At 40.4% G+C, this 72,089-nt stretch overlaps 1 protein-coding gene across 2 annotated transcripts; it reads right to left on the bottom strand.

Moving 5' to 3' along the window:
* Positions 1–44,682: 44,682 nt before the first annotated feature.
* LOC147446615 (ACT domain-containing protein ACR9-like) lies at positions 44,683–57,150 on the bottom strand. Of its 2 annotated transcripts, XM_086525816.1 has the most exons (7): positions 56,719–57,150; positions 56,294–56,334; positions 56,112–56,163; positions 55,807–55,912; positions 46,098–46,419; positions 45,724–46,008; positions 44,683–45,554 (listed from the first exon to the last, which is right to left on the bottom strand). In XM_086525816.1, the coding sequence occupies exons 1-7, from the start codon at positions 57,086–57,088 to the stop codon at positions 45,411–45,413; spliced, it is 1,320 nt and encodes a 439-aa protein (XP_086381942.1). In that variant the 5' UTR covers positions 57,089–57,150; the 3' UTR covers positions 44,683–45,410. The 2 variants fall into 2 exon arrangements, with proteins under 2 accessions (XP_086381942.1, XP_086381941.1); XM_086525815.1 differs by lacking the exon at positions 56,294–56,334 and having other exon boundaries at positions 56,112–56,276.
* Between the last annotated feature and the right edge of the window lie 14,939 nt (positions 57,151–72,089).

Here is a 72,089-nt window from a genome sequence, read left to right as displayed (position 1 = left end):
GTGCATTTGCTTAGTATCAAACATGAAATTCAATGTAATTTTTTGTCATAATCATTTGTCTAGGTTTAAAAATCAAGCAGTCCGACTAAGCTAGTTTGACCAAGCTAGGTGTTACAGATCTTCTCTTAATACCATGGGGGATGCCTTCCTAATAATCTAGGTTACTTAGGTTCTTAATCCGATTTAGGCAGCATTGTGTGAAATGTAGTAGGGTGTTCTAGTGGGCTTAGTCCCTATTGACCTTTAGCTTAAGTATTATAAAGGGAGTTTACTAGTGTGATGAGAATGGAGAGGTTTAACAGTGTTATATGACCCCCAAAAGTTACAAAATTAAAATGTTGAAAACGAACAAACAAAAAATCAAAGTGCCACAATGTAAAATCTTAAGCTGGAAAAGAAACCTCAGCTTGATTTGGTACTCCACTCACATATATCGCCTATGGTACTAGAGCCCTAGAGGTTCCCATTGTGGACGCTTTTCCTTGAAAAGCAAAAAACCCAAGGCATACAAAATAAGCACACACATCAAAATTGAATCACTGTGAAAAGACTTTGGGGAGTCAAAGAAAAAGTAATTAGTCAGGCGATGATTTCATGAGAAATTCGTAGCTTAACTACAAGGTCTTCTAGGTATAGCCTCTAGTTAGACCTCGGACATGAAATACTTGGCATTCGCGATTAAACAACTTAATTGACGAGAGAAAATTGAGAAGCTTGCCCATGGTATTAATAGTCGATCTTTAGTGCCTTTCGACCGTTAAATTAGCGACCCCGGACTTGTTTAATTTTTTATCTTTACAATTGTTTATGCATTTGATTATATTGCAATTTAATGCTTATTGCTGACAAATGATTTAAAATTCTATTACCAATCAAATTATCTGCCTACAACTGCATATGCTTTTTAATTGCTTATGATAATGCAATTATTGTGCCAATGTTGTTTGATTTTGCAGTGATCGAAGAAGGCTAAGGACATTCATCTCAAATGCTCTTCCACCTCAATGAACGATCTTCAACTCAATAGCTTTCGAGGACGGAATCTACATCAGGAAGGGGGCATGTTAACCCTCACGGCTCACGGACACCCTATCACCTACGACGGAATCTACATCAGGAAGGGGGCATGTTAACCCTCACGGCTCACAGACACTCTATCACCTATGACGGACGTTGTATTATTTACTTGGTAGAGTCAGGTATCGGGCTTGTCGGTCCAATAGAAAAATGGTAAGAGTGATCGCCGATGAGAGGCGCACTCTAACTGGAACATTCAAGGGATTAGTTGGCTAAGCATGGGCGCCCAAGTGTGAATGGGGCGAGCTCGTATAAAAGTCAACTAAACCTAAAATTCACTCATTCTCTCATTTGTGCAATTGAAGAGTGCTCTTGCTCCATCTCCATCTTCTTCTTCTTCATGTCTCCTTGTGTGTGTGTGTGTGTGTGTGTGTGTGTGTGTGTGTGTGTGTGTGTGTGTGTGTGTGTGTGTGTGTGTGTGTGTGTGTGTGTGTGAGAAAGAGAGAGAGAGAGAGTGTGTGCGATCGAGCATTGCGGCGGCACGACGGTGGTGAGGCGGTTGAGCGCGGCGTAGCGGCGTCTCCCTCTTCTTCGCGGCGAGGAATCCTCCACGACAGGAAGCGTAGAGCGGTGAGTGACACACCAACGCCATCTTTGAGCTTACTAGTTTAGGCTTGTTGTGTGCTTGGAGCCATTTGTGGCTCGCACACAGTGTATCAGCAAGTTCCTTGCATTGACACGTGCGACATACGTGCACACCAAGGTTCATATCATTGACTCATTGCATGTGTACAAATAACTTTTGTAAAGGCACAAGAGATTTAGAGCACCAAACTAGCAAAAAACTAAATAAAAACTAAAGTTTGTACTAACTTTGTGAATCTTGAGTGTAGATTGGGGAAAAATTTGTCCAAGCTTGTCGAAATTTGATTCATAGGCTTATATTGATGTGATAAACATGTGTACATGCTCAGTTGACCAAAAAGATGCAAAAAGTTGCCACTTGTAAATAATCACGATTATTTATATCTGCCCCATTTTTCAACTTTTTTGACCAAGTTAGCATACCACTAGTTTTACCATGTTGTAATAAGCCCACAAACCAAACTTGGTAAGATTTGAATAACTGGATTGAAAATTGTGACCAAATTTGCAAAGTTAGTCTGCGGACAAAAAATTGATGACCATTTGACCAAAAATTGTGCAAACTTGATGAAACTTGGCTAGGGACCTTAACTTGAGGTGCTTAACAGATCTGTGTCAAAGTTGGGACAAAAATTTAGTTGGAGTAAATAATCGTGATTATTTACATCTACTTCAAAAGTTGAAAATTTTGCAAGTTTGAGTATACCAAAAGGTCAAGCATATCAAGTAGATCCCACAAATCAACTTTTGTAAAATTTGGATCACAAAAGTGAGACTTAAGCCAAATTCTTGAAATCAGAGTGTGCAGATACAAAACAATTGATAAACTTGATCAAATTTTATCCAAACTTGTCCAGGGACTTTAACAGATTGTATACTTGCCAAACTAAGCCAAAATGTGCAAAAAACTAGCAAAAGAAAATAATCGTGATTATTTACTACTACTATCCAGGGACATCAATTTTAACTTTTGAACTTGTGAAGTGTTAGACCAGCATAATACAAAGCCAGGCAATTTTGGGTTCAATTGGATCCAAATTGGTACATGTTTACTCAGTTTCTAGGTTGCAAATTAATCATTATATTTTTTCTAAAGTCGAATCTGAAAGTCAATTGCTAACTCCCATAGCTCGATTTGAAGTGACACATAGACCAATCACGACCGTTAGAAAAAACTCTACTATCTTTATAGAAGAATAGCTAACTTGATCAAATTTGTACAGGAATCAGGTTGCAGATGAGGAATTGGCAAATCAGCAGAGGTTGCAATCAAGTCAAGTGGAAATTGATGACAAGTCAATCCAAAGGTAAGTACTCTATTCAGGGCTTCACCAGTCTTTATGAACCTTAGATCTGGTCGTGTACTAGGAAATCAGTATGTGCCCATGAGGCCACAAGGACAACGCATGTACAGGTATCAGCCTAATATGGCCCAAGCTCAAAAACCACCAATGGGTAAGGAAAGACCGCAACCTGTGTTGGGTCAACAACCTCCGTACCCAGGACATAATGCAGTACCTGTAAAGTACATGCACTTCGAAGGAGTCATAGATGAACAAGCATTAGTGCATGTTACACCCTATGCAGAGCCTAGTCCATCTATAGTGATGGTAGAAGGAGATTGGTATAATTCACATCCACCACCAATGGAATAAATCATGACTTATGCTCCACCAGAGCTCACACCAATGTATTATGTAGCTAATCAAGATGTCAGACCTCCCATGGTGAGACCCATGATTAAGCCAAGAATGGAAACTGTCACAATTGTGGTGTAGATGATCATTGGAAAAATAAATTCCCAGAGCCTGACAAAAACCTCAAGTCATTTGAAGCCTATTGCATACAATGTTGCAAAAAGGGAGGACACTTTCTGAAAGATTGTCCTAAAAATCCTTTAAACAAGGGTAAAACAATAGTAAATGTAGTCCAAGTGATACCTAGTAGCTCATCAGAGAGTGAACCAATTATTCCAATCAAGATAATCACTAGAGCCCAGACTAAGAAAAAGAGACACAACTCCTCTGATGATTCGTAAAATACAAAAGTTTCCTCTCAAAGGATCAAAAGAAGCAGAAGCAAAAGATATGAGATGAGAAAACAAAAACAACGGGTTGAAATCGAGGAGAAATCAAAGAAGCTATTCCAGGAAAAGGTGAAAGAAACTGGAAGTGAAATCAAGGAAACAATCGTGAAATTTGGAGGATCCATTTTGGTTGATAAAATTTTTTAGCCTATTCATGCAGCCTTGAAAGCCTACCAAGCAGAACTTATAGCAGGCCAAAACAGGGAAAATAAATGGAAAAAATATCCTTCTCCAGACATGGAAGCAGCTAAGCTAGAAGCTTACCAAAATTTGGTAAGAATCATGCAAGAAATGCTACAAAACCAAAAACCCAAGCTTGAAAGTATCGCAAAGCCTGAAGAGCTTGTGGTAAGAGACACTAAAGAAAAATCCGATGTGGTGGTAGAACCCCACCTTGAAACAAAAGAACCAGAACTTATAGTGTCGGACATCAAAGATGCCTTAGACGGAATTCCATTCGTAGAGGAAGATTGTCCAGGACACTTATGGGAAAAAGTTACAGAGACCAATGATGAGAGCCTAACTCTAAACTCGGCTCTTATACAGGAAGTTTGGTTGGATAACCTACCTTCTAATATGAATATGGATGTACAATCCTTGTATGGGGATTGCGGATATGAAGCTTTGGGAATGTCGAAACCATTGACCTTGAAAACATTACCCTCTTACTTGGGAGATAACGAAGATGAATCCATAGTGTGTAAGACCATTCAAGTAAAAAGAGTTGAATAGACTCTAGAAGTAGACAACATTCATTCAATCGTGTCTACACCCATCCAATACACGCTTACCTTGGGAGAACTGTTAAAACGTAGACCATATTTATGGAATGATCTACAGAAAACCCTAGAGAAGGTGGAGATAAAGGGAATAATCTCAAAAAAATTGGAAAATTTGAAAAACGAAATGGACAACAAAGAGATTCGATTTGTTCCAATGAACAAAGTCGAAGAATATTACTAAGGGAAGGAAGGAAAAACCACCCTTCCAGTGAAATATAATGACATTGAAACCATGGCAATACTTGATAGTGGAGCAGGCATAGCCATAGCCACGAGAGCAATATGGGAATCTTCGAGACAACCAACCATTAGACAAACTCGAATGAAATTGTAATTGGCTGACGGACATATTGAGAGACCATTAGGGCTGCTTAAAAAATTGATAGCCAATTCCTGTGGAATTGAATATCAACACACTTTTGCCATAGTAGACTTTGGGAAAAAACTCAATTATGAAATTATATTAGGAAGACCTTTCATGCGATAGGTACAGCTTATCCAAGATTGGGGAAACAATTATCTGTACTTGAAGCAAGTGAGATCTATAACAAGGGTAAATCTAAAAGATCACACTTATAAAAGATGTCTTGAAAACACCCATACAAGAGTTTGATTCAGTCTCTTCGGTTGAAACTAAGCTTCCATCCTGGTTAAACAACGACACTCCTATTTGGATATGTGGAGCTTCAGAAACTGGGAGTTTAAAATGAGAAGAATGTATTGTAGAAAGGGATTGCACAGGCAAAGCCTATGTACCCGAACCCTTTCCAGAGTATTTGTTTGAGCCATTTGAGTGGACTCAAATTTTAGCGACCATGGATGTATGTGTGAATACGTCTATACCTACTCAATTTTGCAATGAGGATGGCTACGACATAATTCCCATCCAAATGATTTTAACCATCAATATTGAAGATGAAGATGAGGAACCCAAGGACTTGATGAAAGCTCAACAAATCTTTTCAGACCTCTACTACGATGCAACAGATGAGTTACATGAACACTCAGCCACCTCAGAAGATTCAGGGTCAGAAAAAGAACATATGAGAGTTAAGCTACTCTTGAAAGGAGGGGAGGAAAATTTTTTTAACTTTCCTAACCAGAAATCAAGAAGACAAAAATGGTATAGACGAAAAACAAACACCAGAAACGTGAAAACACGACCTATGTCATCAGTCTCCAGTAGAACACAATTCCTGATGCAGATAGATGCAAATGATTATGTCAAGGACAAAATCACTGGCAGATATCCTTCAAACAAAAATCTAGAAATGTCTAAAACATCGAGAAAATCAAGGAAGGATACTCAAGCAAACCAACAGGATAAGAAGCCAATCATGACACGAGTTGAGAGGAAAAAGAAATCTAAAGGAGATATATACGACCGAAATGGAAACCACGGAAGAGGATGGTAAGTATGTAATGAGTGTTCCATCCCATTATAAAAATTATACTCTTCAATATCAAAAAATCATAGTCAAAAAATCTGTTAGGGAACTAAGAAAATAGGGCAAGTCCTACGAAGGGCCTGAAAATGCTAAAAAGGTAGACCTGGCTAAATGAGGAGAAGATCCTAGACCTTCTTACATTGCAAACGACCTAACAGAGAAAGAAGAAGAGCTCTTGCCAAGCTTGCTAAAAGAATACCAAGATATCATTACTTGGTCTTACAAGGATCTCAAGGGTGTTGATCCAAAAATCTGTCAATATACGATACCCATGAGAGATGATGTGAAACCAAGTAGAAAGAGGCCATACACGTATAGTGAAACATTTGCCAGGAAGATAAAAGAAGAGATTGAAAAACTAAAGGAATCCAAATTCATTTACGAAATTGAACACACACATTGGGTGTCTCCAATTGTGGTAGTACCCAAGAAAAATGAAAATTTACGAGTGTGTGTCAATCTCAAAAAAGTGAATGCAGCTACCATTAGAGACAAATTTCCTCTTCCAATCACTGAGCATGTTTTAGAACAAGTTGTAGGAAAACAAGCTTATAGCTTCTTAGATAGCTTTTTGGGATACAATCAATTTTTGGTTGACCCAAAAGATCAACATAAAACTGCTTTTGCAACAGAATGGGATATTTTTGCCTATCGGGTTATGCCATTTGGGTTAACTAATTCTCCAGCCACATTTCAAAGGTTGATGAGCCATGCTTTTAAAGAATATCTTAGGAAATTCTTAGAAGTATATATGGATGATCTATGCGTACATTCATCAATCCGGGCTGATCATTTTGAACACCTCAAAAAGGTATTTGAAAAATGTAGACTTGCTTAAATCCTGAAAAGTGCACATTCATGGGTAGACAAGCAAAAATTCTTGAACATATAGTATCTAAAAATGACATAGCTACTGATATTGAAAAAAATCATGTCATTGTTGATTTTCCTAGACCAACAATAGTTAAGGGGGTACAAGCCTTCATGGGGCATTGTGGATATTATAGACGGTTCATCTACATGTACGCTATAATTGCAAGACCCATGTATAGCTTGATTACACACTTTGAGTGGACCATGGCATGTGGATAATCCTTCATGAAGCTTAAGAAAGCTCTCACCTCAGCTCCAATATTGAAAGAACTAGATTAGAATAAGATATTCCACATGCATGTAGATGCTTCCAATTATGCTATTTACTAGCTCAACTAGGAGACGGGAAAATTGACTTTCCTATTTCTTATGCTAGTCGACAGTTGAACATAGCGGAAAAGAATTACACCACCGAAAGGGAAGGATTAGGAATGATCTATGTCGTTAAAAATTATAGACATTACCTATTAGCCAACAATTTTGTGTTCTTTGTGGACCACCAAGCTTTGTTGTACTTGGTCAACAAGCCATGCAGCACAGGAAGAATAGTGAGATGGTTCATCATTCTTTTGGAATTTCATTTCATTGTGGTTGTAAAAAAGGGCACTACACATCAACGAGCAGATCATTTGTCAAGGATTGTTTTAGGAGAATCACCTAAAGGGGTAGACGATGATCTACCAGATGCCTATTGTTCTCCATGGAAATGATACCTCAATGGTCAGAAAACATGGTGTCATTGATGACAATAGCTCAAGTGGATTCACAAATACCACTTCCTATTACAATCGGATTAATCGAGCAATTGGCTATATATCAATTACTAACTGGTAGGCTATACAAAAGAATTTGAGATGGAATATTGCTCTTATGCATTAATCCTGAAGAAAAAAATAGTACCTAAGTCAAGCACATGTTACCATAGTAGGACTTCACTTTGCGGAAGACCAAACTATGCAATGAATCTTGAGACTTGGAGTATTTTGGCTGACTATGAGGAGTGATGTTTGATCGTTTGTAAAGGATTGTCCTCAATGTAAAAAACAAATACCCATACCTCATGTAACATTGTTTCAATTGTCACATGTTCCTAAGTGGAGTAACTATCTGTTTACTTACTTATCAAGCCGAACATTTCTTGAGAATATGAGTAAATGCCATCAAAGATCAATTGAACCTGAAGCAAGAGACTATGCTCGTATTGGGAACCAATTGTATCGGAGAGGTAAAAATCAACATTTGTGTCTTTGTGCAAATGAAGACGAGTATATTTAGATTATAGAACAAGCACATGCTGGATTAGTTGGAGGTCACTTTTCCAGTGAGACCACCGCAAGAGAAATTTTGATGGCAGACATATGGTGGCCAACACTTTTTGCAGATGCCAAAGAATATATTCGAAGGTGTGATGCTTGTCAACGAGCAAAAATGCCAACACGTGTAGATAGCATGCCTTTAAGACCAATGATGGGGGCTAGAGCTTTCACAAAATGGGGTATAGATTTTGTTGGGCCAATACAGCCACCTGCTTATAGAACCCAGGTTCAATATATCATTGTAGCTACGGACTATTTGACCAAGTGGGCCGAGGCTAAAGCAACTCAAAAGAATGATGCCAGAACCACTGCCGCATTCTTATATGAGTATGTATTCACAAGATATGGACTGCCAATAGAAATTGTCAGTGATTGGGGAACTCATTTCCTCAATGAGGTAATCGAGTATTTGCTTAATTTGTTTATGGTTATCCATAACAAATCAGCTCCTTATCACCCACAAGCAAACGGACAAGCTGAGCATACGAACAAAATTCTTAGCTCTGTGCTGACTAAAGTGGTTGGTTTAGGAAGGACAGACTGGGAAATGAATCTTCATGCTACTCTATGGGCTTATCAAGTTTCATTCAAAACAGCTTTAAATGCTAGACCCTTTAACATTGTTTATGGTCTTGATGCCATATTGCCAATAGAATTTATATTGCGACATTAAGGGTAGCAAGGAATCTTGAGTGCATTGGACATCAATTGTCAGAAAGACTTGAAGATTTAGAAAAGCTAGATGAGCAAAGGCTAACTGCTGTAGCTCACATCTATGCACAAAAGCGAAAACAAAAACAGTTTTTTGATCCCACTTAATCACAAAAATCTTCAAGAAAGGGGACTAATTAGTTTTAGTCTATTCTCTTAAGCAACACATTCCCAAGTTTAAGAAAAAGGAAAACAGATCGTTTATCATTGAAGATGTATCTGCAAGTGGAGCAGTAAAATTGTCCACCCTAGATGGTGAACCAATGGCTAATTGGATTAGTGGATGTCGTTTAAAGAAATACAATTTGCCACTAACCAATGAATTGCTAGAAAGAATGGATGCAGCCACGCAAAGGAGGATTAAACGACAGCAGGTTATTGATGAAGCCCAAGAGGAAGCTCGGCTTCGGATACTCAGAAGGAAAGCTGCTCTCAGAAATCAACAGATTCCCATCAACACTCTGGAAATATATGACCGACAATGGGAATTACCTAAAGAAGCAGTTTGAGCAGATGATGACTGGTTAGATGGAATGGACTTGTGCATCAAAGTACAGCTCAACAATCATAGCACCAATGATTTGGTCGACACAGGAGCTAGAGTAAATGCACTCAGTTATTCCATGTACAAGAAGGCAACAAGTCAAGCATTGACGAATAGCGACATTTAAAGGTGCAACCCAACCCTAACCCATTGGGAGTACTCAACTTGAATGTAATAGTACATGGATGTTCGTGTCCTCATCATTTTGTTTTCTTACCAGATGAACACATGAATGAGACAATGATTCTTGGAATTCCCTGGATGTAGACATACAAAGCAGTACCAGATTAGGATATAAATCAGCTCAAGCTATCACCTAAAGGCGGGAAACTCATTGTTCCAATTGCACCAAGCAAGGAGGAATGGAAAGGAAGCATTCAGAAGACCAAAATACGAAGTAATCAGTCTTCTCCATCCCCTCGACAAGCAAATGCTACAAGTAGCATGCAAGGAGTCAGGAAAATTTGGGTACCAAAAGCATAGCTTAAGGATAAGTCGATTCAAATCTGGGTGCCCAAAACATCACCGACAAAACAAAAGAAGGTTCCAAGGGTAAAAACACAGAGACGAGCATCTTTGAGCAAGGAACCTAACTTGAAATGGATTTGAAAGAAAAAGGAGCACTTATCTTCTCCACAAACCGTAAAAACAATCAAGCAATGTCGAGTTAAGTCTCAAAAGACTCCACCACACCATACAACACCAAGCAAACCAAACTACCAATGGCGAGAAAAAGCTCGACAACAGTCAAAAGTGCTACCAACAAATCAAGCAAGCAGTGTGCTGAAGCATCCTGATGGTACAATCAAACAGAGAGCACACAAGCTACAAGATTTTCTCTTTGGAAGACAGTATCAAAAAGCCTCGACATCAGAAACCCTTGAGTTAATTACTCAAGACCCAGCTCTTGCACAGTATAGTGGTTTGAATTGCATTTATTTTCAAATCGTGGTAGAGCCAACCACGGCTATGCATGGACACGATTAATCAACCCATACACACAGTCGTCTCGGAATATGCTATCTAGGAGGGGTGGAAGGGCACTAAGTAATTAAGGGCAATGTTTGAAGAGGGAGAAAAAGTTCGATGTTAACGTGTGATTTTTTGCAAAATTACCTAATAATGCCCTTATAATTCATCATCAAGGAAAAATTCACTGATAATATCTTCCCGATGAATGTAAATAGTGTATATACTATCAGAAAATCATCAAAAAATAGTGCTTTTTGGTTATTTTTCATCATTTTTATTGATAATGAGACTTGAAAATAGAGAAATCCAACAAAAAACAATAAAGCTGTGTTTTTTAATGGATTTTCTTAATTATTGGATTTTCACTTTACTTTTTTGGAGCATTTTGTTATTTTCTTTGATTTTTTCAATAAACATGTCAAAAATTAATAATAAATAGCAAAGAAGCTCATATGGAAAAATAGAAGACATGATGGTGATAAAAAAGACAAGGCGGACGAGCACAAAAAAATTCAATGAAATCAGAAGATGAAAACGGGAAGCCTAAATTAGGCGGTCATACCTACTTTTGTAAAATTCTTGTAGAATGAGCTATAGGAATCCGATCAAGGAAATTTTTGAGTGTAACATAGATTTCACGGCCTAGTAGGACTAACGAGGGAATCATGGGAAAATTGGTTCGGAAAGTCCGGGTATAGATATCCAAGGTAGGCTAAAACCACCTCATTTCCACTTGTGGCCTTTGCAGAGAGATCTTTTCGACCTCTTTCGCGCGTCTTTTTTGGAGTCTACAGTTGCCCGTTTTCAGTGCTGTCTCACACGAAACATGAGGGGTAAGTTCTTTACTCATCACTGATCTTTTTTCTACGGCCGGTAGATAGTCTAAACCCCTTAAAAAACCCTAGAAACCGAGCAGTGCATGAAGACCTACGACCAAAAACTGACCATAGCGGTCTGTCAGCTCGACCAAATCGGATGAGATTTGAACTGTAGCATGCTCTAACATAATATAAACTTTCTATATCATTAGTTGACCATTCGGTAGGGGTCGAGGGGGTCCCCAGTAGAAAAACTAGGTTTTTGGCAGATGCCAGAATTCCAATCTAACTCCACAGACAGCTTGCCTACGAGGTTCATATACAATGTATATGATTGGTTTCGTGAAATCAATCAAACAAAGCCCTCGAAAAGCAAAAAACGGCTCGAAGGCTACAAAGCGTCAAATTCGACATACGGGGTCAAATTGACTCCAAATGAGCCAGAATTGGATGAGTTGCTTCACGACTATATTGCGGACAAGTCCAAAGCCCCCAAAATTGATTGACCAACTCAACAGGCAGTATAGTCACAAAAATTAGAGATTTCAGAGTCGAAAAAGCACAAAGTGATGCCGGCAAGACCAAACTTGACCAAATTCAATTTAGGACTTGTTTTAGGTGTATAGAATGTGTTTAGGTCAAAAATTTTAAGTTCAGCAAGAAAGTTGTGACTGTTGTAAATAATCATGATTATTTACTTTTGCACTATTTTTGCTTGGAACTTGTACCATCACCTCACCTATCATTTTTACACACCTATTACATGCCAAAAATCAAGTATGAGCCAAAATGAGCACCTATAACTTGGAAAATTGCTAGAAAACGCAAAGAAGTCTTTGCAAGCCAATTTTTGGGTTATGGACCAAATTTCTTCATTCAAATCACCTCATGTCTCATACACAGAGTCTATACAATGCCTAGAACCAAGTTGTACCAAAAATTGTTAATCTTGGTAGAAAAGTTAATAATCGTGATTATTTACTTTCATGCCAAAATAGGGAAATTTTGTTATTTTGCCATCATACATCCAAAGTACATGATGTGTTAAGCCCACTAGCCAAGTTTGAACCAATTTGGAGCTCAAAATCTCAAATTTCTATTATATCTATTGTTTCAAAGACGTAAAGCCAAAAGCTGGTACCATTTTCACCCTATGCATCGAAATGAGCCCATATTTCACTCAAAGCATGTATTTGGTATATACTTCAAGCCTGTGATGCCAAGTTTGCAAAAAGATGGAGAAATTACTCAGTTGTAAATAATCGTGATTATTTACTTTGGTTGCAAATTTTTGTTTGAACTTGACATTTCTGTTCCTTGCATATTTTTGTGCATCTATGCTTGTTCAAAAATTGATTTGCAGCAAATTGGACTAAAATTGCTAGCATTTCATACTAAAGGACACTTCGGAGAAAAATCCGACAAATTTGCTAACTTTGACGCTCTATTCACTTAACAGGAGTCATGGAAGTAGCAGAGGGCCAAGAAGAAGCTCAACCAGAAAGAAAAGTTGCAGGAGCTACCCACATACTAGTGACGAAGGAAATTTGGAATGGCGGCCTCTACACCAAAACAAACTCCATTGCGCCACAAGGGAAATGAGATGAGGGCACCACCTAGTCTTGGAAGCGTGGACTAGGACCGCTACACAAAGAGAGAGAGAGAGAGAGAGAGAGAGAGAGAGAGAGAGAGAGAGAGAGAGAGATCACTATGAATGAAGCATTAACCGTGGTGTGTGTACAAGGAATGGATGACTTCAAACACTCCCAACACAAATAGCATATAGATTACCAAACAGTCACTCAAGGATTAGCCAAGATCACATCAAGCACTCTCACACGCATATAAAACATTCCTCTTAATTAACATAAGTAAGAGGAGGAGAGGTTACTAGCATGAAACAATTTGCACTCTAGGATGTGCAAGAATAGAGTGAATGAATGAGCTTATGGGCTCATGGTGAGTGATACAAAGGCTCAATGGGTTGAGGGAGGCTTGAAATTACAAAGGGGAAGGCCTCTTTATATAGGAAAGAGAGTGATTAGGAGTGAGGTTAAGATACAAGTGTAATTTGTACAAATGAAGCTTGATTAGGGACATTCAACCAATGAAGAAGCTCCTTCCAAGTGATTTGTTGACCAATTAGCTCCATCATCACTTGTGATGTCTTCACTCCTTCCTCCATAGCTTGAATCCAAGAGCTTCCTTATTTTAAAATGTAAAGAATCTACATAAAATCAATACATATCTAGTAATAATAGAAAGGGGTTGAATGAGAACTTATGAATTACAACAAGATTAAGCATGACTTGAGAGGTGATTAGAAGAGGAACTTTGATGGGTTTTTGAGCTTGAGAGAGAGGAGGAAGGAGAGGAGGGTGAGAAGACTAATAGCTGATTTTAAAGAAGGTCTCAATGTGGAAAAGGAAGGGTGTGTGTGTGTAAAGGTAGGGGGGTGGTCTCCACCACAGTTGAAAAAACTGGCGTCCACCATTTTGGCCATATCTCCTAGACCGTAGATGCAAAAATTATAAAAAAAATATGGCCAGAATCTTCAGCTCGTCAGTTACAACTTTGATGAAGACAACGTTTCTTGGATCGGAGTGGAAGTATTTTTTAAAAATTCAACAAAATCATGTGCCTGGTTTCTTCCTTTACCAAGTCTTCCACTTGGGTCCCATTTGTTTGAATCATCATATGGCTCCAAAGCCATGATGATATGAGCCACTCATGACCCTTGAATCATGGGTGCATGGCTCCACAACCACATCATATCTTTTCTTTTCACATTTACATATTTTCCCTTCCCTTTACCACTAGGTTCTCCCTCTACCTTTCACCTCCGGTGAACTAGTCAAGAAAAAATCATTTTTTTTTTAAATTTTTCCAAGAGGTTGTTCTCACTCTTTCTTTTATTGTAAACCTCTAGAAGCAAGGAAAACCAACAAAATATGATAAACAAAAATTTGTGATAGGCTCGGATCACTAGCTAGATCCAGAATCAATCAAAGCCGCCAAGGCAGCCTATCTTACAAAAGAACAGCTCGAAGAGCATCACACCACAGTGTTCACCGGAAGATTCAAGAGTGAGGAGGGATATCAGGTAGAGTTGCAACTCCTACCAAAAGAAGTGTATAATGTCGTCGTGAAGCCTGAGACCAAAGAAGCCAACAGTAGGCTAGGACTCAGAGATTTCTATGAACAGGAGTCGTGCAACGGTGTGGATTTCCAAAAAGCTTACGAGCTTTTATCCACGATCAAAGAAGATGGAACTGGACAGATTTCTGACCCTCAGGGGAATAAAGTTGAAGAGGTGATAACCAAGGAAATAGTGGCAGAAGCACTTAGACTACCCACAGAAGGAATGACAATGAGAGCAAGGGTCAGGAAAACGGCAGGTACTTTCATCGAAGAAACCATCGCATCCACCTTTGCTGAACTTATTGACAAAAAGGTTGAAGAGCCAGCTAGGTTATACCACCAACACTTTCATTTCCTCGCAAAAAACCACCAAGGTATACCAGCCAATCGTGCGGTTGCCACCACCTTCACGCAAGTCCTTAAGTCAACAACCAGGCAAACGGTGGACCACGCATAATATGTCTTGACCACTTTGAAAGGCACAAAGAAAGAAGGAAAGATTACTTACCTGGGTGCACCAGAGGTATTGACAAGAATTGCATACCACGCCATCGGAATGGCCGACAACCTACCACCTGCCCCAGACCCCCCTCAGACCAAAACACTTGGATAGTGTTAGCTCACCCATCTCATCAAGCTACAAGATCAACTAAGAGATCCTAAAAATCTGATGAAGAATCGGTTGAAAGCTCGCCGAAAAGGCACCGTAGTGAAATCTCGGATAATGAAGAAAAGAGAGCACGAAGGGAGGAAATGAAGAGAAAAGCCGTGGCAGCACACCAAGAAGAGACTGTGCAAAAGCAAGCCCGATTGGAAGGAGAGAAACACACATACCAATGCAACCAACAAGCACAAGGAAAGGACTCAGAAAATTGAGTGCCTAGTGGACTTAAGGGACCAAGGACCTACAAGCATCACACCAGCAAAAGCAGGTTGAAGAACCCGCTGAAGTACTGGAACAGTTGTACCAAGAAGCAGAAGCTTTAAAGCTAAAGAAATCCAAAGAAGCGGCAAACAAGGCCAAAGAGGTGGAAGAACATCAAGAGCATGCAGAGGATACCACTACAGAAGGAGAAGCACAACATGCCCAAGGTGATGTGTCTCCCCACATATCTTCTCCTGTCTCTGAACACGAAGATCAACCAATGTCGACTCCACCACCATCACTGGCAGTTAAAGACACAACAAACGAGCCAACGAAAGAAGCAAAAGCTGAACATGGAAAGGCAGATGAATCTGCACAAGAACCAGAACACAAAGATGCAGTTGAATCTTCACACGAAGCTGGATCTACTCAAGAGCAGCCAATAGAGAAAGAGCTAGAGACAGAAAAGGCAACAATTCTTGAAACAAAAGAGGACACCACACAGTTTGAACAGCCAAAGGAGCAAAAGACAGAGGAACCACTCTCTACTGTAGCACAACAAGAGAAGGCTGAGGCACCACCCTCTACCTCCACGGAAAAAGAACAGCCATAGCTACAAGAACAACAGCAACCAGCCATCCTGACACAACCAACAGACACCCATGAGGCTGCAAAAACATCAAGACAGCTAGCATACAATGAAGATTGGCAATCCAATGATGAAGTCATCCTGCAGGTTAACGAACATGCTAAGCAAATGCAGGAGATGACAGAAAGGCTTCGCTCAGCAGCACTTGGCCATAGCACACAAGCCAAAGAGTTAGAGATGGTGATCGATGCACTCCAAGGGGAGTTAGACGACAGACTTAATGTCATCATTGATTTGCAAAGGCAAGTGCAGGAACTGAGAGCAGAAGCTGAACAACATCATCTCGCTAGAGATAAGCAACAAAAAGAAATGGAGGAGCTGGTGAGCTGCTTACCAAACTATCAGATGCATGCAAAGCCAAGGATGATCAACTCACAGAAGTTACAGATAGACTTCTCACAACCACCCTATCAGCTCAAAAAATCCAGGTACAGCTAGATGTAGCCAATGCTTCTCTATAGTACTCAGAAGAAAGAATTAATGATCAGGCGATATTCTTGTGGCAAATACAAGAAAATCCAGCCGTCGCCTCGATCAAAGGTACAAACGAGGTCTACAAGGAACTAGAAAAGAAAAATAAAGACCTCGAGCTAGAGCTAAAGTTAGAGCAATCTTAGCACAGAGACCTGGCCTTGATGCGGGTCCAAAGAGGAGATGAAGTGCTGAAGGAGATAGTTGAACTCAAAAGAGTCAACCACTACTGAGAGAGTGAAGGCCGAAAACGCAAGAAGAGGCAGGCACTTCGAAGCAGCCTCAGATAGAAATACCCTCAGTATCATTTTTTGAAATGGAGACACAGTCCATAGTAGAGCTAAGTGGCAAGGAAGATTTTCAGGTAACCATTACAAAAGAAGACACAGTGCCCATGGTCCAACTCTCAAAGACTGAAAAAAATGCACTAAAAGAAAAAGTTACACAAGAGGTAGATGAGCAATGGAAGGCAGCAATGGATTGGGAGCTGAGAGTACTTCATTCTGTCAATGTCACACAACTCACTCCCAATCAAATAAATGTGCAATGGCACCAACATTCCTTGCCCTACCCTCTGATTAAAGTTGAGTTGCTACAGGTAAAAGAAAGGCTTTACACAGACATGCAAGTCAAGGGCACAGATAAAGACCACCCAAAGTGGAGGTTGAGCTGGCTAAACAAAAACCCAAGATACTTGATTCTGTTCACGAGAGCACCTACAGCCCTGCAAAAAGATCCGACTTTCTGTCATGTACTAAGAGTAAGGACCTGGATAGCACATGAGGCACTACTAAAGAAGCGGACAACTTGGTTGAATTACCCCAGATTGCCTGCTCCAGAAAAGGGACCAACGACTGAAGAATACATGGTGAAAACCGTAAAGGACTCCATGTCATTCTTTAAAAGTCTACCAGATTTGCGGACGACACAGCCGAGGAGAGGGGGAATGTTAGCAGCAACTAACATGGAACCATTTTTCGGAGTTCTCATTGTAAAACACTTATTATTTTGATAAATTGGGAATATTGTAACTCCTATTTTCTCAAAAAAAAAATTGTAATTAATGAGCCAGGGCTACAAGCTTCCAGATTGTATCAACTTGTCATTGCCCATCTTTGGTAGAACTCCCACATTATTAGTTTTGACCACCAAAAACCTTGGCTAAGGTATAAAAGCCAATTTTTGTAAGTTATTGTCAAGTTTTGGATAATGAAATACACAGCGTGAGCTAACAACGCTCACTCCTCTCCTTCTTATGCTTCCTACTCCCTCCCCGGTTGTCACATTGTAGTCGCGTTTGTTGGATTGCAACCGCAGGTAAGAGCTCTACGCATTGACATAAACACATCACAGTAATTTGTAGTTTTTGGCATCGCCGATCTGCGGCCTAATTTCATCATAACTAAGAATTTACACTTTCAAATTAAAAACTAAGTATAGGCCGGGTATTGGGGAATTATGGATAAGCATTTAGATACATTCTGGGTCAAAAACGACTAGCTCAAAAATCCATTATTGTTAATAATCGCGATTTTGGAACTTGACCTAAAGTGGGGGTTGAGAATATAAGCATGTGTGCTTAGGTCTTATAAACATGTCCTAGAAGTTTTGTTATGTTTGGATGTCATTTGATGCTGTAATGGATGTGATTTGTTTGCCGATGTGAGCGATTGGCTTTTGGTGATTTCAGTCACTTGAGTGTAGCTTGAGTTAGATGCAAGTTGTTAGTTTTTTTCAAAGATATTGACAACCTCTTGTAGCCTCTATGCACTAGTCGAGTCAGCTTCATCCCATGGATTGAAAATTTAATCGTGGTTCTCGCTAATACTGCAATAAGATAGGATGGTGAGGTTAGACATGCGTCCCACAAACATAGAGGGTGAACTTAATTGATGGTAGCAACATGACATAATACTTAACTTGGCATGAACAATACTTTTGCAAGAGAGAGAGTATTAGAGAACATGACAATAGTTGAGGATCGGATTTACTTGGAGCGAACGATCCCCCCTCCAAAAGGCGTTTGTATTACTTGGAGCCGACGGTCTCCCCATCAAGATAGACTTGTTACAATACAATATTTGTGTTCCTTGTGACGATGGTGATACTATGAAGATGGAAAACTTCATGCATCACGAGCTTAATATAAACTTTGTGAAAAGCATTAACTATCCCAAGGCCTCAAACACCTTCGAAGGTGGAGAGAGCTAGCGGGGAATGAGGGTAGGAAAGAGGAAGAAGAATCATCCATAGGAAAAAGAAATAGTTTCTCACTTATCATCACTCTTCTTGCTTAGCATAGCATAATAGCATAGTAATGAAGATGAAGAAGATGGCAAGCTTAAGCATTGAAGCATGGCTCTTGGTTGCATTTGCATTCCATAGCCAAGAGTGTTGGTGTAGGCTCTCCACTTCTCAACAAGCTTGGAGAAGGAGATGGAGCTCTTGCACTTTGCACTCCACAAAGTGCAAAGTATATCCCCCCTCTCATGCTTGTTCCACACCTCTCTCTCTCTCTCTCTCTCTCTCTCTCGTACTATTTTATTATTTCATTTGGACATGTGTCCTCTTTTTTCTCTTTGAGAGAAAGAACTTAATTATTTAGTTTTATGTATCTGAATTTTCATTGGAGCCCTTTAAAACCTAATTTATAGCATTCAAGCACATCATGAGCGCCACATGTGGAGGATCATTTGAACATGTGTCTTTTATGCTTATTAAGTCATTTGGTTGAATTGAATACTTCAAGGACTTAGTCAATCAAGCATGGAAACTTTGATGCCTCTTAAGAGTTATCTTTGAATTGAATACTTCAAGAACCTTATTCATTTAACACTAGAATGGTAACATGACACTTTTATGTCCTTGGACACTTTTGTGTCTTGTTAAGTGACCATTTTGCTTGAATTATTTGAAGAGTATGAAAATGAATTTCTAGGTTGTATATATCCACAAAGTTGCCTTATGAGCTGAAAAAAACTTGACTTTTTTTTTTGGAGTATCTATCTCACCATTAACTTTACTCTTCCACAACATTTTCGAACCTAAATTGTGTGAAAAAACCGGTCCTTTTTTTGGCTTTTTTTTAATTTTTGGCAACTATACCACTCTAAACTTCATGTTTGTGTGGTTTATATTGCTAGAGGTTAGGCCTTCATAGTTCTCAACATGTTTTGATGCTTTTAGGGAGAGCTAAGTGTTAAAATTGAAAGTTATGACCAACTTACAAGAATTGCATAATCTTATTTTTTGGCCAAAATTAGCACTTTTATGATTTATTTGGTGGCTTTCTGGATAAACAAATTCAATTTTGACTATGTAAGTGTAATGTATAACATAAAGCTAATCTTCATTGAGTTTTGGGGGACCTAATACGCTATATAACATAGTATATGATGATGGTTGAGTTTTTTGATTGCTGAAGAATACGATACATTTTAGAGTAGCAAGTATAACTTTCTCAATATTGCTAGTTTCCTAGGCCAATTGTGTGTATTTTGTAGGTAGTAACCATATCTAATCATAAACTACAAACTTGGCTAGATATTGAGTAGTTTCTATGGGTTTCTAGAGGTCATAATGCTAAACCCAGTTTTTTCATGCTTGCTGTATTTAGCACTTTATCATTGCCCCCAAGGTTCCATTTAGTAAGAGATCCATTATCCTTTTGACATGCTCCATGGCTCCTTTTGAATCAAAAGGCCCAAAGGGAACTAAGAAAACATGTATATAGTATCTGTATTGAGCGTGACTATAGAAACTTTGATGATAGGTCCGTAGAATGGAAAAAATGCAACATTTTTGTACCTTTTTTTGTCCAAAAAAAAATTAGTGAGATAAAAGCAACCATATGTTTTGATCACCAACCCATTGAAGTTAACGGGGCATTTTATCTCATGTCCTACAAAAATTCCCACTCTTGTTTACATGCAATCAACCGTAAGAAATTGCTATTTTGGACAAAATGCACTGGTCCATCAACTTTGGAGGCTTGTGGAGACCAAGGGATGAGAAAACTTACAAGTTTCTCATTTTTACCATATGTAGTAGTTCTTGAACTATAAGCTCATGAAAGGATTTTTCAAAATGAGTGGATCTACTATGGTTTTGGAATTTTTTTCCAAAACCCTGAAAGGACACTTTTATGTCAAGTTAGGTTACCAGTCTAGTGTTAATAAGCATGTGAGAAATGCCTCAAGCTTTTGGGTAAGGTTCCCACTAACACTTACCAAGCCAACAAGAACCTCATGCTTGGGTAGGATTCCCACCTCAAGGTTAGCCCTAGCTTGCCTAAGGTCAAAGGACGTTTGAACATTAACTTTTGGAGGTCTTTAATGAAGCTAAACCTATAGTCTTTAAGTTCCATTAGGTAGCATTTCTCTTTAACATACCATCTCTCATTTGGGCCCCTTTTAACCTTGGCCCCATGTTGAGACAGATCCATAAGCACATGTCTATATCCTAGCCCTTGTTCCTGTTTATTCTCCCACATTCAATGATCAGTTTAACATGAGAAAATCATTTGGATTGATTAGATATTAGATTTTATAACAGTTATTAACAAAACATTAAACAACTTGTTCGGAGTAAAACATTAAACTCTAATATAATCAAACACATAAGCAGTTGTAAATGTCAAAAACTAAACAAGTTTGGGATCGCTAATTTAACGATTAAGAGGCAGTAGAGGTCAACTATTAATACCATGGGAAAGCTTCTCAAATCTCTCTGGTCAATTAAGCTATTTAATTGCGAGAGCCAAGTATTTCATGTCCGAGTGCTAACTAAAGGCTATACCTAGAAGGCCTTGTAGTTAAGCTACGATAAAGGGAATTTCTCATGAAATCATCACCTGACTTATTGCCTTTTCTTTGACCCCCCAAATTTTTTTCACATTGATTCAATTTTGATGTGTGTGCTTATTTTGTATGCCTTGGGCTTTTTTCTTTTCAAGGAAAAGAGCCCACACTAGGAGCCTCTAGGGCTCTAGTACCATAGGCAATACATGTGAGTGAAGTAGCAAATCAAGCTGGTATTTCTCTTCCACCTTAAGGTTTTACATTTTGGCACTTTTGATTTTTTTGTTTGTTCGTTTTAAGCATTTTAATTTTGAATTTTGGGGGGTCATATGACATTGTTTCCCTCCCCACGCTCATCACACTAGTAAACTCCCTTTATAATTCTTAAGGTAAAGGTCAATAGGGACTAAGCCCACTAGAAATCCCTAGTACATTGCACACAATGCTGCCTAAATCGGATTAAGAACCTAAAGTAACCATTGATTATTAAAAATGCATTCCCCATGGTATTAAGAGAAGATCTCTAACTCCTAACTTGGTCAAACTAGCTTAGTCAAACTGCTTGATTCTTAAACCTAGACAAGGGATTATGACAAAAAATTATATAGACTGCTTGGTCAAACTAGCTTAGTTAGATTGCTTGATTCTTAAACCTAGACAAGGGATTATGAGAGAAAATTATATAGAATCTTATATTTAATCTAAGAAAATGTGCTGAATATTGTGCTACCAATCACATTTAAAGCAGACAAACATTGATGCTAAAAAGAAGACAAGAGGCAATGCTAATGAGCAGGAAACACCTGTTCTTGTTGATGATTGTGCTCGATTCGAAGAGTGAACGAGAGAAAGATTCCATGAAGTTTAAAATCATAACAATGGCAACCCGTTCCTCTACACACAAGAAAACAAAAGGAATACCTCTAGGGAGCACATCAGTGGGAAGAGACACAAACATTTATTGAACACAAGAAACACTTGTGAAAAGTATAGAGCGTACCTCTCACCCAAGGTAGGAGTGGATGACTCTAGCATACTAGCCATATCTGTACACACAGATAGATGATGGGTAGTGGGAAAATATGATAAGGGTCATGTCAAAAGGTCGTTTTCTTGTGCATAATGTGTTTTCATGATTTTGGGTCATGTACTAGAACTTGTAGGTTTCCAGCTTTTTGTTTGGTGGCTCTTGCTCTTTTACTTTTTACTTTTTTATTTTTAGTATAGGGATATATATATATACATTCCCTCATATTGGAAGATTGAAAGGTCAGGGAGGAAGGTTAAGAGGGGATCAAGTGAATGATGGATGTCCCCCTTCCTTGGGTAGATCATACCTTTTGAAATGATGTCGTCACCTTTTGAAACCTATTGTTCTAAGTTGTCATGGCTCAAGACTTTGACCAATAGTTGTTGACCACCCTAGGCATTGCATCTAGTTGCAAGGGTGGTAAGGTACTCTCCCGTGATTTTATTTGCAATGTTGTTGTAGTGTGATGAAGTTACAATGGGAGGTGCAAATTCTTTCTTGTTTGTGTGGATATGTACAATGGTAGGTGGATGTTGTGTCGAAGCTTCTATTTTTGTATAAGAATGTGAGATCCCCAACCCGCCAATACCAAGATCGGGATGGGATCCTTGACATGTCTCTAGGCCTAATAAAAATCAGAGTCTTGAAACAAGAAAAATCCAGGGAATAGACCTTTACCATTGACAGTGGCTTGGGTTTATAACCCTAGACAAAGACCTAGTCTTGTCTCACAGTGAAAACGGGACAGCATCTTAAAAATCCAAAACTCTTTCGGCCCTATAACTTCCACAAATTGGGCTAAGGTATCCTCAACCAATTCTTTTTTCCCCCTAACAGATATGAGGGCACAGCCGCTAGTGGACTCCTCTTCCAAGTGAAGAAGTTTTTTAAACGTTTTTAGTGTGCAGGGATGAATAGTTACCTGACTAATCAGGTCCACCCATCCATTATTGAAAACCTTCTTTGGTTTCCTAATTACTATCACATTGTTTTAACATTTAAAATATTGGTTTCTTTTAACTTTCTATCATAGTTATTCCTTCAATTAAGTATTATAGACAGCATTGAAAAGAATTCTTTTAGCAAACATACATCTTTAAACTTAAGACAGGGTACTGTCAATCAAAAATATTGACCATAATAACCATGACCAATACTCTTCTTGTCTCAATACCACCTAAGGGTTAAAAAACGGCACCCATTCCTTATTCATAATCCAGGGTGGATAAACTCCCACCCAAGGTTCGGAGTGCCCATACACCAAACCAGTTGCCCATACAACCGAGCGGCTCTCCTAGGACAAAAACGGTATTCTAACTTATGTAAAAACATCAAAACATGACACGGAGTAGAAACTCATCGTTCATGGGGCGTAACCGACTTATCCATGACTGGAAAGCCATCATTATTCATCAAAATATACCAAGGAGTCGAAGGTGTCTTGAGAGAAGCTGCCTTAAGGATGATCAATCATATATTTCCTAACTCAACCCACCTTAACCCAGACAATTCTTTCCTACTTTATAAACAAATGCAGGATGGTTTCTTGGAAGATGTCTTCCATTTTGAGCCAGTTTTATTCTTTCCAATTTCCTTACTCCCTCTTCTATGTATGCAATGTTAATACTTAAAGAAAAACTTGACTAATCAAAACTTAAATTATAATGAAGACCCACCTGAGACTGGTCAGGTATTTGTTGCAGTGCCAGGTCCTAGATGCTCTCATTAGTAGGCCTACTACTAGGCCCAGCCTCGTCGTCATGCGACGCTCTAGCTCTTTTAGGAACACTACCCTCATCATCAGATGGAGGATTGGCTTGGGTCCTCTTTGGTACCATGACTTCTTATCCTTATAAAAAAGGACGTCTATCTATTAGGTAAATCATTCAAAAACTTGACTTAACCTTCGTATTCAATCTAATTCCTCTTTTAATCCAACTAATGTTAAATTTGTAGTCCTAGAGGGTAATTTCTTGACCTAATAATTTTTTGATTGCTTATATGGACAAGATAACTCTATCGTAGCTTCCTTAAGGGTTTTCTAAGCTCCCATATTTTTTTATAAATTTAAATATATTTTTCCTAATTTCCCCATCTTTATTAAGCTTGAAATCTACTTGTCTTAAGCTTAATATTTATTAATATTTACTTTCTCTTGAAGATTGTTTTCATTCAGCTTTAAACCAATGTTTTACACTTACAATAATTTTTCTAGATACTTTTGACAGTAGGTTCTATTTATCCTAATTAATCTTTATATAAAATAGGGTTTCTGATCAATTATACGTATTTAAACTAACTAACTAATCATGCTTTATTTATCCCAAGTAGATAATGATATCTCCTAACTTTGATAATTACCTTGTCAATATCAAAACTAGTTATCTAGTTTTTCCCTTTCATTTTCAACTAAAATAAGTTTTATTGTTTAGGCTAAAATAAATAGATAGATTAACTTTTTGACATTAAGCTAATTGTCATGGCTTACTTAAGATGTATACTAACTTTGATATATAGCACATAATTATCTAATTTGATTAACTAATTTTCTCTCTTTAATTTCAGCTAAAATTTATCTATTTTGACTTGAACAATTATCTAAATTAATTTTTCTACATAAAGATAGTTATCATAGATTACTTTTGATGTATATTAAGTCTGATAAATAGCACATAATTATCTAACTTGATGTAGAAATTTCCCCCTTTTAATTTTAGCTAGATTTAGTATGTTTTGGCTTAGATAAATAGCTAAAATAAGTTTTTGACCTTAAGATAATTATCACAGCTTAATTACAATGTAAAATAACTTTGATGAATAGAACATAGCTATCTAGCTTAATGTACTAATTTCCCCCTTTCAATTTTAGCTAGAATTAGACTGTTTTGGCTAAGAAAAATAGCTAAATTAATTTGTTGATCTTTCTATAATTATCACAGCTTAATTACAATATAAAATAACTCTAATAAATAGCACATAATTATCTAACTCGATTCACTAATTTCTTCCTTTTAATTTTAGCTAGAATTAGCATGTTTTGGCTTAGAAAAATAGCTAAATTAAGTTTTTGACATTAAGATAATTTTCACAGCTTAACTAAAATGTAAACTAACTTTGATAAATAACAAATAATTATCTAACTTGATTTACTAATTTCCCCCTTTTAATTTGAGCTAAAATTAGTCTATTTTGGCTTAGAAAAATAGCTAAATTACTTTCTTGACCTTAACATAATTGTCACAGTCTACTTACTAACTCTAGTAAATAGCACATAATTATCTAACTTGATTTACTAATTTTTGACTTTTAATTTCAACTAGAATGAGTCTCTTTTGGCTTTAAAAATAGATAAATTAATTTAATAATCTTAAGATAATTATCAATGCTTATCTACAATGTAAAATAACTTCAATAATTATCACATAATTATTTAATTATCTAACTTGATTTAATAATGTCCCCTTTTTAATTTCAACTAAAATTAGTCTATTTTGGCTTATAAAAATAGCTAAATTAATTTTCTAATGTTAAGATAATTATCATAGCTTTTTTACAATGTAAATTAGCTTTGATAAATAGCACATAATTATCTAGCTTGATTTAATAATGTTTCCCTATAATCTGATATTAAAAACAACTAATTTTGGCTTAATTAAATATTAAGTTAGTTATTTGTTAATGAGTAATTTATCCCGTCTTCTTTACAATGTTTCCTAATTGTGATAATTAACTTAAAAATATTTGAGTTAATTAAGTAGGTTTCTCATTTTAAAAAAAGCTAATTTCTACCTAATTAATTACACAAACTAATGATAAAATATTAATTTTAGTCCTAATATGGTTTAATAATTAATTAGATTAATATCCATAAACTTAATCTAAGTAATCAGGAGAATATTAAGAGTTAAGACAGTTATTTATAATGTAAGGAAGTTTAATATTTTTTATTAATTAGATTAATTAAGAAAATAGAGATAAATTTTGCATAATTTTGCTAATTAAAAGAGAATTAGGCTAATTACCGTGGATAATCAGCTAGAGGTTTGCTCTCTAGTGATTTTTGGGTAGAGTTTCTCCCTATGTGAGGGAGAAATGGCCAGGACTCCGAATCTAAGTGTAATTGTGAAGGGGTCCTATTTATAGGTTTTTGGGCACTCACATGCTAGAAATGGTAGTAGCTTGCATCCCAAGGCAGCCCTACAGCTCACCTAGCACCCCTTGTTTTTATTCCTATCCGTGGCAGGTCAGTATGACCCCCCCCCCCCCCCCCCCCCCCCCCCAAATCACGTGCTAGCTTTAGAAATTAAATTTGCTAGACTTTGACCTAGTTTTTGCTCAATTGGTAAATATCTGCAAAATATATGGGAGGCCTTAGTAAAAGTCTATGCTTAAACGATTACTGCAACCATCCAATTTATAGTGCATCTTCCGGAGGGACTAGGGAGAGCAGTTTTTGTCCGAACTTAATTCTGAAAATTTCTAGCCCTGGGTTTGCTATGCTTAAAACTCCAAAAATACCATTTTTTATTGCTTTTGAGATAGTGTTTTTACATGATTGTATGACCAATGCTTTCTCCTAAAGCTTTGAGTTCTTTCCCGGCAGCTAGAAAGATGGAGACCTTACAATCACCCTAACTTAAGAATTTGAGATGCTCTCATCTCAACCGAAATTGGGAGAGTCTTTGAGAAAAAAGGTTTCATTTTCCCAATTTGCATCTTTGGTGAGATAATATTTCCACTTTACCAAGTGTTAATGATTACTCTAAGAGTTATTTCTAGTTTCAAGGATACAATCTGGTTGGAGTTTCTACAATTTCCTACGTATTACCTACTACTCAATTTTTCCCAAGAAACTCTCAGTGTTGAGTCCATCTTAAAAACCTTCATAAATCATTTGTATCATCTCAAAAATGAGGTTAAATCCATTCCATAAAAGATCCATATATCCACCTTTTTAACATGAATGCGCTCAGTCTAACTGACCATTCAGAGCAATCAGTGTTCAACAAGTACTGTGTATTCCAGCTTTGCCAATCTGAATGCGCTGGGCGTGTTCTTGCCATTATGAGCAATCTGCATTCGGCACAGGCTTCCACCATTGCACCAGAGGTACCCCCTCTGTGCTCTAACCTGGTTGACTAACAATATTTAAAAAGTTTTAAGAGGTATCATACCAAAAGTTCTTCTAGTCTATATGTCATTTTTCAAGGAAGGTTGTCTTTTGCACAAGGAATGTGAGTTGGTTTTTGGATAACTATCTCATTTCTAGATTTCAAATCCGGCCTTCCTATCGAGAACCTCTTTCTCATTTGCTAGATCTACCCTTAATTTCTTCATTGAATACTAACTTAACTTTAGATTCCTTAAGTAATTCTAGAAAAGAAAATAATGTATATCCTTATAATATATAAGTAACTCAAAGTTTTACATTATCGGTTTATAGTGATTTACAAATATTTTATTGTTGTTGAGCTCTAGGATTGCTAATTGTGCCCAAATGAGTGGCTCTCCTCATTCATTAAGGTTGGTTCTCCCGTGAGATTGCATAAGCTCTGGCTCGTCTTGCTCTTCCTCTACCTCGTCCTCCATTTCTACCTCCTCTTAGATTATCTCCTTGATTTTGAGGAATGACTCTAGCAGTAGTTCGAGGGTTTTTCTCTTCAGGACAGTTATTTCTACAGTGCCCCATTTAATTGCATCCATAGCACCTAACTTTTGGGAAGGTCCGCTCCAAGTTCACTGCTGCAGCTACTCCACGTTGTTGATATCCTTGGTTGGCCATTTTCTTGTGGGTAATATGGTGTAGACTTATGGTGAGCTATCATGAAGTTTTTTGTGAGTTCCTTTATCTCTCCATTTATAAAATGAGTAACATTGTCACTCACAATTTCAAAGGGACAACCAAATCTTGTAATAACGTTCTCAAAGAGAAACTTGGCAATAGACCTTGCATCATCCTTGTGTGCCGCCCTTGCTTTCGTCCACTTTTTCACATAGTCAGTGGAAACAATAATATATCGAGATTGAGTGATACGAGCTGCCAAACTAATTGGGCCTACAAAGTCTAAACTCCATTTTTCAAATGGTTGAGTCACTTTAACAAGATGTAAGGGCATCTTATCCTTTCGTTGTGTGATCTTGTAGCGTTGGCATTCATCACACCCTTTTGCAAAAAGTGATGCATCCTTGAATAAGGTAGGCCACCAATAGCCTGAGTTCAGCACCTTTCTAGCAATTAGCTCCCCTGATAAATGTTCTCCGGCTATACCCATGTGGGTTTCTTGCAGTATGTATAGATACTCATCCTCACGAGCACAATGTCTAAGAATATCGTCCTTCCCAAGCTTGTAGAGAGTTCCTACAATTAGAGAATAAGGTTCACATTCTTTTAACAGTTTTTGAGCTATATCCTTATGAAGCTCTTTGGGTGAAAAACCATTAACTAGAAAGTTCATAGTCTTCTCACTCCATTCAGGCATTGTCTCCACTAAGAATAGAGAAGTATCGGGCAAATTATCATTGACTTCAGTAGGGGCTTCACCATTGGATATGCAAGACAAATGATCCACCATGACATGTCTTTTACCAAGTCTCACCACAACAGTAAAATCAAACTCAAGGAGAATTAACAACCATCGTGTAATTCTTCCCGTGAAACAAGGTTTATTTACTAGATACAACAAGGCTTGATGATCCACATAGAAAAAAAACTTGTTGGCAAGAAGGTAGGAGCGAAAATTCTTCACTGCATAAATCATAGCTAAACCTTCTCCCTGCGTAGTGGTGTAGTTTCTCTCGCCATCATTCAATTGACGACTTGCAAATCTAATGGGGTAGTCCAATTTATGTTCTCCCGGTTGAGCTAGAACACACCCAATAGCAAAGTTTGATGCATCAATACGCACATGGAGAATTATATTCCAATTGGGCACCCATAAAATGGGAGTGCTTGTCAAGGTCTTTTTCAATGACTCATAAGCATGGTCACACTCCGTGGTCCAGTGGAACTCAATAAGAAGCTTGTACAAAGGATGAGCTATCTCGGTAAAGTTTAAAATAAACCATCGGTACTAACCAACAAGGCTCATGAGCATTTGAAATTCTTTATAGTTTGTAGGTGGTGGCAATTCAGCAATGGCTTTGATTTTTCTCTCATCTGTGGAAATCCCATCCTAAAATGACTCCATGTTTAACCCAGAATTGGCATTTGAAAGGGTTTAAGGAGATGTAATACAATCTACACTTCTCAAACACTTTTTGTAAGCATGATAGATGTTCTTTCCAAGAGGAATAAACACAAAGTTCATCTAGGAAAGCTTCGCAATACTCCCTCAAATATTCTCTAAAAGCAATGTTTATTAATCTTTGAAAGGTAGCAGGGGCATTGGTTAAGCCAAAAGCCATAACACGAAATGCAAACACTCTAAATTTGGTTATAAAGGTTGTTTTAGCTTGGTCTTCTAGCGTAATTGTGATTTGATTGTATCCAGAGTACCCATCTAAAAAGCTATAAGCTCCCTTTCCTGCAACTCTTTCAAGCACATGTTCTGAATATGGCAAGGGGTAGTGGTCCCTCCTAGTGGTGGCAGCATTGACCTTCTTGAGATCCACGCACACTCTCAGTTTTCCATTCTTTTTTGGCACAATAACTATTGGAGACACCCGTTTTGAGTGCTCAATAGGGTATATGAATCCACATTTGACAATCTTTTCAATCTCTTCTTGAACAATCTTTGCATACTTAGGAATCATTGGGTAGGGTCATTGCTGGACTGGTTTAGCCATGCTATTCATGGGAATTGTGTGCTGCACCACAGAAGGTGGAAAACCTTTCATATCATGATATGTCCAAGCAAATATATCCTTGAATTCCTTGAGAAATTCTTGAAGTACATACTCCTCAGTCTCTGTTAGATCTTGGCCAATGAAAATAGGTTTAGACTCCTAACCAGGGTCTACTAACTTTATTTCCTTAAATATCACTAGACCATCATAGACTCCATTACTTCGATGATAGGTGTCCTCTATGCCTTTGTATACACAACCTTACGTTCCTCTGTGTGTACAATTTGAAATGATTAGGTGCAGGATGTAAGTCTGTGGGGTCTTGTTGCTCTGTGGACTATGATTTTTCTTCCGCTTCCTTTTGTTGTGGAGCTAACTCTCAATTTTGTCATCTCCTTATGGTACGGCTCAACTTTGGCTTCTCTATAGCCTCTAGCTATGCGATTTCAATGGGTTATGGACTACACCACATAACGCTTTAAAGATATTCACCCCAGCTATCTACCAACTTCTAATGAGCATCACATGCCCCTATATAATTAAGCCATTCTGCAATAGATTTGTTTTCATTTATTCTAGCACGCACATTTTCTTGATATTGTTGCCTCTTATATCTCTTACTCTTCTTGTTTAATTTTCAATTACAGCCGATCTCTAGTGAAGAGTCACTGGATGAATCGCTACTTGTGTCTTCTGCTCTCCTAGATAGATTGTCTTCTAGGGTACCACTGGGCCCTGAATGGTTTGTCCCCACATTTGCACCAAGATTTAACTCAAATTCTTTGTCTTCAGAGTCAATTTCAACTGATGATTCTGACTCCAAATCGTGTGGGCTATGGTCTTTTGAGACGCTATTGGTTCCAATGCCAGTCAAGCCTTCATCTTATAGGTCATTAAAAGCTATATCATTGCTCCTATCATATTTAAAGGTACGAGTGGTGGCATTTCATCCCCCTCAGGTGTTACCCAAATCGTCCCCTTATTTACCCAAGTGTCTATGGTTGCTGGTAGGTGGACCCAATCCATGTTGTCAGAATCAGTCATCCCAAGTAGAACATCCATATAAGGAGAATCTTTTCCAACATCAATGTCCATTTTACACGTGTAACAATACTGCAATGGGTCCAAGTGCATTGTGGTGTCAAATCTATGATCAATTATAAATATGTTTCCTAGAGGATGTTCTTGACCAGTTACAAGATCAACTCGAATGACAGAATCTTGGAATTGCAAGTAAACATGGGTTTTAGACCACTCATGTACCATTTTTGCTTCCCTCATGAAAGAACGTCCTAAGATCATCTCAGATGACATAGTGTGCTTGGAAATATCCATAACAATGAAGGTATTCCTTATTTTGTGTCTAAAGACCTTGATCTTGATATCTTCTAGCATCCCAATAGGTTTAACAATAGTCCCGTTGTTGGCCATCTTTACCACTATGTTTGTGGTCCCAAGGTGAGGTCTTCCAATAGTTTCCCAGCAAGTTTTAGTCACAATGCTAACCCTAGTGCCACCATCAAGGATTCCTTTCACAGTTAATCCCTTGGTAGTGATTGGTATGGTTGGATTGGATTCATTGCCTTCAAAGTATTGTCCCAACTTGTTAACAGGTATTTCAACAACAAAGTTCTCATCTAGGTTGGGTTGTGGATCTAAGTGTTCCTCCTCCATTGGCATCTCCCTAGCTCCATCCATCTGTGAAAATTGTGGCATCCGACTTTCAGTTCTCCATTGAGGAAAGCTCAAAGAGCCAATAATAGCTCGGGGTCTCCATATAGTTTGGACATGATGGTGATTCTAACTTCTAAAGCCATGAAATCCATCAATTTGGCAATATTTAACGGCACCTTTTGGGCTTCAATCCCTTGACGTGGGGAAGATGGAATCTCCATTTCTTTGATAGGGTCAGGTAATCCCTCTCTAAACATTCTCTCCAACAAGAAGGGAGTATGCCCACTTTCCCATGACTTAAAGTCACTTTCTTCTTGGATGAGACTAGGTATGGCTAGTGGTCTATGGACTTTCTGAGGCTTCTTTTTCATAGGGAATACTATGTCTGTAATCTGTATCTTCCTAGGTCTTGGCTCTAGAACCCTTTGGGTCTCTTCTACCAAACTCATTAATTGCTTGACTCTCTCGATCTCCTCTGTAGGGTTTGGGTAAGTTCCTATCTTCTTCTTGCGTCCTGGTCATTGTGGCTCATGACCATCTTTCTTGTTTGTTTGTTTCCTAGTGGTCATTTTAGTCTCCATGGTTTCACATGAATCAGAATCCTCTTAGGCGTCTTTCATATATACAAGGTTGTCACCAATCCCGATGTTGGTCTTTGACTGGCTTTGCTGCTTTTTGCGAACTCTTCCTTCGGGTTTTCTTCTTCTTTTGAGATTGGGAAATTGATGCTGTGTCTCTTTCTTTAAGAATATAATTTTGGTTTTGGAGCATCAATCGTGTGAGTACATTTACTGGTACCACAGGTGTACTTTGTGTTGTCTCCTCAGTAACTTCAATTAAATTCAATGGCGTTATCTTTGGTGCATTTGGATTATTAGGACATTGGGTAATCAAATGATCTATGCCATATCAATTACACATGAGTATTGGAATTGTATATCTGCTCGCTTGACTGGTTTTTATCAGTGTGGCATATATTTGTAATCTAATAGGACATTTGGCTACACGATGTGGACCTCCACACTCATAGCATTGAAGAGGTGGTCTCTTGGCAGTGTAATTGATATTTTGGCTTCTTGTCGCAAGAGCAGCTACTTGATAGATAGGTTTGACTTGTCCCCAATAGTCCTCCATGTAGTATTGTGGACTTTCTTCAAGTGCATCAATACCATAGGCAATGTTATGGTCTATATCTTCCTCACAGCCTTCCAAACCAACAATAGATGTCTCACAACCCACTTGATTCACAAAAGTGATTCTCGGATGTGGTGGTTGTGGTCCTAGCACTGGAGGTGGTAAGGGTGTTGTTTGTACAACATTTTGGGCCCTAGGGACCATGTGTTGTGGTGTTTGTTCAAGAGGTGGGGCTGGCAACAATCCAGGCACTCAAGGTATATCCATCCATACTAAGGTTGGTCTATTCCATCGTGCATTTAAATATTATGCAATCCTTAGCTTGATGACCATACCTCCCACAGGCATTGCAATTCCCATAAATTTTTACTCTAAAAGTAGGGCATTCACTGGTACTATGCGGACCATAGCAAACTGAGCACCATTGTTGCTCCCTTATTGGATACATATGATTGTTTTTCCGAGCACGATTGTCTCTAAGACTTTCTTGAATGTCCTTGGTGTGATCTGCTAAAGTCATCTCAGATATCTTTGGCTCCTTAGCAATAGGCTTTAGGGTCATTAGTTGATGCCCCGATGCTTGCAAGCTAGTAGATTTAGGCTCAATAGGCACTCTTTCTCCTTGGATCATTAAATTATCCTCCAATTGGATCGCATTGGTGGTGACTGCTTCCCAAGTGGTGATACCTCTCATAACTATACCATTGTAGATATCCTCATGTCATAGTCGCCTAATAAATCTATCTAGCAATTGGTTCTTATTGAAGCGCTGATTTGGATTACAACAAGAATTCAAATGCTTCAAGCGACTACTAAAGTCTCTCAGGGACTCTCCTTCCTCTCATTGGGCTTTTTAGAGCTGAGATGCTATGCCCCAAAGCGCTCCCTCTCATATTTATTCTTTCAAGAATAGTCTCCTAAGAGTAGGGTATATCATTTTTTCTTCCACCCTTAGGGTTCTGTACCAATCCCCAGCCTTCCCACTTAAGGTCGGGCTTAAAGCATTACTCTTATGCAGGTCATTGTGTTCTCCTAGGCGATCACATATTTGTTCAAACACTTTGATATGCTTTCTCACATCCCCATCTCCACTAAATGTTTGTGTGAGCTTGGTTATTTTCACTCACTTACTTCTAGGCTCTCTATCCAGCCTGTTACGCATACCTTGAGCAAAGTTTGCTAAGTCACCTAAGTGAGCAGGTGTAGTGGGGACAGGTGCTCTCGAAACTGCATGTGGGATGGGGATTGGCATTGGGCTTGGCATATACGTAGCTCAGGTTTCAATTTGGGTACGATGTGGTGTCATGTGGTGGCCCAAAGTTCATATGTGTGGCCCTAGGCATAGAAGACGTCAAATGTGACATGCTAATGCTAGCCAGTATGGTCCCATTGAAATAAAATCTTGGATGTTGTGGTTGTGGAGCATAAGTTGCTGAAACAATGGGAGGGGTAGGAGCTACATGAGCATGAGGACCCATAGGTGCATATGATTGATACACACTTGTAGGTATTGCTGCAAGCATTGGGCTACCATGTAGCGGTGCTTTACTAACAAATGAGATCCATGGGGTGTTTTTTGTCATGCCCATCACTAGGGTAGTCATGGTAGCCATGGTATCATCAAGAGAGAGATGAGCTAGACTTGGAAAGGTAAAGCTATCACTTGTGGACTTAGATTGTATAGAGACCCCTGGAGAAACAACATATGGAGGATCCATCGGACTTACCGAGGGAGTCTCCATTTGTGATAAGGTTGGTTGCTTAGCCTTCCCTGTATCCAAGAAACTCATGAGACCCATTGAAGGCATGTGGATCCCTTTGTTCTGCCTCTCCAGCTCAATAATCATATGGATGACATCACGAACTCTTTGTTGTTGATCCTCTATGCTAGTAGCACCCATTGTGGATTGTAGGACATCTAACCAACCCACGTGATAGGTGTGACATGTGTACAGGTTGGTTAGAGTTTCTATTTGTAGTTCATACTCCCAATTGTCATTTAGGAACGCTCCATCTAGGATTGATGTGCTAGGGGTGTCCTTTGAACTAGATGCAATGTGGCTCTCTATGGGTCGACCCTTAGTGGTTGCTAATTCAAGATCACTCAATTGCTCATCTAGTATGGAACTGACATAGGGGCCTTTTCCTTAATCTCTCTCCGTTGCTCCCCCGTGCGTAGGCTCTCAATTTTTGTTTTCCTAGCCGCAATGATATATCGCTCAACCTCTTGCACTTTGGCAAGGCTTCTACCATCCGGTAATATAACCTCGGAGGGGAATAGATCTAAAGAGTCAGGTGGTGCAGTGAATGAAGTATTCATGTGCACACTCTCTAAAAGCATGGGGTCTACGTTGGTCATAAATGGTGAATTTACTTCCCCACCCCCCTCATTTACATCGTTAGCTCCATGTTCGGAGGCGAGTGGCTCTATTAAATTTTTTCTTCAAGAGGCTAAGCACGCTCAGCCCGGACCGTGGGCCCATCGCATGAAGTAGTGTGTCGTATTCTGATTCATTGTTGCTAGTTGAACCTGGTAGATTGACCTTCTCTTTGAACCATGAAGTAGTGTGTCATATTCTGATTCATTGTTGCTAGTTGAACCTAGTAGATTGACCTTTTCTTTCATAACCACCTGTCCACTTGGAACACTAGCCCTCCCACTGCTTTTCATGTGGCTCATCAAAAAACTCCATCAAAGAACAAGGTAAAAGCATTAGGCATACTTTTTGGTGGTGGCAATGGTAGGGTCTTTACTTCAAGCACCTTAATCTCCTTCTCGTGTACTCTATAAGTGAGAATCCCTATCAATTATGCACGCACACTATCTTCTACCTTGAAAGAGTATTGGGACTCTTCTACCCTCTGTAGATGTAATGATTTTGAGTTATAAATGAAAAAATCATCAATGAATATCCTAATGGACTTTCCAAATAATGCTTGAAACACCATGTTCATGAAGCGTTGGAAAGTTGCAGGAGCATTTGTCAGGCCAAATGACATGAGTCTAAAAGCATAACAACCCCAAGGAGTGATGAAGGTTGTTTTCAATCGATCCTCCAATGCGATACCTATTTGAAAGTATCCTGAGTAGCCATCACACATAGTGTACTTCTCGTGACCAGCTACCTCATTTAGTATCTCATCCTAAAAGGGGAGGGAAAAGTGATCTCTTTTTGTTGCCTCATTCAGTGGTAATCCACACACACCCTCCACGTGTTGTTCTTCTTGGGAGTGACAACAACGGGAGAGACCCACTCTGAATTCTCCACTGGATAAATGAAACCTGTTGCTAGTAGCTTTCTTACTCCTTGAGTAAAGCCTACTCCTTGATGACTCCTAGCCTCTAAGCCTTAGGCATGTTCTCTGGCTTTAACTCAATCTTGTGTTGAACACCATCTACTCCACGAAAATCTGTGTAGTCTTAGCAAAAAGCCTAGGAAACTTCCTTAGCGCACATTTGAACTGCTCTCTTTTGTCCTTCATAAGTGTTGTAGACAACATACCTTCTAACATTCCTTCATCTTGACCTACCTCTTCCAAACCTAGGCAAGAGGTCTCTTGATTGGTTGGTTGGCTTAAACCTTACCCCCATGACTTCAATAAAAGACTCCTCTTTAGTAATGCTATCGCTACTTTCTTCTTCTGAAGTGCTTTCGGTCCAGTCTTCTTCCGTCTCACGTTGAAATGATTCTTCATGGAGATCCTCTTGGCGTTGCTCCTTCATGTCAAAGAAAACCTTCTTATGATTGTCATTCCTGCAAATTAATTTTTCACTCTCCCAATCCTGCAAAGCTCGCATTTTCATTAGCCATGGTCTTCCTAGGATAAATGGGTAACCATTTTCTTTGGTAGACATAACATAGAAATCCACTTCCTTCTTAATGCCAAAGGCCTCCACAAAGACATTTTTACAAATGCCTACGCACCTAGCCTTGCTATTGTTTGCCATTTTGACTTTGATTTCAGGTGTCTCATGGATGAGCATGCCTAGTCTTTGCATGAGTCCTTCTGTATTGATGCAAATTTGTGCACCACCATCCACTAGACCTTTCCTAACCAATCTTCCTTTGATGTAACAATCTACCAAAGGAGTAATATCCTCATTCATTTCATCTTGCGCAATTTTTACAACAGGCACACTCTCTTTTACCTTTCTTCTAGTTCTAACTGCCTTTGTTAAATCCCTCCTAACATGTGGACATAATGCAAGAAACTGAGGCCATGAGATATCAGGGCCCTTACCTCTCATGTTTTCCAACAAGTTTTATGGAGCCATACCATTTCCGAAGGGCAATTCTTGGAGGTTGATACAACGTCGAGTCCGCTTGGCTTCCTTGGTCTCCTTTGCGTTCTTCTCTCATCCATGGTCACTTTGTGACATGACTCCTTCTTTCTCCTTACCTTTTCCACGCCCACACTTAATGCCATTTTCTTCCATGAAAACCTCATTTGAATTCGTTACCTCTACCACATGCACATTTGGATTTGGCAAAGGTGGAACTCCTTCTACTCTTTGTGGAGGTGGTCTTGCTCCATTTGGTCTTTGTAGAAGCGTGGTTGTTGACTAGTTCCTTCACCTGCATTCATCACTGGATAATTAAAGTTATGTCTCCTTGGATCCCCATGGGGCCAAGGACAATTATACATCCCATGTCCAGATTCTCCGCAATTCCAACATTGCAAAAGTCGCCTAGGTCGTGGCTCTTGCTCCTCATCTTTCTTTGTTTGTCCCTTGGGACCTACAACTTGTGCAAGGTGAATTGACAAGTTGCTCAAGGACTCATTTATCTTCTCAATCACCTCAATTGTTACCTCAGGAATCTCTCTAAATGTTAATGCTTGCAATTTTACTTTGGGTCTAGGACCCTCTATTGGAACCTCTCCTCTTAGGCACTTGAGTTTTCTATACTTCTCAACAATCCTAGTTTCAGCTGCATCAAAGGTAGTAGGTGTACCCGCCTCAACTTTTATCTTGAATGTGGGGATTTAGAGATTTCTTCTTCTTTAGGAACTCTGCACCATCACAGGGTTGGCCACATTTCTCACCCATACAACCCAAAGACGTAGAAACTCTTGTTTATACAGGTAGTAGTTATCTAAGTCTTTTTGCTTGTGAGAAACGACGTCTTGCCATAGCTTTTGGGTGTTTTGGGGATCAAAGAAGTATCACTTGAAATGATCAATGACTTCGTTATAGTTTTACTTAACCTCTTGAGATAGAGAGTCAAAGCAAGTACTAGCATCCTTCCTCGGAACTACCTCAAACATTTCTAAGCGTTCCTCATCTTCTATCACTCTTTTTATGCGGCAAGCCATTTTTACGCAATAATGTTTTCTAAATTGCAATCTATTTACAAAAAAATAAAAATATGCACATCAAATGATCTATCATAGTCAACAAGAGGTAGGATGATAGGGTTTGGTGATGCGAGAATTTCTTTTACTCTTTGGGCACCATACATGAACACCATACGTGTTGAAAATGGATCTTTCTATTGATTGCAACGTTTATAGGAAAAAACCTCTATTCCAAGGTCATTATCCATGGTTTATGCATGACCTAATGCTTAAAACAAAACAAGAATATAGACGTCCAAACGAAGGTCATACCTAATGAGAGGCAAAATAAAAGGATTTACCGAAGCGTTTATCTCAGCCACACTAAGAGAACCTAAAATTCTACAAATTAGACATTGAAATTGTAACTTAGCACTAACAATTATGTACACTTTGCCTTGCAATGGGAATAAAAGGAGCATACAAATTCTCGTTATTCAGGCAAACTACTTGACTATGCTAAAGGTTGAACCTGCACAAAAACATACACAAGCCGTCCTCAGTGGGGGCACCAAAATTGAGGCAGTCCGGGGTGGGCAACAAGAGAGGTGACCTCTAAACACCCCTGAAGGCTCCCGTGCTACTCAATTGGGACTGTGGCTACCACAAACAATCAAAACAACAACAAACCCACATCCAACAACAAGTGAAGAGTCACCATCTAGCTATAGATCAAACTAGGACGCAAAAGAGGAGAATCCCTGAGCAATACAAGTGAGAAGGAAGGGTACACTATCACTAATATCAATGCTACAAATACACACACCAACCACAAAGAGATGAGAGAGAGAGAGAGAGAGAGAGAGAGAGAGTTTTGTGCAAGGATTTAGCTTCAATTTTAATGATTGACGCGGGTGTATAAACAGCTTGGAGGAGAGTCAAGAGACACAATTAAGTTTGATGATGTTGCAATCTACACATTATCTTAGGGTTATGGGGACCCTCTCACCATACAACCGTCTTATAATGTTTTTCCAAGCAACAAAACAAACACAAGAGCTCTTGAGTCACATACAAGAAAATACTACAAAAGAATCTCAAAATGAGAACGCGTCACCTTAAACCCAACGAGAGAGGTTGCCAAGCATGAATTGGAAAGACTGAAGAGAGTTTTGAACCGCGGTTGTACCCAAATTATTGATTCAATTGATGTGCAAGATTAGGTACAACTTTGATTGGAAGTTATGAATCACTCACTTTCTTGCAATGCTACAACTATCTCAAGAAGCTTTCATATACGCCACAAGTAATGGTGTATAGAGAGCTCACTCTCTCTCCCTAAAACTAAGATGGAAAATGGTATGCTCAAAGTAGTGAGCAATAGTCTAAACATCATTTTTACAAAGAGGAATGGGCTATATTTATAGGTTTTTTGGAGCTTTGATTAGGACTAGACCTAATCAATTTTATTGTCAGTAAAAGATTATGAAATATTTTTTATTTTCAAAATGAGAGTGGGTCTTCCTTATCCCTTAAGTCACATGGATGTGGGCTCAAGGGAAAGAATCATTGAGAGTAAAAGGAGAGAGAGATGAGTAACTTTGGAGGCGTCTACTCTAGTAGATAGTAGAGGGTGCAATTTACAAGAAGGGTTAGTCATGAGTGTTAGTAGTTTGTAGTTAGTAGGATGGGGTAAAATTACATGGTATATGCATTGAAGGTGCATTATATGATTTATACAATGATAAAAAGCAAGAGAAGGATGAGAGTATACACAATTTGATGGAAACCACAAAATGAAAAGGGAATTTTCCACCTATCTCCTCAAGTGAATGAAGCGGTTATAGAACTTTGTCGATGTAATTCTTGTGACCATGGAAAAGTTGAATTTTCCATTATCAAACTCTTCCTTTGGTAGATCTTGAGCTTGGTTATTTTCTGATTTTTTCTCTTTTTGTGAAAGGTTGAAGAGGTTATGGTAATATGAATTTGATTCTAGACAGAGAAATTGAGTTATACATGAGTAGAGATGATAATTTTTTAGCTATGGAGTAAGGGAGAGATGAAAATGGTGAAGAACATGAAAGGAAGCATGAAAGGTGCAGGTTTTTGTGATGGAGGAGGAGAGATGTGTGTGTGTGTGTGTGTGTGTGTGTGTGTGTGTGTGTGTGTAGGGAGGTGAGAAAAGACTAGGGTGACTTGTGAGAAAAGAGGGTAAATTGTGGTCCACCATAAAATTCATCTCACTGATGGTAGCTCCAAAAATTATGCAAACAATTGAGGTGATTATTCAGCTCGTGGCTACATTTTGTCTGTTGGTCACTTCTGCAAATTTCGAGGGGAGATAAAAAATCTCACCAAAAAGCTTGTTTTTAATGCCTGCAAAAGTTTTTTAGTGAGCCCCTCTTTTGTTGAATTTGCACAATGCATCCAAGAGTGAGCCCCTCCTTTGTCATATCATGATACAAAGCATCCAAGTTATCTTTATACATGCATGGAGGAGGATTATTCGTGAATAAGAAATATATACACGGTGGAACTAGTATATGGACTATTCATAGATTTTAACTCAATGGCACATGATGTTAGAATAATGAGTACATAATGAAAACATAGGGAAGAATTATGGATATGAAAAAAAAAAATTGGAATCATATGAGATGGTCCCTCTTTTGTATTATTTTGGGTGAAAGAGGAAAAGTATGCAAGTAAATAAGAATTATATAATAAAAGTGACTAAGGGAGTAGGAGCTGATTTTTTTGTTTTCACAAGGGTAAGGATAAAAATGTGGAGGTGATTTGTATAAAAGAAAAAAATATTTATGAGATTAGAATGTACACATTAAAAACAAAAATATACTTATAGTGCAAGAGGATAAAGGAAGGCATACGTAGCCTAATAAAACACGCACCTAGGTCTAAATATTTAAATAAAATACCAAAATCATTTTTAAAATCCTTATATTTAGGCTCTATATACAATGAAATATTTACACACAAAGAGGCCATAATCTACTTTTCTTTTTTATTTTATTTATTTTTTTGGCTCAACTAGCCCAATGACTAGCTAATTGAGGATTTTTAAGGAAATATGGAAAAGTCCCTTAACTCAAATACGCCTATGTACAGTGAAAGGGTGAGGATAACCACAGTGTTTGAGTGATTTGATAGGGTGAGGTAGCTCACTAAGACTATTTTGAATAGCCGAAAAAATGACTATCATTTGGGTAATCGAATACCAACGAACTTTTGTTTGCCAAGTGTAGTAGTTGTCCCAAGATTGCCTTCTATTGATGGGACAGAACATAGGGTTGATCTTGAGATGCTATGATGCATTTCTGTAGACGGTCTCATCCTACGGCTACTTGTTGAACCATCTCTTTTTCCATAGGGGTTGATTTCTTAGAATTGTTAGTGCCTGGTCCACTGTCAACGGCACATCTTTATAGTGTCCCTTTTGTTTTGGCTCAAGAGTGGGTAGTAATTTCTTCTTCCAGAGGTATCCTCTTGCTTCATAAGTGGTAGTGGGATCATTTCTTGGAAAAATTTATTTTCCACTTCATTTGGCATGATCATGAGTAGGGTCATTGATTCCAATACCTTCAATTCACATTGCATATACTCTCAGTGATAATTGATCTAGTACTTCCAAAATCCACCTCTTGATTTCCTCTCGAGCATCCAATGCCTCTTTTGTGGCTTCAAAGTCATGGAAATCTCCCTCAATAGATGTGCCTCGCATCTCTATTGGGGGTAGGTTTACCCATATCAATTCTGTCTACGTTTGCTGGTGGTAGTTGAGCTGGCACAACTGCTTTGGCTTTTATGACATTGATTGCCATATCTTTCTTTTGTAGCTCCAAATAATATTCCTCTTTTTGGGCAGCTAGCTCTGCCTGTGCCTTTGCCAATTTCTCCTTTAGCTGCATGATTTCCTGATCCTTTTGGGCCTAGATAGCCCTATGTCCTGCAGTCAAGATCTGTCTGTCATATTTCTCTTGTGCAAGCTCCCCTTTAAGTGCTTTTAGTTCTTCTAGAACTATAGTTGGAGCTCATCATATTGATGTTGGGGAAGGTGTGTCTTAACTGGCTAAGCGTTGTGTGACTTTGTTCTTGACCACACCGTAAGATTCCCTGAGCTTTGCGTTCATTTGTTGTTCTTTTTCTAGCTCCTCTTCCAGTTTTTGTTGATCCACTTGCAGCTGACTATTCAACTCATTTCAAGCTTGAGCTTCTTTATAGTAGTAGGCAATGTCTTGATTTTTTGTCTTCAGCTCTTTGTTGACCTATATCTAGTTGTCTTGGAGCTCTTCAAGTTGGTGCTAAAGCCTCTGATTTTCTTCTTTAAGTGTGATTGCTTTTGCTTTGGCATCCTTCAGATCTAGCTCTTGTAGGCTGGTAATGGTTCTTTGATACTTGAATTGCAATTTGTTGTGCTCTAAATATTTATCAATGTCAAAATATTGAAAGAGCCTAGCTTCATCTTCAATTATAGCCCTTGAGCATGGAGATACTTGCCCTATTTTGGATTTGATGTGTTGCTGAGAGGTGCCAACTTTCATCTCTTTTTCTTTGGGTATCTCCCTTTGCTGCTCTTAGCTTGTGCTCTTCTTGCTGATTATGAGACTCTTGTTGCTCTGGAATGGTCTGCTACTGAGTGGCTTCTTTCTCTTGAGAATTATCCTTCTCTTTGTCTTCAATAATTGGTTGCTCCCGAGGTGGCTGCTCTTGAGTTTTGTTTTGCTTTTCAGATTCATTCTCTGACTCTTGAGCAGGAGGAGGGGTGGTGGCCTTGGGGGAGAGGGGCGGCACTGTTTTTGTGTGGATTTCTATGGGTTCCACACATGTCTCCTCCCTTGGTGGTTCCTTATCGTCTTTTTCTTTTCTCCAAGTAACTCAAAAGACTTTACATCTATAGCTTTATAACTCACAAGAACAAGTCAATGGAGACAAAGGTACTTTTAAAGGAAAAAGGATATGGGTACTCAATTATAGTGGCATTCCTTGAAATGAGGGGATAAGTTCATACACTATGATAAAGTCATCACTATCATTTGGTGTCGTATATGTATGTAAGCACCAATCGATGCAGAATTATCAACATTATTCATAAGCCTTTTATGAATATCAGCTAGATTATGGTCCATAGACACGATACCATCTTATAATGAGAGAGGGGGGGGGGAGGAGAATATAAGAACTTGAAATGTTGTTATGCATAGTTCGGTCTACAAAATCTTTTTGGGACCAATGTGGAACAGTCATGGTAAGGCTCATCAAGCTACCCATGGGTCCTCATGAACTAAGCATCTCCTTGGTTAAGGGATTGTCACACTAGACAAAAGGTATATTGGGAGGTTTTAAGAGCCGAGCCCACTGTGTATGAGTGGTATTAACGAGATTAAATAGATGGTATAAAAAAGTCACACTCACTTTCCTCTACTTTAGGGTGTTCTAGGGAACAACCTTTTTAAACTTCGTGATGCTCTCAGTAATGGATTTTTTTTTTTTGTGTATTTGCATCCTTCTTGTATGACTAATCAATGAAAATTCAACGTTTCTTTTCAAGCTCCTAAATTGAAGGACTGAAATGTGGAAAAGTGAACTCAAACTACTTATTAAGGAGGGAAAAAGTCGTGCAGCCCATGGTTTACCCAAAATACAAAAGGTAAGTATGATGTATATATAATTTTAAATTCACTAATATCCCTCATACATAGTGGGACGCGGCTCTAAGTACGTAAAAGGAAATGCATCTACCCGGCAACACCATTTTCTTGAGTTTGTCAATAAGAATGATAGTGCTTCTTAGGGGAGGTTTATGTGACATACCATCTACCCATGAAAGCAGGCATTCACAAGATGCAAAAGTCATGCCTCAATCTTAGGAAGAAAAAAATCTGGTTGTTATAGATGCCCATAGTGCCTAAAGGAGGAGGGAGCTTGGCTAGACAAGAGTCTATCAATTGTAGCACGAGGGGCAAGAACATTCAAGGTACAATTATGACACCATTCGAGCAAAGATCACTGATTATGATAACATGTCTACGATAGTAAGATGCTATCTATCAATTACATGTAAAAGCCTAATGGAGATGAAGCTCAGTGGCAGTGGCAAGGGTCAAAGAAAACAAGAAGAGGCTAGTCTTAAGGTAGGAGGAGCCCAAGAGTAACAAAAACAAGGCAAGGATCAAGTGGTGTAAATTTTTTGGTCGAGTATGAGCTGATGTACACAACATCAAAACAATAGAAATGTGGTCTTGATGTATGTCGTGAATTGAATGCATTCACATACATAAGGAACGGTTTAAAGACATTTTGAATTTGCAAAGTATTTTTTATGTGTGGAGCATACATAAGCTCTTGGAGACCATAGCAATCAGGCAGAGCTACTGTAATCAAGAGGAGAGAGCCAGGGCTCTTGCATGCACATAACCCAAAAATAAAGAACACAATGCAGGATGTTCAAATTTTCTATATAACTGTATATATTCCAAAGTCTGATTGTGAAGTAAAAACGCAACGAATCTGTGTTGGAGTGATGACGACCTGTTTGTCTCATCCTTGCCTACAAAACCACATTCTAATGTAATTATTTGATGCGCAGTCTAGGTGGCTGCCAAGGAACCATGTAATTTAACTTTACTTTGGCCCAGCAAGTTGAATCGTAATTTGAGATAGCCATGTTACCGATCAACCCATCCCCGTTGCTGTCGCAGGTAATGGAGGATTTCAAATTGCTTCCCTGGGAAGAAATCCTTCCTCTCAAGATCTAATCAGCAAGCCTTTAATTTCACACCCTACTAATGACCTTCGACCATAATAGAATCAACAGATAGGGTCCCAACTTAGTCATGTTTGTAGTAAGCTAGTCATGCTTCCATAAACGTTTTTAATCAAGTCCATTTAAGTTTTAAAAGGCATGGCCAACTAGCAAAGAAAAAATGGTGATTACATTTTTGTCACACAGTTGACATCTTCTAATCCCTTTGCATATCCCCTATTGCATAGAGATTAGCATGTTCCACCTCTTCATCAAGTAGGAGATGTTCTTTCATCCCTAAGTTCGAGCTGATTTTAGGGATTGGATTTTTGCACAGGTTAGCCGTGAATGAGTTTGCGGGCATACAAGGAGATAAAGCCATGTTGGGCGTCTTCATTGCAGAGAGCATGTGTTGCCCATCATGACTCACGATGATTATGCGGTTGATCAGAATTGTTCAATACAAGCAACAATGGAAGCAATGTTGCCTACTTGTCTTTTGAGTAGCATCTGACACAACCATGGTACACTTAACCGATGGTAGCGTGCGTATTAACTTCAAGCTATTTTTCGAAAAGAAGTATTGATGATGACATTGGTCAATGACTGCTCAGCCACTCAAAACATTTTTCACCCTTTTCACTATGTGGCTCCTCATCTGATCACCTCTAGCTGATGAGCTTGGAGACTCTACCAACAAAAATCTGTACATTTCCCACATCCTTTCACCGATGCACAACTTTTCAGAGTTGGCCTGCAAAGGGAACAATGCCAATGTTTATTAGCGCACGAACACGTGTGCACGCACGTGCGCGCGCGCACACACACACACACACACACAAAAACAACACACACGTACATACGCACAGATGTGCAAACACACCCTTGTGAGTAATGCTTACATCGAGGGAGAATTGCATTACCTGAAATATGCTGACTCCAAGCATCTTTAAAACCAAAGTCACATCATGCATCATGCTTGGTCGAGACCTTCCAGACTTTTCCACTGTTGTTGCAACAAAAACCTCTGTGTTTCGACCTTTGTCAACAATCATCATTCTCAGAGGATTGCACATGTCTACCCGCAATCGCGCTTGTAATGACTTCTGCTTGTCCAAATCTAGCAACTTATTTCCATTCGCTTGAGATATGAGCAAATCAAATGCAACAAATCCCATCGAAACTGTTTTAAAACGGCCATAAGCAATCTGCAAAGAACAAAACAGAGTCATTAACATTTGAGGAGCAAGCGAGAACGAGCAGCAATACTTTTTGTCGTATTCTATACAAAATGTACCTTCAGATTATAATCATTCAGCACCCTCATGCAATCATAAAGAAGACCTCTTCGATCTCGTGCTGTTATCTGAAGAAGTGTGTGGTTGGCACTCTGCAAATTGTCAATGTTAGCAGAGAAATTCTTATCGCTTCCAGCTACAATGTCTGAATCGTCTTCCTCTAAGAAATTGTTTGGGACACCATACAACAGCTCAAGGTCAAGAACCTCTCCTACATCATCCATTGTTGCTGGGGTCAGCTCACAATGGGAATAGGAAGGTCCTAGAACACACTTGACATTATCACAAATTGCCTGCTGCCTCTCATCTTGAGACCCCTTCCTGCAAGGTATGCGTTTATCAGACATTTGCAAAAACACGAAACATCTATCAAGTGTTAGCACTGATCAGGAATCAGCTATTACAAATCGGATTTAGTTTGTATTTATAAAAGGCAGCACATGATCATAATTATCATAAAATTTTGGAAAATTCAAGCTTTTAGGAAAAAAGTTTTGATCCTTAGCCGGCACTTCAAATGCATAACTACGGAAAAGTATCCCCATTACACTCACATATTAATGCCTCTTCTGCATTTGCAAATCCTACTGGTTATTGACCTTTGCTGGTGAAGGAGAGAATGGCTTGTTTGGCTATTGCAAGCTCTAATTGGCCAAGCTTAAATTCATAAATGCATGGTGCATGCTAAGCAAATGAGATTGTACGACTCTCCCATTTGCATTGTAATGACCAAAAAACCATATCGAGTGCTAGCCAGCTAGTGTAGCCCAGAGCACCTTGGAAAGATGCAAGCACTTCTTTGAGCCAAAAAAAAAGGATTTTTAATCGTAGAAATTTCCTCAATTTGGTCGTTTTGAATCTTTATATAAGAGACGCTTGGTTTCCTTGCACATAATTCAACACTCTAAGCGGGTTATGGACGGTGCAGTAGTTTATCATCCGAGGTGTGTGTGTGTGTGTGTGTGTGTTTGAGAAATGAAATGAAATGTTATATTAACGTCTTCAAAAGGCCAAAATGACCTATGAGACCAAAAAGTTACAATTGGTGAATCTGATACCATGTCTGAGTACGGAAATTACAAAGTTACAAAGAACTAACACTAAGACGCTAAGGAGAAAGGAAATGGGGGGGGGGGGGGGAGGGAGGTTTGTGGGTTCAGATGAAATTTCTCATCGGTCACTGTCGGATCTCATCGACATCCTCCATGGTCAGTACTCTGGTTGGGAGTCTTGCATGTCGAGCTAAAGTGATCTGTATCTTCTGTTGCAGCCTTCGTCGGTAGTGGGAGACCCCCCCGAGGTCGTGGACATCTGGATCTGCCAAGTTCCGTGGCTCGATCAAGCAGTGTACCTCTAGTATGAGTAGGCTCTGAGATTTGCTGTAATGACTGCTCCGTTGGCTCTCCTCTGGCTGGTGTAAAGAAATCTGTGATTAGTCTCTGAGACTATCTTTCCTCTGATGTTCTCAGCAAGCTCTCCCTAAGTTTGCACAGCTCTAGCAGGAACAATCCGAGACACCTCTGATCCTTGTATCTCATGACTCCAGAAAAAGGTCCGAACCCTTCTCTAAACAGGCAGTGGAAGCGGCCGCGTATCTCACAGTATGCCGGGCAGTGACATGTGTAGTGCAGCTCTGTCTCTGGCTCTAAGTTCATATCCTAGCTCCTGCCGGCACCCCTCGAAATCGATCAGTCTCGATTTGGAGCTGATGTGAGGATGTGCGTATCTGTCCAATAGCGCATCTTATCCCATGAGATAAGTGTGTGTCCATGTATGCAGGCCTAGTCACAAAGCCGTCCTCCGTGAGTTGGAGAAGATGCTCTCTGTAGAAGGCCATCTTCGTGCCCAACTCCTGTGTCGGCTGTATCCATGTGCTCCTGGTATTTAGCTGAATCAGATCCTGACGTATGGGTCTGGTGATCTCTATCCTTGTGAGAGACGGGGAGGGTGCATCCAGGGAGTATTGAAGCAGAGGTAATCTATCCATCTTGAGACCATGCGACTGAAACCATGCTATCATCTGTCCATACCAACATGTTGTATCCCCTCGTAGAGCTAGTTGTTGAGATGACTCCAAGGCAAGCCGAGCATATCTGTCCCTGGGGAGATCCCATAAACCGTGCATAAAAGAAACTAATCTCATCAACGCCTCCACCACGAGAGGGGGGGGGGCTCCACCACGAGAGGGGGGGGGGGGGGGGGGGGGGGGGGGGGGGGGGGGGGGGGGGGCTAGCTCGGCTCGGATAATCTCATGTGGTACTGAGGCCTTAGCCCGAACCATCCGAGCGATCATCGAGACCAGAGGCCTCTCCATACATCTCCATCCATCTGTGTTGCCAGATCTCCCATGGTGGTCTACTAAGGGTCCCCATACCTGAACTCCATAGAGCATACCTGGAGTCACTAGAGTGTCAAAAAGCCAAAGCTTTGTTCGCGGTTCCTGAAACTGAACCTGCGAACACATCCTCTCGAGTCCTCCCAACGCTGCATATGCTCTCGTCAATCTAGTCTCTGATGCTCTCCTTAGTGAAAACACCGGTCCACCGAAGACTACCCCAAGATAAGTATATGCATTTGTGTACTCCACAGTCTGCTGGCCATACATAAATGTGGGTGCCGACCTCCTGACCCACTCTGGTGTGGTGTTGAGCACCATAACCTTGGTTTTCCCCAGATTGACAGACAATCCACTGTCACGAGCAAATGTATGCAGAGCATCCAAGTGACGCTGCATCCCCTCTGGGGAGTCAGAAATCAGCACAATATCATCAGCATATAGTAACAGCGGAATCCATGTCCCTGCTAGTTGAGCCCCCCTGTCCCCCTGACGCTCTACATAGTCCGAAAACTCATCCACATACATCCCAAAAAGAGTCTGGGATAGGAGGCATCCCTGCTTTACTCCAATATGGGAGAGGACCATGTCTGACATTCCCTCAGTGGTGCGTACCCGCCCCATCACTGTCCTGTATAGAGCCAGAATTCCCCAAATCAGCTCTGTAGGCACACCCATGTCCTGTAATCTGCGTATGAGTCTGGCTCTCGGCACTGTGTCAAAAGCTTTGCGGAAATCCACAAAGCTACTCCTCAATAATAGCTCTGAGTGTCAGAATCTGGTCAAGAGTGGAGAAACCTCTCCTGAAACCTGCTTGCCCTGGTGCTCTTATGCCCTCTCGCTCTGCCCATCTACTCAGCTCTTGTTCAAGAATGGATGCATACAGCCTAGTTAATGTGTGACCAACCATGGTGCGATAATTCCTGGGAATCATGGGATCTCCTGACTTGAAAATAGGCACAATCGTGGACATACTCCAAGTCTCATGGAAGCCTTCATACATGGCTCGACTAAACATCATAGCCAGGAGCTCTGCGAGCATATCCCTGGCATGGATGAAGTGCTCTGCTACCAGACCATCATGATCATGTGCTCTCCTTGTCTTCATCCTGTCAATAGCTTTCCTTACCCTCCCGGCAGTAAAGAAAGAACATGTCTCCGGGCATGTCTCTAGTGGGTCCGGTAGAGGTGGTTTTCCTGATGCTGTGTAGAGAGAGGTGGCATATTCCCCCCATGTCTCAGTGGAGATGGCCGCTGGTGGTGGTGAATGTTCGTGGAATAGCCTCCATGCTTCTCCTGAGTCTCGACTTATAAATCACTGATACAGATCTTGCTCTAGCTAGGATAAATAAGCCCTTTTCTTTCGTCGCACTAAGCGGCGAAAGATATCCGTGACTGTGTATGTGTGGTAATACCCATGAGCACTTCCCTCTGTAACTTGATCCTCATCTCTCTACACTCCTCATCATACCAACTGTTCTGGGGCATTTTTCCAGATCGTCTCCGTCTAGGCTGGTTGTGGGGGTATGCTTCTGATGCTGCATCATGGAGCGTCTCTGTCAGCATCTGAGTGAGTTCATCTAGTGGCCGTCCTGGCTCCTGGGTGCATAGCTTCTTGTATATCTCATCCATATACACAGAGTCCGTCCCCCTCATGAAGGTATACCCGATGTGTGTAGGGACCTCTCCTAATGGAGCTGTGCTGAACTGAAACGTCAGGGTGAAGGACAAGATAGCATGACCAACTGCTACTCCAACTCGCCTAGTGCCCACCATGAAATCTTGAAAGAATGGAATGAGACCTGGCTGGGCCATAACATAATCCACTGTGCTGGCACCATGTCGGTGTGGAAAGCAAGTAAAATGTCACAAAACGGGAGCGTACACGAGCACTTACAAATATGAACAATAAAATACTTTGCAAATGTGAGAGAAGGGAGAAGATCGACACAGTATTGGGGACCAGAAGATGGGCTGCCCCCCCCCCCGTCAAGAGTATTCTTTATTCAGGGAGAATTCGTATACAAGCACAAGAACCTGAGGAAACCCCTCCGTTCTGTAATCTTAGACCCGAAGGTCGTTCTTTCCCGTAAAGGGCTTAGACACAAGGCCGTACGTTCCCTGTAAGGGACTTAGGCGTGAAGCCGTGTAAGGGACTTAGGCGTGAAGCCGTACTTCCCGTGAGGGACTTTCCCGTAAGAAGGGAGATTCCTGCAAAACAAACCACACAAAGCAACAACTCGCAATGCGTATCGACAAATTATACCTGTCGCTCCTTGCTCGGAAAAGCGACCTCCGTACTCAGTCGTCACACGAACACTTGCAGATTTCCGTCGTCAGCACTTGCTCCAAAATCCTCAACGCTGGGACTTCTGCTGCTCCTTGCGTTCTGTAAAAACTGAACACTGGCTGCTACTTTATAGGGCCTGGCACCCGGCGGGAATAGAGGGCCCAAAAGCAAAAGCATCTGGCGCCCTAGTGAGAGGAGAGAGAGAGATCGCTGCCCTCAGCCCTGTCCGTACAGTTCCCAACGTAGGCTTTTTACGTAGAGGTTTTTTTAACGTGGGATTTTTGAAGAGCATTGCTTTATTTTATTATAAGAGGGCTGGTCACTTAAAAGTGATCGGCCACTTAATAAAATAAAGTGTGAACTTGTTTAAACTTTAAAAACTCACTCAATTAGTGAAAACAATGCTACACGAACACATTCCAGGCGTCCCCGGGTGCAGAACACGGGCACAGATGCAATGCAGACATAGATTCCTCGCGGGAAAGCATCTGCCCTCCCGCGAATGTTCCTGCTTTTCGTAAAAAGCTTCTTTGAACCCATCTTTATTCTTGTGCTTGCGTTCTTACGCGTATTTTCTTACTCAATTCGGATTTCCTCCTCAGCCTACGGAATGCCCCCTTTCTGATGCACCCGTCACCCATCATGTGATGCATCAGGGGCATTCGTAACCCGGCCCTTTCCACCGAACTTACGGAAACTCCTTCGCGATGTTTACCGTCACCCATCAAATGACACATCAGAGTTGTCCGTTCTTGATGGCATTTCCTGTAGCTACAATCTTTTAACAGTTCTTAGTGTACACAATAAAATATCCTAGAAAAAGAAATTAATCATTAAAAATAAGAAAATAGTCCAATTAGCAACATAAAACCTCCAGCTGTCGAAAATCTTTGTAGGCCATTCAAAATGGCCAATCTATGTGCGGTTCCCATATCTATCAAGTATCTGCCATATTCCGTGTATTCCTCATCTTGTGATAATCTGGATAGACCCATCTCTGTATCGTCCAGCTCCCTAAGCATTTCCTCAGAAGTATCATAAAATATTGTCTGGTGGTGGGCAGTCCTAGCATTGAAATCCCCTAGTATGATAATGTCACCATCCTTAGAAAACTCCCATATGTCATTATCCAAAATAGCAAAGGGGGATTGTCCCCTAGGTGATGCATATACTGACGTACTAGGAGGAAAGTAACAGATAGCAATGTATAGGTATCTGTCCGTCTCTGCCTTGAGCCTCACCCACATGTACCTAGCATGCTCATCCTTGCGCGCTATATATATCAATAGCTGCAACTCCTCCCTAAATAGAACTGCCACTCCCCCTGAGCCTCGTCCTCGATGCTCCGATCTTGTCTCTTGTCTGCAGGATGTCTCCCATCTATATCCGCTCACTTGTGGCATGGATTGCCCAGGGGCTTGATGCGTCTCAGAGTAGAAGATGATGTCTCTCCTTGTGAAGCTATCCTCAAAGGCCCCTACATCAAGATGAAGTGAACCGTTACAATTCCAAGTTGCCATCTTTAGTGTGGTCCCATAGGTCTCGCACCGTCATGCGGGACGTCGCTCCAATATCACCACCTTTCCATCTCTGTAAAAAGCAATCTTCCCCTTTTCCCTTGCTGCTCGAATTTCCGGCATTACTTCTTGCATATGAGCAATCTGCGAGAGGGTGAGGTCATCTCCAAGAAAGATGCCAGTCTTCTTTAGAGTCGGTCTCTTCTTCAGGAAATCCTTCTTCGCTTCCATGGAGGGGAAGCGGAGAATGAGTGCCCTTTCCTTCGAGGTTTCTCCGTTGCTCCCGCTTTTCTTTGTGCCCACTCTCCAGGCCCTCGTATGCGTCTGCTCGTTGACCCCCACCAGAGTCATGAGTTCTTTCACCTCTTCCTCCACATCATCTTGGTCTCTGAGGCCACATATCCTTACGTGTAAGGCCCGCACACGTCTCCTTTGCTCCTCTTCTAGTGTCAAGTTGATGATGGTTGGTGTGGGGGTGGGGGTTATTTCCTTGCCTTTCCCTTTCTTGACAATCTCGATCCATTTTTCGGTCTTTTCTACTTTTTGTTGGGTCTTTGTGATGACATCTACCCACGAGGTCGTCATTTCTTTTTGTTGCTCCCCACCTTCTTTGATGGCTCGCACTAGTTCCTTAATCGTGTTAAGCTCTTCAATTACTGAGGGTTGAAGCTCTCCCTCTTCGAGGCCATTCTGCGATCGCACCTCTGCAAGCTCTTTCTTGAGTAGTGTGATTTCCTCATCTTGAGCCTTCACGCGATCCTCGAGTGTATGTATCGTACGTTTCTGTGCTGCCACACGCGCGTCGAGTATGTTGATAGTACCTAGGAGGTGGCGGTTGATCATGCTGATGGACTCACTCAGTTCTTCATTGCATTTTTGGATGGCATCCTCCACCGGGTCATCTTTGCAATTCTGCTTCCTCATGGTCGGAAGGCCGCCACAGGAGAGGGAGAGGGAATTTTTTTTATTTATTTATTTTTTCTCTCTACGCGGCTTCCCTCTTTCTCTCTCTACGCTCGCAAACCTTCTCTCTCTATGCTTCTCACCTCTCTCTCTCTACACTTGAAAAATCAAATTTTTCTCTCTACGCACCATTTTTTTCTCTCTTTCTCTCTCTACGCTTTTCTGCTTCTCTCTCTACGCTTGTTTCTTTACTTCCATTCTCTCTCTACGCTCGGACAGCAAGGGGGGGGGGGGGAGAGCGCATCAGCATGGGGGGGGGGAAAGAGGCAGGAGCAGGGGCGCAGGGCGGGAGTGGCAGCAAGGGACAGCAGCGCGGAGCCAGTGCCGTAGGCAACAGGAGCGGGGGGGCAACAGGGGGTGTAAAGCAGCAGCACGCAACAGAGCAGCAGGGCAGCGCGAGCAGGTGAAACTGTGGCGGGGGAGCGAGCGCGTAGCACAACAACAAGCAACGGGCGAGCAGGGAGAGAGAGAGAGAGAGAGAGAGAGAGAGAGAGAGAGAGAGAGAGAGAGAGAGAGAGTGTATACTCAAAAGCAATGCACCTTCTATTCTCCTTACTTGCTTTGAGAATAGCTGGTTTATGCCATGCCGCATCATCACTTATGTTATCTCCTCATTGACCTCACTGCTTAGATCACCCAACCTTACCAGACTATGTTCCCATCTCTTATCATTCTAAAACTCTCAACAACCCTTTCAAAGATTGCATCTTTGCACATCCCTGTCCCTTACACCTAGTATAGACTGTCCATGGTCTGCCAAAACTCCTACAACCCTACATTTGTTGGCCCGAGCCTTGACAATTTCCATACATACATACATACATGTATGGGATCTAGATTACATCTTTGCACTCTCTTAATCCCTTTACTCCACCCTTGCATGGCCCGGTTAGGTGCCTCAAGTTTCTTTGGTCATAGACCAAACTTCTTTTGTCCCTTTACAATGCCACGAACCTTGACATGGTGCGTACATCAACACAACTGGACTGCGGTTGGTTGTTGGTCCTCTCCTCTTCTTCTGCTACTTCAATTCTTCATCTGCAACTTTGAAACTTGTCTTCTTCTACCTCGATACTTGGGGCTTTGCAGTTCCTGCCCTGACTCATAACTACGGCATCGCTTCGACACTCGGGGCTTTGAAGTTTGCACTTCCCGCCCTGACTCATACCTACGGCTTCACTTTGACAACCTGTATTTGGCTCAAACTCCGAGAGCCAAAGCATTGTGCTTGCTTCTTTAATAAGAAATTTGGCATACATATCATAATGCACATGCCTCATCTATTGTAATGTGAAATTGTCCCTAGCTTGGTATGGCACTTGGTGGTGTAGCTCACAGTGAGAAAATATCTTAGGAGAGTGCCAGAATATAGCCCTCGCGTAATATAGTATGAAGGTCTCTTATGAAGCAATATAGCTCTTAGGCCTTTGCGGTATGAGGCAATAGCTGCCTGTCATCTCTATATGTGTGCTCCATAACAAGATTTTGACCTTGGGTATGAAACTTTGGATTCTCTACAAAGCCAAGCAAAGTAATTTACTAAGTACTTTAGAACCTCCTCCCCCCCCTCTCCTTGCAAAATTGGCACCTTAGCAGTCACCTAAACATAGGGTCACAGCTGGCCAGACAGATTGATTGACTGCCCAATGGCCCATCATTTCCAACCTGAATTTTGCATGGTGACTGCAAGTGACCGCCTCCGTCCATTGGCCATTGACGGCTGCAAGTCAAAGTGCTCTTGATTGCGTCTAAAAGTGCTCCGTCTGTTTGGGCCCGATTGGATAATTCAATCCAATTAAGCTCAAATTTTCAGATCCGCCAATGCTCCCTTGCTTCAAATTAGGTAGTGGAGTTGAACAAAAAAGCTCAGCCTCACCAAATATAGTCAAGTGACCTCAACACTTTGAGCACCTTGGCTTCCACAGGGAGTTAAGAAAAAGTTATATATGTTGAGCTAAGGATCTCCACACACTCACTTGAACTCAAATGAAAGCTACTCCCTATTGAGCCTTTGAAGCAAGTGCTTGAAGATTCAAAGAGCAGCTGATGAAGAGTACTTCTTCCACACACAGCTAAAGCGCTAGAATGAAAAACCAAACTAGTGAGAAATAAAAAATCAACCAGCTACAATCTGAAAGGGAATAATTGCAGCTATTTTAAGCATGTCCCTAATGCATCTCGACTAGCTCTTAATCCACCTAATAAGGATAGTGGCTCAACTTAATGAACACATCCACAATTAAGTGAACCAAGAGACTAATCAAAACCCTAATCTACACTTAGCACTAAGCACACCTAACCTGGACTTTGATACCACTATTAGTGCAACAAGTTATGAAGGCATCAATGTAGCATTCATGATGTAGCACCATTGCTTATGTTGTCACCTCGTTGATCTCACTGCTTAGGTCACCCAACCTTACTAGACCAGTGAAACCCTTTTCTATGATGGCCTCCGTAATAAATAAAAGACTAAAACTCACTTGACATATTCACAAATATACTTATAGGACGATTACCCCACACTTCCTCAACAAGATTTTCTGTCATAAAACAGTTGCAATGCACTTGAAGCTCATTAAATGACCGGAGCTTTTGAGTACCTGGAGTCACTAACGAGAATCACAATGACAGCAAGACCGTTTGGACTTGTTAACGCATGGACATTCAAAATTTCAAGCTCAAGCTCCCGGAGTGCGCATGAGAGGTCTACAAACACAAAACAAGAACAATTTTAATTCTCTACTTCAAGCTTCAAGCATCAAGTTTGCTGTGCTCAAGCTGCAAATGTGTTCAGAACACATTGGTCCATCTCAACAACTGAGCCTAAATATCAACACACTCAGTGTCCGAAAACACACACACACACAAATACTGTAGAGGTTTACCATAGGTAAATTACACATACCATTCAAGAGTCCAAGGCGCTCTGCCGAGCAAGTTTGCAATGAGTAGTATTTCTTCTTAGAGCAGTCATTGAAGTTGGATAGGAAAAACAAGGAGGAATGTGGAGATGGACACTCCACAATAAGGACTTTCTTTAAGAGATCCCAATTGATTGTTCCTGTTGAGTCTGTTTCTTGCAAGTACCCAGAAAAGGAGAAGACACCATTGTCCGTCAGTCAAAAAATCTGCACAAGAAGGTAAACAAGGCCGTCACATAGCAAACAGAGACGCTGCCTGTATTAGGAAATGCTATAAACTAAACTAAGTGTTCACTCACAATTGGAACTAAGCCTTTTGCACTGCTTCCAGTAAAAATATAACACGACAGGGGTCATTCCTATATGGAAAGGACAAATGACACAGAAAGCTACCTACTTCAAGTGACACAACTCTCTCTCTCTCTCTCTCTCTCTCTCTCTCTCTCTCTCTCTCTCTCTCTCGCTCTCTCTCGCTCTCTCTTGCAAGCACACACTGTGTCACTGCCCCAGCTGCCTTCTAGGTTTTTTTTAAAGCACAGAAAGCACATATTCGTGGGAGGACATGGGAGGTAAAAAGAAGCAATTACATACCTGCTTGTACCACATCAAGTCCGAACTCAAAAAGCCTTCTTGCGGCATCACAGGTGAGCCCCACTCTGTCAAGGCAGTTGATGGTGATGACAGCGAGGTCTCCTGCTCTATCCCCAAGCTGGATTGTGACCAGCTCATCGCTAAAATCTGGGAGATGAGCTACTCTGTTGGAAGGAGCACCCAAAGATTGCTTTTTGCTGAAGCTGGGCTTCAGAAGCTTGAAGAGAGCTTTCATAGACATAGCTCGGACTCTTGAAAAGTGAAATGGAAGAAGAAGGACGTCTGCGTGGGGACCCGCACAAACAGACCCGCACCGAAGATGCAAACCTGAGGTTGCATGTGACATTGTGGAGCAACAATGCGCAGCCATGAAGAGGGTGTTCCATGCACAGGACGGGGAAGACGTCGGCCCAACACTCGGACCTCCCAACTTTCAACTCGCCAAACTTTTGCTTTGTAAAAGCTAAGTGACACCTATATTTATTTACTTTAGTGTTTTTTTGTCACTAACTAAAAATAAGGATTTTATTTTTTGGTATGGAAAAGAAACGTGAGTGGTCTCAAAGGTTATAGATGCAATGGAAATGAAAATATTATAGCTGACGGGTGGCAAAAACATAAGCGGTTAATGGGTTATGCAAAAGGATAACACATTTATGAATATTTATTATTAAAATGTTTTTTATGAAATGTGATCATTGTATATCCTGACGAATAGTCTGTATTCATTTTGAACATTCAAGAAATCTATAAATAAATACGTGCAAGAGGAAAATGCTCACTCTTGCACTCAAGGAGATTGCACCCAATGTCTTTGTTATTCTTCTTTCCTTACCTCTCCTCTCTCGTCGTGTCCGTGTAGCACTCCGCTCTACGTGGTGCACCTGCACGCTCTTTCATAATCTCTCTCTCTCTCTCTCTCTCTCTCTCTCTCTCTCTCTCTCACACACACACACACACACACACAAATCGTGTACAATTCTTGATTGTGTGTATGCGCGACTTGTCAGATATGCAGTTCTGTCGATATATTCGTTGTATTATGTTTGAATATTTTGTAGGCCCTTTGCGCCCCTGTATGTAGCAGTGGTATCAGAGCCATATCAACGTTCTCGAGATACTATGATCATAGCTATTGAGGTTATCATTATTAAAGATAAGTCATGTTTACCTTAACTTGATTTTTGTTACTTATCATTGTATGTAGATAATTATTACTAATCTCATGAGAATCGCAAGAGTGGTTGCATTGTTTAGGACTTGTACATTCTCTGTTTAGTGAAAAAAGATGATTATCTAGCTAGTTTAACTAGAAGCTAATCGCAAAGCATTTGTTTGCGATGATCCATTGGATAAGATACATACAATGGACCTCATACATGGCTAGATATATATGTGTATGCATGTATGTACTACCTGTATTAGTAGGGCTCGGATAAGGCTTAGAGTAGAAGAAGAAAAGAGTTTGCAATATATTTCTTCTACTCTAAGCCTTATCTAATCCCTATTAGTCTCTTTTCAATATATTTCTTCTAATCTAAGCCTTATCTGAGCCCTACTAATACAGGTAGTATATACATGCATACATATATATATCTAGCCATGAAGAAGGTTGATGTATCTCTCTATCAAGAATTAGAAAATCTTGAAGAAGAATAGAAGCAATTTTAATGTCGTAGCCACTCGCACACGTAATAAATTAGTACAAGAAGGAGAAGAAGGATCAAAAACAAGAAGGAGAGGCTACATTCTCATCCTCTCCCCCCTTCGTTCTTTCTACACTTCTTTTCTTCCATTCTGGGAAGCAACCCCAACTAACGACTTCGATAATGTGGCCTACTATCTTTATTTTTTCTTAATACATGCATACCATCAAGACTAAGCACATTTGGAGAGAATCGGTCAGGTAAGTCCTCTCCTCACTCTAGTTTCTTTTGTATATAAGAATGTAGCAGGCTACAGTGTCACTTTCACAGGACACACAGTTAGTACAGTTGGTCTGGTCTAGTTCACACTGCACGGACTCTCTGGGCTGAGCATTGACACGTGGCAAGGATACGGACGGTGGTCTAGTGGACATCGTGGCCAGGTCATCACCACCACTCAGTTTGGAGATAGACTTAGGTGACTGACATTTATGAGCCGTTGGTGGATCTTCTTCATATGTGGTCCAGCGTCGTCGTCTACAGTAGCGAGTCTATACACACAGCACGTCTTCTGTTGGGGTGGTAAAGCCCAATGTGCCGCGCCTAAGTGTTGGGCGGCCGAGAAGCTGTAGATTTTTACAGATCTGTTTTGATCTGTAAAAACAGCTTATTTCAAGTCCATTCACGTGATCCCCAACCATTTTTGCGTGGTCTACAACTTTACAGAAGGAAGTTTCTACAAATTTTGCACAATTTGAGAGATATTTAGTTCAGAAAGCAGGGTGGTCTACGCTCGTCGGTTCTTCTGCGTACAGGTTTTTGTTGCAGACTCTTTCTGCAATGTCTGTCACATGCATATTTGATGCAAGGTCTTGAGGGTCTGTTATATCAAACAAAACGCCGCAGCGGTTATAGAAAAGGGTTTCTGTGGTTGATGTAAGATCTTATGCGGTTTATGTATTGTGATGGAAATATGCAAAGCCTATTGTTGAGGGTCGTGGTAAGGTTTTATTGAGCTGGGGGATTCTCAAATGTGGAGTTCCTTTCGGTGATATAGGTTTTGGATCGAGCCCCCAACATCCCCATAGTTTTGGCCATCGACATAGGATGTATGTTTATGTGGTTAGTGCAATATTGGTGTGCATCTGCTGACCTGCCATTGTTGGCATTGCTGTCATCTTTATGTGTATGCATTTGACAGTGTTTAGTTGGTCAGAGACACTCTTCTAGAGTTGGAGACATTGACAGTGACAGTTCTTTGAGATATTATCTTGCCGGTTTAGCCACTTTGATCAGCATTTCAATCATTGTACACATTTGTTTTGGGTTCAGAAGTCAGTTTTGTAGGGGAGACTTTACCGAAATTTTTCAGGTTTTCTATCATCTTCTTTAATGGAGCAGATCTATCACTTTTGTTCCTTGTCGAGTGATGGCTTCATCATCGGAGAACTCTTTGTTCAACATTGAGAAGTTAGATGGCACTAACTTCCCATTTTGGAAGGAACAAATTTACAATGTCTTAGTACTGAAGAAGCAGATCCGGCCGATAAAGATGAAAGGGATAAAGCCTGAGGATATGAATGAGTATGATTGGCAAGAGTTGGATGAGCTTGCCAGGTCCACCATCATGCTCACTTTGTCAAAGAATGTGTACTTCAATGTGAACGTGGAAAAGACTAGTTATGAGCTGTGGAAGAAGTTATGTGACCTGTATGAAAAGCAAAGTGCAGCATCACAGGTTTATTGGCTGAAAAAGTTAGTTGATTTGAAGATGGATGAGGGCACACCCATGTTGTCATAATAATCAATATCTAATTCTCCTAAATGATTTTCTCATGTTAAACTGATCATTTAATATGGGGAAGTGCCAGGGGAGAAAAAGCTAGAATATTGGTTAAGTTAGCAGACTGGCCACAGTAGGGATCCAAAGGGGGGAGCCATCTGCTTAGAAGACCTTAAGGTTCAGTCCATTAAGACTTCCAAAATGCTAAGGTTCCAAAATTCAAAGGTTGTGTCCAAAGGTCAACTTTAGGGAAAACTGGATGCTTTGTGTGTGTCCAAAAGTCTTTGTCAAGCCCTACATAGGAGGGGACGAGCCCAAGAAGTAGGGGATGAGAGAGAAACTCACCCACACACACACAAGCTCCCTTTGTACACAAGGGAAAAGAGGGACACATGTCAACTCCCTAGCCCAGATGCCCACAAGGTGTACTCAAATCCTATTGGATGGCCTTGGAGGTGGACCAATGAGAACTATGCTAGAGTAAATCTAGTTTAATTAATTTAAAAACACTTAATAAAAGAACCAATAAGAATTAAGCTCTCTAGAAGACTATTGGACAGTCTCCCAAGGGGACCAATGAGCATTCAACAGCCCAATGGCTTGCCTGATTCCTATTGACCAGGAGGCAAAGGGGTCCAATGAGAGTTTAGTTGAATTATTAAATTACCTAAAGCTCTCACAAAAGGGGAAAGGGGGACACATGTCAGAAGGCTATCACTTATGCTGCTTAATTGTCATTGGCTAAGCCTGGGGAGGTCCAATAGGATACTAGCATGAGTAATTAGCAAGGGGGGTCGACCAAGAGAGAGAGAGAGGGGGCTGATTTTTGGAAGGTATTATGGACACACACACTCACACTATCTCATGTATGAAGTAAAGAAGACTCTCTCTCCTTCTCAAGCTTTAATGGAAAGCTTATCACCTACTCCAAGCTTGTGAAAAGGAAGGCCTACACCAATAACTCTTGGCTTTGTGGTGCAAATCCAACCAAGAGTCAAGCTTCAATGCATGCTCATCTCCTCTACCATGCTAATTACTAAGCTAAGCTATGCTAATATGAGTGATTATGTGAGGAGATGTACATCTTTCTCGTAAGAATACTCCTTCTTCCTGTCAATCTACTCTCATACCCCGCTAGCTCTGACCATCTTCGAAGGTGTGTGATGTCTTGGGTATGAGACCGTGAGGAAATTGATGTTGTGTTTGATAAGTGTTTTGCGTCATGCATGAAGTTTCCATCTTCATTGCACTAGCTAGTATTGAAGGAACACAAGAAATTGTATTGTAAAATGTCTCTCTTGATGGGAGAAACCATAATACAAAGCCTTTTGGAGGGGGGACCGGCTCCATGCAAATCCGGTCCTCAACTGTTGTCAATTTCTTAATTTCTCTCTCTTTTGAAGTATTGTTCATTCTATCTAACTAGGTGTTATGCTTTTTGTTGATTTCTCCACCCAAGCACTCTTGTTATTATCATTAGGAATCTATTCTAATGAAATGCTCACTATGTTCATGCTATTTTCCGCTACACACAAGTTACTAGGCCATTAAATGTTTCATTGGTATCTAAGCACAAGGTTTCTCTTTTCTTGATCAAGAAGGGAGGTCCTCAAGCTAGCTATAAATGGTTGGTACTATTAATTGCATGTGAGTAAGTAGAATAGGGAATTTTCAGCCTTGCAGTGCGCCTTCCTTTGTGCAGTCAACGGGGCATCACCGTCGAGAGCTATGGTCTTAATAGTGGAGTCCTATTGGGCTTGCCAATGGCTTAACCACTATTGAGCTATTAGAAGCTTGATAGGAGCCGGTGTTGTTTTGGTGTTGAACGGCCCTCTCTTGTATTCCTTGCAATTAATGGTATTTGAGCCATGGGTACAATAGCTTGAGTGCTTTTTCTAAAGGGGTAAAGAGGAGTAGCAACTAGGGCTTGAAGTGCCAAAGTACACCTAAAAAGTTTACACCTAAAAGTTGTTAAATGACTGACAATAGTAAAGAGAGTGAAATTAATGTTGATAACTTTGATTTTGCTAATGAGCAAGCTACTAATGATGCCCCGATGCTTGTTAACTATCTTGTTTCTAAGCTTCAACAAGCCATGGGCAATCCATCCCTCCAAAGTGAAGTGCAACGGCAGCTTCCTACTCATGGGACTCTTCAAGCTCCTCACCATGACGAGAGAACACCTAGGAACCTCCTTGTGAGACTTCCAAAAGAGGTCTCTCTCCGATTCGGGAAGAAGAAGAAGATCCCTATGAAGGGCTCAGAAATTTGCTCCTTGATGATGCATCTCCTTCTCAAAGGAGAAATCAAGAGCCTCCACCGAAGGAACGAGAAAGAAGTGAGTCTCTCGCCACCTCGGCGGAGATGGCTCCACGAAGACGGCGGGCTAAACGCTCTCCATCACCTCCAAAATGGAGAAGACCATCGCATACTTCTCCACACCATACTTCAAAGAGGGATGACAAAAAGCAAGAGAAGAAAAACGTGAGAAAGAGGACACCCTCTTCTCCATCTTCTTCATCCTCTTCCTCTTATGAAAGTGATGGTGAAGACAAAGAAGATCAAGGAAAGAAAAAGGCGAGAAAGAGGTCATCCTCTTCTCCATCTTCCTCAAATTCTTCATCTTCTGAAGAAAGTGATGGTGCAATTTTTGAACTGTCAAAAAGAAGAGGCCATAGGAAATCCTATGCCGCGTGGAAGAGGTCGTCCAAGCTCAGAAATTCAAAGAGGGAGGGAAGAGCATCTCTTTCCTTACCTATGATGGCACTTTTGGTGCTACGGACAAAGTCTTGGCCTTTATCTAACAATTTGATGCGGCAGGCTTCACGGAGTCCTCTAAGCTATGCCATGTAGCTACGCACTTTCAAAAGTCCGCCAGACAATGGTGGTCTAGCCTACGGGCCAACGGTGAAGCTCCACAAACATGGAAACCTTTAAGAGCTTCCATTATGAAGCAGTTTTTGGCCAGCGATGCCAAAGACAAAGTACTCACTGAATGGCGAAGCTTGAAGCTCAGGCTCCCTATGAATCCATCCACAAATATGTAGACAACTTTTGGGACCTACAACTCAAAGCCACTGTCTTCAAAAAGTTGGATTTTGGAGAGCAAAAGCAGCAATTTTGTGCGGGCTTAACCGAAGAAATGGCGGAGTATGTCAACTCCCAAAGGCCACAGACCATATCAGCGATAATACATCATACTATGGTGGCCTCTTGAATCAATTTCCAAACAGGGGCTAAGAGGAATTCTAAGCGCCCTCAAAACAAGGGTTCCAATGAGCCTAAGGGGAAGGACAATGTCCAAAAGTCTCCTAAGGGCAACTCCAACAAAGCTAAAGAGAAGGGAGTTTATAAAGGCAAAAATAAACTCTCTCCTGAAGAGCTTGAGCATTATCGCAAGGATAACCGGTGTTTCAAGTGCGGCGAACAAGGGCATGCGTACCGCGCTTGTCCCCTAAAGAACAACCGCCGTGATCCTCCTAGAGCTACCTTAGTCGAAATCCAAGAGGAGGAAACTCACCACAAAGGATCTCCTCTATGCCATGCTTGGGGAAAGGTAAGAGAACATGATGCTTTTATTCTCTTTGACCCCGGTTCTACTCACAATTTTATATCTATAGAGTTGGCCACCAAACTAGGCGTACAAGCCTACGAGATGGGAGATGTCCTACCTGCCGCCGCAGATGGTGCTTTCAAGGGGCAAGAAGCTTCAGTCACTCCCTTAATCGGGAAATTGAGGCTCCATGTCCAAAGCTATGTGGACAAAGAGGACTTCTTTATCTCTCCTCTCAAACATGAGGATGTAATCCTAGGGGCACCATGGTTTGATCGCATGGCTGCCAATGTTAAATTCCCTAAAAGGAGAATCTCCTTTAAGTTCAGGGAAAAAGATATGTATATACATGCTAAGGAAATGGGTAACACTATACCCATTGTACATACACAAGCTTTCAACAAAAGTCAATAAAGAGCTCTATTTCCGTGTACGTGTTTTTTGTTAAAGATTCTAAAAATGAACCTAATGTTTTAACAAAAGAAAATATACACAATCAAAAGTAATTATAGTTATCCAATTTTCTCAAGGGGTTTCAAGATGTCTTTATTGACGACATCCCTTGTGAATTACCTCCTAAACGAGGCAATGATGACCATGCAATTGAACTTCTTCAAGGAAGTTCACCGCCTAACAAACCTCCTTATAGAGTTTCTCAAGCTCAACAAGAGGAGATTATGTGGCAAGTGCATGAGATAGTTGAGAAGGGCATGGTTAGGCGTAGCTCATCTCCATTTTGTTCTCCATTGCTACTAGTGCAAAAGAAAGACAGCACATATCGTATGTATGTCGACTATAGAGCACTAAATAGGATCACTATCAAAAATAGGTTTCCCGTTCCATGCGTAGAAGACCTATTTGATAAGCTACAAGGCTCCACCTACTTCAGTAGGATTGACCTAAAAAGTGGCTATCATCAAATAAGGATAGTTGATCAAGACATTGTAAAGACCGCATTTTGCACTATGTTTGGTCTTTATGAATACATTGTCATGCCTTTTGGCTTGACCAATGCACTAGCCACATTCAACCGTTTGATGGAGAAGCTATTCACGCCTCACCAAACTTTTACTGGAGTGTTCTTTGATGATATCATCATCTACTCTAATTCATTAGACGAACACAAGCGACACCTCCAGGTAATATTTCAAGTTCTAAGAGAGAATAAACTTTATGTTAATCGAAAGAAAAATGAATTTTTCTTACAAGAGATTCAGTATTTAGGTCACATTCTCTCTCAAGATGGCATCCAAATGGATCCATCAAAGTTAGAGGTAATAAAAGGATGGCCTAAACCCAAGAATCTTCATGAGTTAAGAAGCTTTATAGGTATGTGTGCATACTATAGACGCTTCATAGAAAAGTTCTCACTAATAGCAGGACCATTACATGACCTAACAAAGAAAAACGTTAGGTACACATGGTCTGCCAAGGAGAAAAATGCTTTCGAAAAGCTTATCTCTCAACCTGTGCTTACACTACTGGATCTCTCAAAGCCATTTGAGGTCCAATGTGATGCTTGTGGTGATTGCCTTGGAGCTGTTTTGCTCCAAGAAGGGCACGCCATAGGCTATGAAAGTTGAAGGCTTGACCCTGTTGAGCAGGCTCTAGGCATATATGAAAAGGAACTTCTTGCAGTTCTACATGCCTTAGACTCATGGAAGCACTATTGATTGGGGACTCCTTTCATTCTATGAACGGATCACCAAAGTCTTAAGTACTTCATGACGCAGACCAAGCTCTTCGACAAACAAATGAGGTGGGCAAATTTCCTTTCACAATTTCATTTTCATATTGCTCAAATTGCTGGCAAGCATAATCAAGTAGCCGATGCACTCTCAAGACGGCCGAGAGTGAATGCGGTTTCCATAACAACTCACAATGATCTATCTTCTATGATAAATGAGTATGCTATTGATCCCGATTTTAGAGATGTGATTTCATCCCTTGCACTAGGGAAGAAAGAGGAACCATTTACTTTACAAGATGGTTATCTTCTCTACGGCAATAGACTATGAGTTACTAGCTCACTACGTGAGAAAGTAATGTATGAATCTCATGCTCTTCCTTATGTAGGGCATAGAGGGATTCAGTCTACCCTAAAGGGAATTGAAACATATTTCTATTGGCCTACCATGAAAGAGAACATACAAGAGTATGTTTTTAAATGTGTGGTATGCCAAAAGACGAAATTTGATAGAGGGAAGCAACTTGGATTGCTTCAACCCTTGCCAATCCCTAATTCACCATGGGAGAGCATATCCATGGATTTTATCTTTGGATTGCCTAAGTCTATCCATGGGAATATAGGAATATGGACGATAGTAGACAGGTTCAGTAAACAAGCTCATTTTATACCTGTCAAAAAGACTATCAAAGCCCATCAAATGGCAACCCTCTTCATTTCACAAATTTTCAAGTAGCCAATGTCCATAGTGTCGGATAGAGATCCTAGAATGACCAGTAATTTTGGGAAGGGTCTCTTTGAGAATTTAGGAACAAGGCTAAATTTCTCTTCGGCCTATCACCCACAAACGGATGGCCAAAGTGAAATAGCTAACCTAACAATTCTCGATCTACTAAAAGCCTATGTAACGGAAGTAGATCAAAGATCCCAATGGGAGAAGTACTTACCCTTAGTGGAGTATGCCTACAATAACATTGTACATACTTCCACGGGAAAAGCACCTTTTGAGGTAATTGAGGGAAAATCAAAAAGTCCCTTGCTACTTAAGGTACACGGGAAGATCTTCGCTGCAGATGAGTATAGCCAAGACCTACAAGAATATTTCCAAAAGATTAAGGATGCCATCTCTATCTCACAGCAAAGGCAAAAGGCTGCTGCTGACAAGCACAGAAAAGCCCAACCTTTAAAGAAAATGATTGGGTCTTACTCAAATTTCCCAAGGCTCGATTAAGGCACACCACGGGCAAGAATCCTACGGGACACCAAAAGTACTATGCTAAGTTAGCAAAAAGGTACTATGGTCCCTTCCAGATTTCTAGGCCAATCAATGAGATGGCCTATCAACTCAAGTTGCCCAACCATTGGCTCATACACAATGATTTCCATGTGAGCCTACTAAAGCCTTACAAAGGAGAGCCACCTCAAGAACCAACTATTGAAGACCCACCGGAGATCAAGGACCAAGAAGAGGTGCTGCAGCTCGAGTCCATTCTCCGACATGAAGACAAGGTACTAAGAGGCGGTAAGACCATCCGACGATATCTTATTAAGTTTAAGAATTATCCTTTTGAAGATGCTAGATGGATGCAAGGCATACAATTAAAGGATAACTTAAACCTTGTCAATGCTTACAATGCTTCCCAAGAGTAAGCAAATGTACAAATGTTAAAAATGAACAAAGTTTTTGTCTTATAAGACTCTCTTTTTCTTTATTGTGCACAAAAATGAAGTAGTATGCATGCTTAGATCAAGTTTGCGGAGACGATGTCTCCCGAACACCAAGTAGAGCTTGTCACTCTACTATGGAAGATTGATAGGACTAATGTGCAGACATGCTTGTGGCAGCCTCAGGCTCTCAAGCGCCAAATGGACTAGTCATCCATTCTGGAACGATGTTGTAGGGTAACATAGGGATCCTCTACCCGCTAAGAAAAAGGACTCATGAATATGCTTTATCTTCTCTACACCATAGTCGAGGATGATTATGATTTCAAGAGAGAGGTAATGTCATAATAATCAATATCTAATTCTCCTAAATGATTTTCTCATGTTAAACTGATCATTTAATATGGGGAAGTGCCAGGTTAGAAAAAGCTAGAATATTGGTTAAGTTAGTAGACCAGCCACAGTAGGGATCCAAAGGAGGGAAAATAGGGATCCAAAGGGGGGGCCATCTGCAAAAGAGCCATGTGCAACAATGGGCTTAAAAGACCTTAAGGTTCAGCCCATTAAGACTTCCAAAATGCTAAGGTTCCAAAAATCAAAGGTTGTGTCCAAAGGTCAACTTTAGGGAAAATTGGATGCTTTGTGTGTGTCCCAAAGTCTTTGTCAAGCCCTACATAGGAGGGGGCGATCCCAAGAAGTAGGGGATGAGAGAGAAACTCATACACACACACACAAGCTCCCTTTGTACACAAGGGGAAAGAGGGACACATGTCAGCTCCCTAGCCCAGATGCCCACAAGGTGTACTCAAATCCTATTGGATGGCCTTGGAGGTGGACCAATGAGAATTAGGCTAGAGTAAATCCAATTTAATTAATCTGAAAACACTTAATAAAAGAACCAATAAGAATAAAGCTCTCTATAAGACTATTGGACAGTCTCCCAAGGGGACCAATGAGCATTCAACAGCCCAATGGCTTGCCTGATTCCTATTGACCAGGAGGCAAAGGGGTCCAATGAGAGTTTAGTTGAATTATTAAATTACCTAAAGCTCTCACAAAAGGGGAAAGGGGGACACATGTCAGAAGGCTATCACTTATGCTGCTTAATTGTCATTGGCTAAGCCTGGGGAGGTCCAATAGGATACTAGCATGAGTAATTAGCAAGGGGGGTCGACCAAGAGAGAGAGAGAGAGGGGGCTGATTTTTGGAAGGTATTATGGGCACACACACTCACACTATCTCATGTATGAAGTAAAGAAGACTCTCTCTCCTTCTCAAGCTTTAATGGAAAGCTTATCACCTACTCCAAGCTTGTGAGAAGGAAGGCCTACACCAATAAATCTTGGCTTTGTGGTGCAAATCCAACCAAGATTCAAGCTTCAATGCATGCTCATCTCCTCTACCATGCTAATTACTAAGCTAAGCTATGCTAATATGAGTGATTATGTGAGGAGATGTACATCTTTCTCGTAAGAATACTCCTTCTTCCTGTCAATCTACTCTCATACCCCGCTAGCTCTGACCATCTTCGAAGGTGTGTGATGTCTTGGGTATGAGACCGTGAGGGAATTGATGTTGTGTTTGATAAGTGTTTTGCGTCATGCATGAAGTTTCCATCTTCATTGCACTAGCTAGTATTGAAGGAACACAAGAAATTGTATTGTAAAATGTCTCTCTTGATGGGAGAAACCATAATACAAAGCCTTTTGGAGGGGGGACCGGCTCCATGCAAATCCGGTCCTCAACTGTTGTCAATTGCTTAATTTCTCTCTCTTTTGAAGTATCGTTCATGCTATCTAACTAGGTGATATGCTTTTTGTTGATTTCTCCACCCAAGCACTCTTGTTATTATCATTAGGAATCTATTCTAATGAAATGCTCACTATGTTCATGATATTTTCCGCTACACACAAGTTACTAGGCCATTACATGTTACACATGTGCAACCATCTCAATGAGTTCAACACAATTTTCAGTCAACTTTCTGCGCAGGGAGTCAATTTTGACAATTCGGTCAAAGCAATGTTCTTGCTAGTTACACTGCCAGAAAGTTGGGATACTTTTTGCACAGCCATAAGTAACTCAGCACCTCCTGATGGTTTAACATGTGCTGATGTTGAGGGCAGTTTGCTTACTGAAGAAGTTAGCAGGAAGAATCTTGATACTTCTCGTGGTACTAGCAATGCTCTCGTTGTTCGTGGTCGATCACAAGAAAATGGCAGGCAGAATCAGAGAGGAAAATCTCGTAGCAAATCACGTGGCTGAAAAGACATTGAATGCTATCATTGTCACAAAAAGGGTCATATGAAGAAAGACTGTCGAAAGTGGAAACAAGAGAAAGGTAAAGACAAGAAGTTTGAAGAAGGCAAGATAAGGAAAGCGGTATAAAGATTGAGGATATCAATAATGTTTTTGTTGAAGATTCTGATGGAGATATTTATCTCACATCTGCCATGGATTCAGCATTTTTGGTTGCCACAGATGACTATGCTTTACAAGATTGGGTTATTGAATCAGGTGCATCGTTTCATGTGACTCCTCACAGAGAGTGGTTCAGTACATATGATGCAACCCGTCAAGGTCGTGTTGGTCTTGGCAATGATTTTGCTTGCGAGATAGTTGGTGTCGGCGATGTGCAACTGAAATTTCAGAATGGTTCTTCATTCATGCTCAAGAATGTGAGACATGTGCCGAAGCTTACCAAAAGCTTGATTAGTACAGGACAATTGGATGATGCAGGACATTACTGCACATTTGGTGATAGTTCGTGGAAGATCACCAAAGGTTCTTTAGTGGTAGCACATGGTTCAAAGTCTAGGACTTTGTACATGCTACGTGTATCCAATGTTAAAAACCATGTAATCTGTGTAACCGATCAGCCAAGTGTTTCTTTGTGGCATCGTCGGTTAGGACATATGTCTCAAAAGAGAATGAAAATATCATCTCTTTCGGTTATGTGCCTGGCTTCAATTTCTCAGACTTTTCAGTTTGTGAGCATTGTCTTTATGGTAAACAAACACAGTCACCACACAAAAGGGGAAGCACTCGAAAAAGTGAGCCATTAGAGTTAGTGCATAGTGATGTCTGTGGACCTATGCCTACCGTATCCATGGGAGGTTCATTGTACTTTGTTACATTCATTAATGACTTCTCAAGGAAAGTGTGGGTATCCTCAGGAAGAAGGATGAAGTTCTGTCGAAATTTCAGAATTTTGTGGCATTAGTAGTGGAGAATCAGTCTGGCAAGAAAGTAAAGTGCTTGAGGTCAGACAATGGTGGTGAGTATGTCACTAAAGCCTTTCATAATTTTTGTGATTCCAAAGGCGTCAAAAGAGAGTTGACTGCTCCATATAACCCTCCACAAAATGGTGTTGCTGAGAAGATGAACCGTACCATACAAGAGAAGTTACGTAGCATGTTGTCAAATGCAGAGTTGCCTAATGGATTTTGGGCGGAAGCGTTAGCAACTGCTATCCATATTATTAATAGATCTCCTAACAAGGCTTTAGATGAGAAGGTACCTGAAGAGCTTTGGTCTGGGAAGCCACCTTCTTACAAGCATCTTAGAGTCTTGGCTGTGAAGCGTATTGCCATGTTCCAAAGGATTTTCGAAGCAAGTTGGATCCTAAGTCAAAGAAATGCATATTTCTTGGCTATGGCAATCCTGGCGAGATGGAATTTTGGTTATGGGATCTAGAATCTAAAAAGATAGTTTGCAGTAATGACGTATACTTCAATGAAGAAAAGATGCATAAGAAGCCTGTGCATATAGTGGAGGTCAGGAGAGTTATCTTCCAAGAAGATGGAATTGTCCAAAATAGGGCTGAAGTGCCTAATGTCAGAAAACAAGTACAGAATCCTCCTGCAGTACAAGATGTTGTTGAGGGACAACCGGCTCAAGCAGTTTTTAGAAGGTCTACAAGAGTTTCAAGGCCTCCTCATAGATTTACTCCCTCATTGCACTACATTATGTTGACAGATTGCGGAGAGCCTTCCTGCTATAAGGAAGCCATGTCAATGGATGACAAGGCAAAGTGGGAGAAAGCTATGCAATCAAAAATGGACTCGTTGCATAAGAATCAAACTTGGAAGTTGGTTCGGTTGCCTAAAGGTAAAAAGGCATTACCATGCAAATGGGTGTACAAGCAAACAATTACACCTCATGATAATAAACCCAAGTACAAAGCACGACTTGTTTTGCTAAAGGATTTAAGCAGTAGAAGCAGGGTATTAACTTTGATGAGATCTTTTCTCCGGTTGTCAAGATGACTACTCTGTAGTGTATACTTGTGTTGGTTGCTAAAGACGACATGGAACTTGACCAGATGGATGTCAACACGGCGTTCTTGCATGGTGATCTTCAAGAAGAAGTTTATATGCAGCAGAAAGAAGGTTTTGTTGAGAAGGGCAATGAAGACTTGGTGTGTCAGTTAGAAAAGACTCTTTATGGTCTAAAACAGTCATCAAGGGAGTGGTATCGTAAATTCTACTCGTTCATGCTCTCTCAAGGCTAAAAACGTAGCAATATGGACCATTGCCTCTACACTAAGCGAGCTAACAATGGTAGTTTGCTGATTTTGGTCCTTTATGTGGATGATATGTTAATTGCCAGGAAATGCAAGGATGAGATTTTAGCCTTGAAGTCAGAGTTACATGCAACCTTTGAAATGAAAGACATGGGTGAAGTAAGCCATATCCTTGGCATGCGCATTAAGCGAGATAGATGCAAGAAATTGGTCTATTTGTCTCAATCTGAGTACATTGCTAACGTGCTCAAGAGTTTCAATATGGAGAAGGGGAAGGCATTGAGTACTCTATTGCCTCCATATGTGAAACTTTCTAAAAATGATTGCCCTAAGTATGAAGAGGAAAAGGCTGAAATGGCACAAGTGCCTTATTCATCTGCAGTTGGGAGTTTGATGTATGCTATGATTGCTACACGTCCTGATATTACTTTTGCAGTGGGAGTTGTTAGCAGATATATGTCAAATCCAGGCAAGAAACATTGGGAGGCAGTGAAAGGGGTTATGCGATATTT

This window comes from Adiantum capillus-veneris, chromosome 12, assembly GCF_014529385.1.
Source record: "Adiantum capillus-veneris isolate H3 chromosome 12, ASM1452938v2, whole genome shotgun sequence".
Taxonomy (NCBI): domain Eukaryota; kingdom Viridiplantae; phylum Streptophyta; class Polypodiopsida; order Polypodiales; family Pteridaceae; genus Adiantum; species Adiantum capillus-veneris.
The sequence above is the reverse complement of the archived record's forward strand: the minus strand, read 5'-3'. Positions and strand labels throughout refer to the sequence as shown.

Excerpts from the sequence above, each read along its gene's own strand:
- LOC147446615 (XM_086525815.1), bottom strand. The coding sequence starts at position 57,088 with ATGGCTGCGCATTGTTGCTCCACAATGTCACATGCAACCTCAGGTTTG. Across the intron at positions 46,009-46,097 it reads TGAATGATTATAATCTGAAG|ATTGCTTATGGCCGTTTTAA; the intron begins GTACATTTTGTA and ends TGTTCTTTGCAG. Across the intron at positions 45,555-45,723 it reads TTGGAGTCAGCATATTTCAG|GCCAACTCTGAAAAGTTGTG; the intron begins GTAATGCAATTC and ends TTCCCTTTGCAG.